At 36.1% G+C, this 72089-nt stretch overlaps 1 protein-coding gene across 1 annotated transcript; it reads left to right on the top strand.

The window, feature by feature from the left end:
* The first annotated feature begins 38143 nt into the window (after positions 1-38143).
* On the top strand, positions 38144-41440 carry LOC113345055 (serine/threonine-protein kinase PCRK1-like). The gene is made up of 4 exons (XM_026588918.1): positions 38144-38572; positions 39451-39711; positions 40022-40144; positions 40478-41440. Exons 1-4 carry the CDS (start codon positions 38144-38146, stop codon positions 41027-41029), a joined length of 1365 nt encoding a protein of 454 aa, XP_026444703.1. The 3' UTR covers positions 41030-41440.
* The last annotated feature ends 30649 nt before the right edge of the window (positions 41441-72089 follow it).

Consider the following 72089-nt stretch of genomic DNA (forward strand, 5'->3'; position numbering starts at 1 on the left):
GCACAACATTCTTCGCGGCTTCCTTGCGTAATTCCTCCCGGCTTTTCACTACTTTTCTGCTCTTTTTGCTCCGTGAGATAACCAGGATTTATTTAGTACCTAAAAATGCAAAATTAATTAAGAAAATTATTTATTCTTGAAAACAATGAAAATACAGAATATGGGATAAAATGTAGAATTAATGCGCAAAAGATGAGTTAAATGCCAACAAAAAGGGATAAATATATACAATATTTGGCACTCATCATATACTGTGTCAGAGAATACATATTAGTAAGGCTCAACAATGGGATACTAGTCTAACATCAGAAAACTCGGCAGGCTTATATTATTAAGGCTTCATGTTCGCTTGATTTAGTGCGTAACCAGCTAGTCGAGAACTGCACGTTCAATACATGGGATCACCTGTAACAATTAGTTCTTTGGTTAATTTTAATCATTTAATTCTAGTGAGCATCCACACGAAAGATATCACCTTTCGGCAGAAAAATCATATAAATTGCATACAAACTTGTATTGAGGTTGAATGGTGGATGAGTGTATAAGTGTTGCTTCCAGAGTGTAAATTGTTAGAGTCTTACAGAAAGCTATTGGAAATTGTTATTCATAGAAGTTGAACTAAACCAAAGCAAACTATTGCTTGATATAGAATCATAGTAAATCAACTTACTGGCAATATGGGGCCCTGAGAACAAATTACAGATTGCATCTCAGATGTCTCACAAACGGCTTCTTCTTTTTTGCTAAGAGACACCAGTCGTGCATAACATTTTACATGACAAAGAAACAGGAAAGGGTAACCATTAAATCCCACACCCGGAAGACTAAAGAAATGGAGAAAAAGGTAAGCTCACAAACAAACCTGTCAGAATGAACTAAGTTTTAAGGATATCTTCATCAACAATGCCATAGTTCTTTGAAATCTTTCGATTTGGTTGTGGCCGCATCCACGAAATAAAAAAACTTCACACACCATATATAATATCGTACAATAACTATTTAAAGCAAAACTGGCCATAATAAAGGCAGAACTGAGTGAGCTTGTGAAAAGACATAACATACCGCATAATAATTAACTTTCTGTTTCATTAACAAGTTACAGAATTAGTTCACAAACCTTTGCAGTTCAACCTAAAACATACTCAACATGTACGAAAGGGATTTACAGTCCATAAAACTTGCATCAATTGCCCTAGATTTGGTATTATGCATCCAAGTTTTCAGATAATTCAGATAAACAGATTGTGTATGATAAGTGGATGAAAGACATGCAGGAGAAAAGTAATCACACGACTTAAAAATCAGTACAATACTTCCCACAGAACCTACAATGATATTGAATATCTTAGTTGAGGAGACTACAAGTTACCTGCAATTGAACCACATATAGAAGGTCACGTAATTGGTCTCAATTTTCAGTCACGTAATTGGTCTCAATTTTGCAAAAAAAATTGAATTTCATCACAATTGGAAGCCAAATGATCATTCTTTTTATTCTTAGGGTGCCTATTTCTAAATTCAAACACAATCAAAATTGGAAAAATAATGTGCCATTGTCTCAATCAAGAAAACCCTAAAATATAAAGAATCTCATTCAACACACTATTACATCTATCGACCAAAAGCGAGTCCAAAATTTAACGAATTCAAAGTCTTACCAGAAAAAACCCAAGCTGCTTGAACTTAATCGAAAATCAGTTTCACCATGAAATAGCAAAACGCGTTGTTCACTGAGTACTCCTCTAATTTTGAACCATAAAATTTATCTGAACTATGTACTTCTGATCCCACATAAACATTGACTGACTGATTGGACCTCCGATTCAAACTCCATTGGAACAGGAAACCAGATCGAGCAAGATCTCCCTAAAAACATTGATTGACAGATAAAATAAGGTCTTTATTTGGGGAACGACAAGGAGAAGAAGTATAGGAATGATTGCTCTAAAACATAAGAAGGTGCACGGAGTTGGATTAGATCGTGTGAGACTGGGAGTGTAGAAAGTGGGTTAAGAAAAAAAAGTAGTTCTAACTTCTAATCGTGTTTAGAAAAAGATGTAAACTAGACACGCGCCGAGTGTACCCGTATCTAAAGATATATGAAATGGTTACTGACACATATTTGTCCGGGACAAGCAACACTTTAGTCCCGTTTATAGATACAACCGTGACAAGGTCAACCGTGACCAAAGACCATAGTTGTACTAGTGAAAGGGAAATATTAAGGTGAAATCTGGAGGTACCACTGTGAAAGGAGGTGAAAGGAGCAAAGAAGAAGGGAAGTCTAATGACAAGGAAGGTTTGTCTTGCACCCATTGTAAGCAAACGGGTCATGTTGTCGACAAGTGTTGGGTTAAGAACACTCATCTAAAACCTAAATGGTTGCATAGGAAAGAAGCCAAGAAGGAAGTACTAGTCACTCAAACTCCAAAGGAAGTCCATGGACTAACGGAACCCAATTCAAAACTTTCTCTTATGACATGGGCAAAAGAAAGACCTTCAAAGGATGACCTTAGGGAGCAACTCTTCACGGTGAAGATGCAAATCAAAACATCACTAGTTGATGTTGTTATTGACCCGGGAAGTCAGAAGAATTTACTTTCAAATTCTTTGGTGAAAAAGTTAGGATTGAAGACTATCAAACATCCAAAACCATACCCTTTAGGATGGATTCAAAAGGAAGGAGGCTTACAAGTTTCACAGCAGTGCACGTTCAAATTTTCTCTATATGAGTCATATATTGACGAAGTTACTTGCGACGTAGTTCCTTTGGATGTCTGCCAGGTAAGACTAGGTAGCCCTTACCTATGGGATAGAGATGCAAATCTACATAGGAGGGAGCAAAAGTACACCTTTACCAAAGATGGAGAAATTTTTGTGATTCGGTCTATAAAATCTCCTTTGGAGGGAGCAAGCTTAATCACATACACTCAGGCTAAGCGGTTGGTAAATGCTAGCATGAAGTTCATTCTCTTTGTGATCCGTTCTCTTGAGGAGAAGCCAAGTAGAGTTTGTTTGGAAGCCTTGTCTGCACAACAAGAAGGCGATCTAGAAAGGTTGAAGTTGAAGTATAAGGATTTATTTTCAGATTTGTCACGGGATTACCTCCAAAGAGGAGTGTGGAGCATGAGATCATGTTGACCGGGGAGAGTTCTCTACCTAATGTAGGTCTTTATCGCACAACCGCAGAGGAATATAATGAGATCAAGAAACAAGTCCAGGAACTTCTATAAGTAGGAATGATAGTTCCAAGTGCTTCACCTTGTGGATCAACAATAGTGTTGGTGCCAAAGAAAGATGGAGGCTGGCATATGTGTATTTATTATAGAGCATTGAGCAAGATCACAATCAAGAATCGTTACCCTTTACCTAGGATAGACGACATGATGGATCAGTTGGAAAAAACTCGTGTCTTTACAAAGTTAGATTTGAAATTCGGATATCACCAAATGAGAGTTCGAGAAGATGATACATGGAAGACTGCTTTTAAATCCAAACAAGGCTTGTTTGAATGGTTGGTGATGCCTTTTGGTTTGTGTAATGCTCCAGCGACGTTTATGCGTTTGATGAATAATTTTTTACGACCTTTTTATAGAAGATTTTGTGATTTTTTATTTGGATGATATCCTTATATACATCAGAACTTAGGAAGAGCATCTCGTTCACGTTGAGAAGGTGTTTCAAGTGTTACATAAAGGCCAGCTGAAGTTGAACGTAAAGAAGTGTGAGTTTGGAAAGGAGGAGTTAGTGTACCCTGAAATTCATTATTGGTGGTGGACAACGAAAATTTGATCCAAGGAAGTTTGAAGTGATCACCAAGTGGCCTAGAACTAGTACCATAACTGAAATCAGAAGGTTTTTAGGGGAGTGTACCTACTTGCGTAAGTTTATCCGGCATTTTTCAAATATTGCAGGACCATTGCATGGTTTGACGGGAGCTAAGGCAAAGTTTGAATGGCAGAAAACCCATGAAGATGCTTTTCAGTTACTAAAAAGGAAGATTTCAGAAGCACCGGTGTTGGCATTGCTCAACTTACAACGTAATTTTGAAGTTGAGACCGATGCTTCTAACTATGCATTGGGTGGAGTGTTGTTACAGGATGGTAAAGCAGTGGAGTACCATTCAAAATTATTCTCAGGTGCTATTAAGAACTATGCACCTTATGACAAATAATTTTATGCTTTATATCAATGTATCAAGCATTGACGAGTGTATCTCTTAGGTAAAGAAGTAGTCGTACATTCAGATCACAAACCATTATCTATATGCACATACGAAACTACAACAAGCCCGACACATGAAGTGGATTTCTTACTTGATGACTTTCAATATTCTCATTAAGTACAAGAAGGGAGTAACAAACAAGTTGGTAGATATGTTATCTAGACCTCCAGTTCGAGCATTATTGGTAGCCATGAGAATTCATCCGATTGTTCCTCAAGAGTATGCAGAGTCATACGCATCCAACAAAGACTTCAATAAGGTGTTAGAAGGTATAAAGAGTGGTTTGAAAAGCGAGTATGAACTCCGAGATGGATTGTTATACAAAGGTCAGTTGCTTTGCATACCAGAAGATGGAGATCGTTTACAGTGGTTGAGAGAGGCACACACTTCCCGAGTTGCTGGACACTTTGGGATGAATAAAAATCTACTTAACCTCCGGCGTTATGTCTTTTGGCCGAAGATGCAAAATGATGTGGATAAGTTAGTTAGAGGATGTAAGTTGTGTAGCACATCTAAACCTTCTAACAAAACGTGGGTTATATCTACCATTACCAGTACCATCAAGACCTTGGGAAAGTATTTCCATGGATTTTCTTGGAGGGTTACCAAGGACCAAGTCTGGTTATGATTACTTGTTCGTTTTGGTCGACTGATTCAGTAAGATGATTATATTAATTCCATGTACAAAGATGGTAACGGGAGCCATGCAGCAAAGAATTTGAGCATGTGTGGAAGCATTTTGGTTTACCTACTTCAATTATTTATGATAGGGATAGTCGATTTCTTAGTCACTTTTGGGATTCTTTATGGAAGATGATGGACACTAGGTTGAAGAAGAGTACAGCTTTTCATCCACAAACAGACGGACAACCAGAAGTGGTCAACAGAACTATGGTTCACATGTTAAGGAGATATAATTCTAAACATCCTAAAACTTAGGATGAGAGTTTACCATATCTACAGTTTTCTTTCAATATAGCAATTCATAGTTCTTCGGGAAAATCTCCTTTCGAGACGTGCTATGGTTACTTACCACCTAGACCTTTCGATCTAGTATTTTCTAGTGACACATCAATGGGGGGAAAGGAAGGAAGTGAACGATAAAAGGCACAAAGGTTCTTGGAGAAGATATCTCAGATTCATGCAACTGTTGAAGCATAATTAAAGAAGTCACAAGCCAGATACAAAGAAAAGCATGACAAACATCTTGTGCCTTGTAATTTCGGTGTTGGTGACTTGGTATGGTTAAAGTTAGGTAAGGAACGACTGAAGGGGGAAGGTAAGAAGTTGAAGCCATTGAGGTATGGACCATTTCGTATTCTCGATCAGATTGGTGACAATGCCTTTCGTCTGGATCTGCCACCTTATCTAGGAATGTACTCAGTTATAAATGCCGAATATTTGAAGTTGTTTGAACCACCATTACTAGATGATTACGGCGATGACACTATGATCTTACCACGAGTAGAAGACTTATGGTTTGATAGAGAGGAAACACTCAAGAAAGACTGCATATTGGAGCGAAGGGTGACTAAAACACGACAAGGAGAGAAAGAAGCCTTTCTGATTGGATGTAAAGGTCAAGTTCCTAGCAAGGACAAGTGGTTTAACAAGGAGAGAGAGACTCTGAGTTCCCTAACCTTCATTTTTAACTCTCATAGGAGTTCAAGTTCTTATAAGGGGGACCCATGATACAGGTGTATCCGCACTCCTTAAGGAACTTAGTTAACCTCAAGATAAGTTGAGGGAAGAATCCTATTCTAGGCAGGAATCCTTGTTTAGGAAGAATTCCTAGTTAGGAAAGAGTTTGTTTTATGCACCACTCTTAGTTTAGGAAATAGATTCCTAATAGAAGACCTAGTCGGCTGAGTACGATAAAGTCTATAAATAGAGAAGTTTGTTAACTAGACAGATGCTAGATACTAGATACAGAAAACCTAGCAAAAAGTTTAAGGTTGATCCACTGTTTAGAAGATTGTGAGCATAACGAAGAGAGAATTGTAATCGTTTTCTTGTTCATAATCTAGAGAAGATATTTTTCTTCACATTACTTTCTTGTGTCTCTGTTTTCTTAGTCTTTTCGTCTATTATTGTTTTGAATTCCGCCTCTATAATAATAGCTTCCAAGGTAAAGAGATCAAAACGTATCACATTCTCTGTATAGCTCCGTATTTCTTGTGATCATAAATGGAACTCGAAACTGTAAGTGTGAGAAAGTCTATCAATAGATAGAAACAGCTATAACCGCTTCTCATTTCACGACATCAGGAACACATTACTTCATTTCCAGAGCAATGGGTCACTGTGATAGTGGTATATATGAGACTAGCAGTCTCCGTGGATGAAACCTCTTGCTGATGTTGTTGCATCGTACTAGTTCTCAAGTTATCGGAGGGGAATGAATGTTAAGATATCCTGGCTAAATGGGGTGCTTCAGCCACCGCTCAACTGGTGGCCACCTAGTGGCTAGTATGATACAACGTGTAGTTGGTGAAAATACAAATATCTTAGCGTACTTCAGATTTAATTAAATAGTAATTAATTTTTTATTTAGTTTTCTTCTTTCTTTGTTTAAAGGTAAACCCATGCCACGCAATTCAAAGGGAAAGCCATCACCAGCTTCTCATTTCTTATCACACATGGTAATGCGATAACAAGTTGCCTAATTGTACTTTGCATGGCATGTCACTATTCTTACCTTCACTACCCTACGGTGTGGATAAATCCACGGATTTACAAAACCAACCTCAACCAGATCGCTAAAACTTGCGGATTTGAGAATTCACCCGTAACCGGTTCATAGGCTCTTGCGGGATTGGTTTTTACCCACAATTTTACGGACGGTTGCGAATGAAATCCGCAGTTCCCGATTATATGCACATCCCTAATATGCGCCGTCAAAATCAGTTTCGTCACAAGGATATTTGAGGTTTTGAGCAGCTAGGCCTCAAAATGCGGTGCACCCAACTTGTATGGACGTCGTGTTGGGCCCGGGGGTGGATGCGTGATGCTAAAAATGAATTTGACTTTGTGTGGGTGGATGGATTTTCTCTCTTTTTTTTCTTTTCTTTTCTTATACCGCGCAGCTAAGCGGACCTAGTACGCTGGACAAGCCCCATTACTAATCCAACTGCCAATCAATCAACAAGATCCGATCTGTCTTTTTTTTTCTTTTTTTTTTTTGATAAGTAAAAGAATTTCATTAATTCATACAAGAAATTATATCTGTGCAGTGAGAAAGTTTGGGGTATAACCATATTTGTCTCTTGAAGTTCTACAGTATTTGGCCGCAGTATCAGCCATATTTGTGAAGCTTCTGTTTAGAAATTCAAATCTGATAAAACTAAACGAACTTATGACAGACTTACCGTCGTCAGGAATAGAGTTGTTAAACCAACATATCTGGTTGTTATTATTTTTTAAGTAATTTAAGACTAATTTCGCATCACTAATGAGACAGACTTTATCTTTTCTTTTCAACCTTGCCCATAGAACAACTTCTAGTACTGCCAAACTTTCAACTTCCTCTGCGTTTCTGGTTATGCCTGAGATGGTTTTGCACCCAAGATAGTTACCTGCATTATCATTCATGATAAGACCAATACCCGAAAAGTTATTCTTATCAAAAGATCCATCAGAGTATATAATAATGCAATCTTGGGGTAAATTACTAGTTGCGGCTGCAAAATCCAATCCAGTTGGTGGAGTAGAAATTAAAACCAGCTGGGTTTCCTCATTATTCAAATACTGTTCAGTTTTTATCACTAATTTCATGACAATTCTGAAAGTAGAATGGTGATTCAGAGCTTTATGTTGAAATACAAAAGAGCATCTATCCCTCCATATACATCAGGCTATTGTGAACACACTAACAACTTTATCTTTTAATGTAACATCATTTAACCACTTTGAGACCCAATCTACCATGCTAATGTTCATGGTTGAATCCTGAAGAATTTGATCTCTATAGGGAGTACGAGACCACACTGCTTGAGCAAAAGGAAAATGGAGGATAAGATGTTCCGCGGACTCATAAGTATTTAAGTTGCACATATCACACTTCTTATCTTCACCATGACTACATCTAAATATAGTAGTCTTAGCAGGTAGAATTCCTTCATGACATTTCCAAATGAATAGTTGAATTTTAGGAAGAACTTTCTAACTTCCACAAGGATTTGTAAGTTTGGTTTACAGAATTAGGGTGCCTTCAGTTTGTTTATCCATAGAAGAATTTGATGAATATGAGTGATCCAACTTTCCCTAATAGGAATCGATCCCCTATCTCCGACCCGCAATATGGACAGAAGAGGATGCCTTCACCACTGTACTAGACAGTTGTTGGCGGGTGAAGTTTGTTGCATTTTGGTGTTAATACACGTAACGTGATGACTTGTGCTCTTCTCCAATGACAGATCCATAATTTTTTGGCTAGGAGGATAAATGAAGATAACGAGAAAAATACCACTGTACAAACTGGCGACCGTCCCTTCAAATTTTCTTGTTTATATCCAAAATTACTTTTGGGCACGAAAGACGATTGAATCGATTATTTGGTGTGTATTTTGGGTTAGGAAGCGAATTATAGAACAAATAATGAGACACGGGTTTAACATGGTTCGATATAGTTTGCCTACATCCACAGACGAATCTCCTTGGGAGTGATATTTTTATTGATTATGGAATTACAATGGATTTTTTCTCTGTATTGGCTACCCTCTTTTTCCCTCTCTCAGGGCATCCCTATTTATACAGTTTTAATAACTAATTTCGAGATAGACTTAAATGGCATTAATATGCCCTGCAATCAATTCTGCATGAAACTGCTGGAATTAACTCTGCATGCCTCCATCTTCAATTCTGCATTAACTCTGCATGCCTCCATCTTCAATTCTGCATGAAACTGTTTGCATGCTTCTTTGAATAAATTCTGCCTGAATAATGGCTGGCAGTATGGGTGGATGCTGGCTGGCAGCACAGCTGACAGCATGGATAGAGACTGGATGGCAGCACATCTGGCAGCATGGCTAGAAAATGGATGGAAGTGAGGCGGAGCACTTGGCTGGGAATTGTTTGGCATCACTGTTGGAAACAAGACTAAAAATTGGCTGGAGGTGCGACGTGCAACCTGACTTTGACAGTTGACCAGTGGTTGACTTTGACTGTTAACCGAATGTTGACTTTGACCATTGACCGGTCATTGTAATGCTGGGCAGGCTGGTGGGATGCTTCGTTTGACTGGTGGCAGCTGAATAGTGGCCCAAAACAATATTCTGGCCCACTATGTGGTATTTTTACTCATGGTACAAACATTTATGTTGTTTTTTGTAACACAAAATGCCACACAAAATGTAAAATCATCTAATATTATGATATTTTATTTTGTTTCTATAAATATTTGATACTTATAAAAAAAAGATTATATTGTTCAAACCTATTTTTAGTACATTTCCAGACGATTTATAAGGATTTCTGTAAAACTTATTATAATATAGACCTTTTAAAGCAATTTTCAAAATTTAATGGGAGGACAAATACATCATAATCCTAAAATCTTATTAATAGATGAGTAATTCTGAGATTCTAGAGAACACAGTTAATGCCTAGTTCTCAAGTAGATCCTTCACTGCCCTTCTTATGTTATTCACATCGTGTCATTGCTAACACAGTCTGAAAACGCGGAGGTTGTTCACCACACCCAACTTTTTCGTTCGGCAATCTGTATGGACTAAACCTTAATAATATTCCGAGAGTAAGAACTCAATCAAATAATAATACTAAAAAGTTTATCTCTTTTTCTCAAATCAATCAGCAAACCAAACAGATAGAAATCTATGAGCCTGATTGATGTGAAAAATACTTAGATGGTACCAAAGACTAATATCCAAGGTCAATCAAAACCCTATCCAACAAACAAGGTCGGATTTATCAATAATGGGTAATTAACGTACAACCTGTGATATTTTAATTATAAAGATAAAAAATATAATGCGGAAAAGAAATAACACAGACACCAGAATTTTTGTTAACGAGGAAACCGCAAATGCATAAAACCCCGAGACGTAGTCCAGAATAAAGACACACTGATTATAAGTTGTTACAATAATTTCCTACTACCTATTCGGAATAAATGTAATACCTGTTTCAGTTGTATTCAAGCACTTGTAGAACTCCTAGCAGAACACCGATTCTCTTTAGAAATTCTTCTTGTAAATCTTCTAGCAGAACACAAATTCTGTTTAGAATTTATTCTCGAAAATATTCTGGCAGAACACAGTTCTCTTCATAAGCACTCTCAAAAATCTTCTAGCAGGATGTTAGTTCTCTTTAGAAGATGCACCAACACCGTTGATACTTTTCGATCTTTTGTTTTCACAAAACACCGATTCGATTTCTCTTTAGATGTAAATCAAGGTTTTGAAAATCTTGTGTTTGTTTTGATAAAAACAATTACTTGGTAAAAGTAATATCAAAACAAACTTGTAGATTAGGGTTTATTATACTCTTCAAAAATGGAAGAAAAACCTAATTATTCTATAACAAGAACAATTAGAATAAATCTTGATATATCTTGTTTGAAACTTCTTAAGGATTTTTACGAGATACCTTAATCGAAGTTTTCTTTCTAGTTCCGATTTCTCCCAACCAGTGTCGCTATACGATCGAGAACTGAAATCTGTCAAAACCTAGGGTTTATGATCAACAACTCTTGAATGGTCTTAAGATAATACCTTAGAATAGACAAGAGGTGAAAAACCTAGATTACAAGTTGTGCAACAATAACGAAGATTATTATCATCTCGACTTTGTGATATCCCCAATACAAATACTTTTATCTTACTCTTGTTCACGAAGAACAAAAGACATGGAAAACAACCTTATGAAGCTTACACCAATTTTCTAAAGGGGATAAAAAAGGTTTAGCATTCAGGAACCCTTTATTTATAGTGAACAAGTTAGCTTGAAAGCTAAGCAAAACTATTTTGCTTTTTCAAGACTCTCTTAATTTTGGGAGTCTTTCCTAATTTCCAACTCTTGCCAAAATAATTAAATAAATAGTTATGTTAGAGCATTGCTCGGTCGAACTCGCATGTGTTGCTATCTCAAGCATTTTTGTCAATGTTAGTGATCAAAACTATAAGTCTTGATTTCTAGTCTACTATAGCTAAGTCTCGGACTAGGATAGAAAGTGTAGTTGAGCTCAAGAACTTCATGGCGATTCATCATACAAGACGAAGATCTACTCAAGGAACCGGTGGAACTTCATCAACAAAAAGGTATGTGGAGACTTGAACTTATCTATCACTCACAATTCTATATATCTCTATCTCCTACACCTTGAGACAAAAGTCGTATGCTATATAAACTTTGATTATACACATTTGGTATTTCGAGCCGAGTATATCTCGCCTATCTATATCTCGAAATATTTGTTGGTAAGCTTTTCGCTTCGATCAAGTTTATCTTTACCTAGTGACGAAAGTCATGTTATGTTTCAATCACTTTGAAAATTTCTTTAACGAGAAATGGTGTAACAACTGTATAACGTCCTCTAAGAATGTTTTAATGATTGGAATGAGAGTTTAGATTACATAACCAATGATGGATATAATCATTTTTGTGGAAACACATATATGTATAAGTCCTATTCCTTGAACCAAAGTTTGCGAACTTTGTTGATCAAGAGAACCGGAAGAATGGCGGAAGCCAAGTCCGCGAACTCCGTCCGCGAATTGCCGAAGTTCTCAAACCCGAGAATTTCTGCCGGAGTTGGAACACTATACTAGTCCGCGAAATGGCGAAATTCTCATATCCGAGAATTTCTGCTGGAGTTTGCAAACTCTGCACGGTAACTTAAGTCCGCGAACCCAGTCTGTGAACTTGAGGAGGTTATATATCTAAAGATGATTTCTGAACTTAAACTTTAAAAGACTAAGGAATGCAGTTTATAAACCATGAATATAAAAGTTCATGAACCGATTCAAGTGAATCAAATCATCTTTGCTTTAATTGTGTCTGTGTAGTAAATGAGATTTCCTTGAAATTGAACAACTCTCTAACTAGTTCGTTTGAAGTCAATTGAACTAGTTATGGTGAAGAAGAACATGGTTGATATGAAATGCTCGTATGGCTAACCATTTGGTTGACTATTGTTGAACCAAAATATATACACGTTTGGGTACGGTTATACAAACCTAGAAGTGTATATTTCATTTGTATATAACAAGCTAAGTTTTCGATCTGACGGTCGAGAAATATTAGTTTGAATCTAAATCAGGTTTTCATCTAACAGTGAATATTGAATGCTTTGTTACTAGGCTAACATTGATTGCAAACCCTGATTTGAAAGACTATATAAATGAGACATCTAGCACTTGGGAAAAATAATCCCCACACCTCCCATGTGATACTAGTTCTCTTGCTAGAGTCGATTCTCCTTTAACCTTTGGTTTTCTTCTCTAAAACCAGGTTAACGACTTAAAGACTTTATTGGGATTGTGAAGCCGGACCGATACTACTTTATCGTAGTTGTGTGTTATGATCTTGCATCGTACGAGTACAATCAAAATTATTGGCTTGAGATTGACATCTCCGATAGGCAAGATAAAGAAATCACAAACATCTTCGTCTCATTATTTGTGATTCCACGACGTCTGCTTCGTTTAAATACAAGTAAGACTGTTGTGAGGTGATTGGTTAATCTAGGCTGTTCTTCGGGAATATAAGATCGGTTTATCAATTGGTTCATGTTCAACTTGATTATATATAAAAAGACGGAACAAAAAACTTTAGGGTTTTTCTGTGGGAGACAGATTGATCCTTTAATAGACTTGTCTGTGTGAGACAAATTTGTTTATTGTTAGGCCTGCGATTTTGGATCGTAGCAACTCTTAGTTTTGGGTGAGATCAGCTAAGGGAATCAAGTGCATAGTACCTTGCTGGGATCAGAGACGTAGGGAGCGCAACTGTACCTTGGATCAGTGGGAGATTGATTAGGGTTCAACTACAGTCCAGTCCGAAGTTAGCTTGGAGTAGGCTAGTGTCTGTAGCGGCTTAATACAGTGTGTGTTCAATCTAGACTAGGTCCCGGGGTTTTTCTGCATTTGCGGTTTCCTCCTTAACAAAATTCTGGTGTCTGTGTTATTTGAATTTTCGCATTATATTGTTTTATCTTTATAATTGAAATAATACAGGTTGTGCGTTAAGATCATCAATTAGAATAATCCAACCTTTGGTTGTTGATTTTCATTGATTGATCCTTGGATATTGGTCTTTGGTACCATCCAAGTTATTCCTTGTGTTTGATTGAGGACTCGCTGATTTCTATTAGCTCGAGTAAATCAAAACAAAAGAGAGATATAAACTCCTCAATATACTTTAATCTAGATTGAGTCTGACTGTATAGTTGATTCTCTAGCTAAGTATATTAGAGTTAGTCCATACAGATTGCTAAGCGAAATATTGGGTGGTGTTGTTAGACCCCCGCTTTTTCAATTGGTATCATAGCAGGCAAACACGTTCAAGACCTTACAAGTCTGTGTTTGTAGCGGTTTGACTCTATGGACAGAGGTGTTATCTCCATTCACGTACCACCAGTCTTCGATGACTCTAATTACTTATAATGTAAAATTGCTATGCGAGCTTTTCTTCAAGCACGTGATTTTCAATCATGATTATATGTTGTTAATGGCTATGATACTCCTGTTATGGCAGTTGGAGATATAAACGTTCCCAAGAATATTGGTGAATAAAGCCCCGCTGAGATACTTGCTGCAAAGCAAAATTCCGATGGTTTGAATGCAATCATACATGCCATTACCCCAAATCTTCAGCACCATGTATCAAACTGCACTAAGTCTAAAGATGCTTGGGATATCTTAGAAACCGTATTCGAAGGTAACTCCAGTGAAAAGGAAGCTAGGCTTCAAAATCTTAATTCCGATTGGGAAAACCTTTATATGGCAGATGAAGATACATTTGATGAGTTCAATCACAAAGTATCTGAGATGGTTAATGCATCTTTTGCATTGGGTAAAACTATTCCTGAAAATGACATTGTAATGAAAATTCTTAGATCGCTGCCATCCAGATACGAGTCTAAGAAGCATGCCATCATAGAAGGAAATAACCTTGATAATGTTTTCAGGAACACCTTTGTTGGAAATCTAAAGATCTTTGATCATGAAAATACATCCAAAATTGGAAAGGATGTTGCCTTTAAAGCATAAAAGAACACTAAATTGCTTGACAAAGGCAAAGGTGTTTATGTCTCTGAGGATGATTTTTCGGATGAAGATCTTGACAAATCAGTCTCCTTGATCACTAGACAGTTTAGAGATCTTCTATTGAAGAGAAGTAAACGGTTTTCAAGAGACAAACATAAGTCGTCAGTTAAACCTCACAATCGTGTCCCTCCTAAAAATAGGGATGCTGACGAGGCTGATGATGAGGATATGCCACAGTGATTTAAGTGTAAAGGTTTTGGTCATTTTGCAAATGAATGCCCTAATCGTAGAAAATACACTGGAAACAAAGGTCTTGTTGTAACACTTGATGAGATGTCTGAGATGTATGAGTCTGATGAAGATAGGAAATCAAGTGTCGGTCTTCTATGTGAAAACATTGATTTTGATAGTTGTACAATACATATATCAACCTTGATGGTTTCGGTAAAGAAGAGAATCCAATCAAGCTGGAAGAATCAATTGACCCATCTTTTGGAAACTCTGTTTGTAATGTTTCAGGATCTACTATGTGTTTAGCTGCTTTCACATCACAGATGCCTGAATATCATCCAAGTTTGACGTTCTCGTTTTGTTCTCATAAGGGTCATGAACTATCAAGATGTTACAAGTACAAACATCAAGTGAGGCACGCGAAAAAACTTCAAGGAAGAGAAAATCGATTAGCAAGGAAGCTTAAACTCGCTCATAAGACTGTTGTGGTATGTAGGATTTTATGTTCTTCTAAGAAGTCAGTTTCCAAAGACAGAACAAGACCATTAGAGAAGAAAGTATGGTCAAATCGCTTTGGTAGACAAAGGTCAGAGGATTCCTCCCATGAGGAAAATGGTGTACAAATTGTCGTTCACCACAACACAACTTGATTGTGTTGTTTGGTACATCTTGTCTCATGTTCCTGATCAAAAGAGACAAGATCATGTACCGTTCAGGCTTTAGGAAAATTTATTTTCTTAGGTTTGTTTTTGTCTAACAAATAAAGGGTTATTATCTAAAATTCTTCTCTTCATAGGGTTTAGAGTTGGACGTCCACGAACCTATTAAATGGTTGCGAACCCTACATTCCTTTTTCCTTCGGATATTCTTTATATCTTAAGACTGCTTGTTGAGATTTTGATTTCATCACACAAAACCAGTTTCATATAGATGTTCTCCAAGAATCATGTCTTTAGATTGTAAAGATGTCAACATGATTGGTAAGCCATCAATCAAGGAAAAAGAAAAATCTCCAGTTACTCCATCCCTGAAAAGAAAAAGGAGAAATACAAGAAAGCCAAGGGTTGTTCCATCTAACTCTCAAAAAATTTTCAATGTTCTTGATGAGTTCAAAGAAGTAAGAAGGGAGATTTGTGAAATAAAGGCTTATGTGTCAAAGTCTTTGGAAATTCAGAGGTCCCTGATTCGACCTTATCAGTCAAGACAGTTCGTTGGTATTGACTCTTATCTCCGCGAACCTTATGTTCCCATGGCTGTTGATGACAAGGAGTTCGGGAATGATAAAGAATTTATCAAAGGCATTGTCTCCTAGTATGTATTATTTTGGGTTTAGATGGAGAATAACTAGTGATTTGGAATAGCAGTGATTGTGACTACACATAGCTATTATTTTCATCTTCATGTTTTTTAGGTTTTTTGGGTTTAAATTCTAAAAAATTATTTGAGGGATGATTTTTGCAGTATTAATCTTTATGATTTTATATATTCCAATATTTTATGGGATATGTATGTTTGCGTCCGTGAACTTGAAGGTCCCATATCTTGTCAAAAGTAAAGTCGTTCATGAGTTAGTATTCACGTACTAATGAAAGGATGAACAGACTTTTGACAAATACAAAAGTTAAGCCTATATTGTTAATTCTTTGATGGAAGACAGGTTAAAATCTTTTATGGACAAGGATGATATCTATTATTGTTATGTAAATAATGATTTAAGATAGAATGAATCCTTGTATATTCCGCAGTATTGATCTTCCATGATCCATTATGAATATACTGCAATACTCCATAAGTTGAGTATATGAACGGCTATGCTGATCATTTTCTAGTGGTTAAATTAGTCGTATGCTCCGTAAGTTCTCTTATGTTGAGCATAATCAATTAAATTGATCACTTTTCTGGTTTAACTTGGTTGTGTATTCCGATTAAATTAATCATGGGTTTACTTGTGATTAATTTAATTGAGTTTTGGATATATATCATGGTTTTTGGTGTCCAACAAAAATCCTTCTTTTTTTCGAAATTAAGGTCGCTCATGTTGTTCTTTCGCGAATGACATCTAATGGGGGAGAGTTCTTTTGAACTTTTGCTTAATGGTAATATCTTGAGAGGAGTGCGGCTGTGGAATATTAGAGGGGTTATCTTGTATCTTTAAACTCCTTGATGAATACATTTATCTTCGACTTTATGATTGCATCTAAATTAGTTGGTATGTATTCTTCTTTTAGTCTATGAAACGTCTCTTTTCGGAAATTTCATTAGGATCCTGTTCTTGTACCTTTGCCAATTTTATTGACAAAAAGGGGGAGAATTAATATGTAATTCACACTACGTAAACATATGGTTTTCGGATTATTGTGTAAGGGGGAGTGGTTTCCATGTGAGACGGAGTATTGATTAAGGGCGAGCGATACATATCACCATAGTATTATTGTCGAAGTTGTGATACAATTAAACTTTTATATTATATAATAATACCATGAACTGTATAACAATGATCGAGAACTATGTTTTCTCATTGTTATAGCTACGGATCTTCAACAACGGTGATGCTAAACTTACAACCTTTGGGATCATTGGAGTACTTGGAAGTGATGAAGATTTCGAGTAATGTTGAAGATTAGACATGTGGAATAGGAGCTATTTAAGTTTCTTTATCTTTTTTGTATTCCATATGTATTTATTAGGTTTGGAAACCTACAATAAAATACTGCAAGTGCATAGTGTCTAACTAGCAGAACAATGCCAAGTACAGGTCTTTCCCACGAGGAGTGTGAAATACTACTACTAATTAATATCAAAACTAACTAATCGACAAGATGATGTTTGAACGATTTTCAGAAATTTGGAACAAAATGAAATAATAATAATTCTATCAGTAAACGAAATGAGAGCGGGTTATTAGGATTTTCGGTTTCCACCAATTAATTATGCAAATTCTACTAGTCATTAAAAATATATTCCATGCATTTTCAAATATTGTTTCTCCGTTGTAATTTTCTTCGCTTCATGGGTAGTGATTCTAAAGCATTACCTATCAATCCTAAAGCATATCACGTCAAAGAACTTAACCAAAGCACGCCATATCAATTGAAAAGCATAAGTAATCAAGAAAATCACATGAACAATAAAATACCAAGCCATATGAATAAAAACTACTATTCATTCAAATCATTATTGAGCATATAAATGTAGAGTTTACACAATTAAATTGGTTTTTATCTAAACCCTAACATGACTCTAGCTAGACATGGCTTTCTCAAAAGCCATAAACATATTAAAATCAAACTCTAGCTAATGAAAAATGAAGAATCGAAAACAAAACTTCAAAACCCTTCTCTACTTACGGCCCTGTGGCCGGGCTCTCCTCTCAAATAGTTGACACCCCTTCTTATAACCTTCCCTTTCTTTTATTTCATTAATCAAAGAATCAAAATAAATTATTCTATGAAAATATCTTGCATGCAAGTTGATGTCGTCATCAGTATCTTTCCCCAAATAGTATTGTCACCTCGTTCTTCCAATGAAATAATAATCTCTCCTTATTTCCAAAATCTCCTAAATGAAGAAAGAGTTACTTTATTTCCAAAATAATCTCACGTGTAAATATTCCTCAATTAATTCTTCACATGGCAAATAAATTATCTTTCCCGGTGGAATATATTTGTAATAAAGTAAGAAAGATAAAATACTCCCATTTTCAGTTTGCATGTGCCAATCCCACTTTGATTTCAATTCATTTGCTGCGTTTGTGCCTCGTCTATGAAACAATTTTGTGCTGCTGATATATATGGAGATACCAGGCCAGCTACATTTTGTCATTTTTTTCATTGTGGTTGTTGATATATGGAAATACCAGGACAACCCCATTTCATAATTGTGGTTGCTGATACATGGAAATACCAGGCCAACCCGGCTGCTGATACATGGAAATACCAGGCCAGCATAATAAGTGCTGCTGATATATAGAAATACCAGGCCAACATAACTGATCATTGTCGTTGTTGATACATGGAAATACCAGGCCAACCAAATTTCATCATTGTGGTTGCTGATATATGGAAGTACCAGGCCAACCACATTTTTCCATTTTCGTCGCAAACACCATTCAGTCTCACATTTTGCTGTTTATTCGCTGGACGATCGAATTCACTTGTACTTTCTACAAAAGCACTAAAATAGTATTAATAACTAAAATATTGTATCATAGCTAATATAAATATGGGTATAAAATGTAGCATATACATGCTTATCAGTATTGGTAGTTTTTTCACTAAAATTGACAAAAAGGGAGATTATTAGAGCATTGCTCGGTCGACCTCGCATGCGTTGCTATCTCAAGCATGTTTGTCAATGTTAGTGATCAAAACTATAAGTCTTGATTTCTAGTCTACTATAGCTACATCTCGGACTAGGATAGAAGTGTAGTTGAGCTCAAGAACTTCATGGCGATTCATCATACAAGACGAAGATCTACTCAAGGAACCGGTGGAAATTCATCAACAAAAAGATATGTGGAGACTTGAACTTATCTATCATTCACAAGTCTACTATCTCTATCTCCTACTCCTTGAGACAAAAGTCGTATGCTATATAGACTTTGATTATACACATTTGGTATTTCGAGCCGAGTATATCTCGCCTATCTATATCTCGAAATATTTGTTGGTAAGCTTTTCGCTTCGATCAAGTTTATCTTTACCTAGTGACGAAAGTCATGTTATGTTTCAATCACTTTGAAAATTGCTTTAACGAGAAATGGTGTAACAACTGTATAACGTCCTCTAAGAATGTTTTAATGATTGGAATGAGAGTTTAGATTACATAACCAATGATGGATATAATCATTTTTGTGGAAACACATATATGTATAAGTCCTATTCCTTGAACCAAAGTTTGCGAACTTTGTTGATCAAGAGAACCGGAAGAATGGCGCAAGCCAAGTCCGCAAACTCCGTCCCCGAACTGCCGAAGTTCTCTAACCCGAGAATTTCTGATGGAGTTGGAAAACTAGACTAGTCCGTGAACTCAGTCCGTGAACCCAGTCCGCGAACCGGAGAAGTTCTCATACCTGAGAATTTCTGCTGGAGTTTGCAAACTCTGCCCGGTAACTTAAGTTCGCGAACCCAGTCTGCAAACTTGAGGAGGTTATATATCTAAAGATGATTTCTGAACTTAAACTTTAAAAGACTAAGGAATGCAGTTTGCAAACCGTGGCTATAAAAGTTCATGAACCGATTCAAGTGAATCAAATCATCTTTTCTTCAATTGTGTCTGTGTAGTACATGAGATTTCCTTGCAATTGAACAACTCTTTAACTAGTTCGTTTGAAGTCAATTGAACTAGTTATGGTGAAGAAGAACATGGTTGATATGAAATTCTCATATGGCTAACCATTTGGTTGACTATTGTTGAACCAAAAAATATACACGTTTGGGTACGGTTACACAAACCTAGAAGCGTATATTTCATTTGTGTATAACAAGCTAAGTTTTCGATCTGACGGTTGAGAAATATTAGCTTGAATCTAACGGTGAATATTGAATGCTTTGTTACTAAGCTAATATTGATTGCAAACCCTGATTTGAAATAATATATAAAGGAGACATCTAGCACTTGAGAAAAATAGCCCCACACCTCTCGTGTGATACTAGTTCTCTTGCTAGAGTCGATTCTCCTTTAACCTTTGGTTTTCTTCTCTAAAACCAGGATAAAGACTTAAAAACTTCATTAGGATTGTGAAGCCAGACCGATACTACTTTATCGTAGTTGTGTGATCTGATCTTGCATCTTCTATCGTACGTGTACAATCGAAACGATTGGATTGAGATTGATATCTCCGATAGGCAAGATATAGAAATCACAAACATCTTCGTCTCATTTTTTGTGATTCCACAACGTCCTCTTCGTTTAAATACAAGTAAGACTGTTGGGAGGTGATTAATTAATCTAGGCTGTTCTTCGGGAATATAAGACTGGGTTATCAATTGGTTCCTGTTCACCTTGATTATATATCAAAAGACGGAACAAAAAACTTTAGGGTCTTTCTGTGGGAGACATGTTGATCCTTTGATAGACTTGTCTGTGTGAGACAAATTTGTTTATTGTTAAGCCTGCGATTTTGGATCGTAGCAACTCTTAGTTGTGGGTGAGATCAGCTAAGGGAATCAACTGCGTAGTATCCTGCTGGGATCAGAGACGTAGGGAACGCAACTGTACCTTGGATCAGTTGGAGATTGATTGGGGTTCAACTACAGTCCAGTCCGAAGTTAGCTTGGAGTAGGCTAGTGTCTGTAATGGCTTAATACAGTGTGTTTTCAATCTAGAATAGGTCCCGAGTTTTTCTGCATTTGCGGTTTCCTCGTTAACAAAATTCTGGTGTCTGTGTTATTTCAATTTCCGCATTATATTATTTTATCTTTATAATTGAAATAATGCAGGTTGTGCGTTAAGATCATCAATTAGAATAATCCAATCTTTGGTTGTTGATTATCATTGATTGATCCTTGGATATTGGTATTTGGTACCTTCTAAGTTATTCCTTGTGTTTGATTGAGGACTCGCTGATTTCTATTAGCTCGAGTAAATAAAAAAAAAGAGAGAGATATTAACTCCTCAATATACGTACTGTAATCTAGATTGAGTCTGACTATCTAGTTGATTCTTTAGCAAAGTATATTGGAGTTAGTCCATACAGATTGCTAAGCGAAATATTGGGTGGTGTTGTTAGACCCCCGCTTTTTCAAGTTAATTTAGCAAATATTGTATTTATGTGAATAAATCACAATTTATCTTAAGAAGGAATTAAAAGATATCACAAATATTTTAATATGGTAATCAAATATGTTTGGAGTAATAGCTATCTTGTGTAGATAAGGAAACATCAAAAACATGACTAAGAAAGGCCTCTAGTCACGTAATTAGGCTCAAGTCTATGAACCGTTACAAACAGTTCGTGGATTGGTTCCTACTAACAAACTGCAACACTTTCAGCAACGCTTATAACTATTAATTTAATAAATCACTCGTAACTTCATCGTTATAACTCAGAAATGAGTGATTCTTGGCTCATTGAATTGGTAAGATCATTCAGTATAACATGAGAACCTTTCCAGGGATACAAGTTAGTGTCACAAAATTCGTGTCTCAAATAACCTCGAGTATATATATACATAAATGTACATTTACCGTCATAGGAATTTTTCCATAGAGTGAGCATTGTTTCGATAGATTAAAAAGGTAGAATTGAACAAGAATCCATTTGAAATCAATTACCACATATCTTTTTTTATGAAGTCCTCGTTGATGTCTTCTTGTAGTCTTCAATATTCATCCTTCAAGGATGGTTCTTCTTAGACCTGATCTGGTCCGAAACTATTTTTAGTATACTAAATCAAGAATGCGTTTTGGAAACAAATTTGAAAACTATCTTGACATACCAACGCTAGTGGGTTCAACCGATCAATGCTCTAACACAGTCATTGTGAATATGACTACTTCAGTAACTCCTACTTAATGAGCCAAATAATGAGGCATTCCCTAACAACTCTCTTATTCTTCTTCTTCTTCTTCTTCTTCTTCTTATTTTCTTAATGCTTTTGTATTTTTTTCTTGAGATCTCTCTTCTACTTTTTTTTGTTCTCGGGAATACTATGATATCGATGTGTTTTAGCACCCAAATAAACCCTTATCGCCAGTCAACTTATAATAGATTAGCCCATAACATAAACAAGATATGTATTCCAATTTTTTCATGTTGGTCCATCTACCGGGAGGTAATCAGTTTCATCTTGAGGATATTCAAGTTCAATGACATGTTGGTCATTTTGAATTATTTTCGCAAATCGATTTCTGATATTTTTTATTTTTAAAAGTCAAAAAATAACTCGTGGTATCCAAACAGACTTCGTCTCCAAATTGGTTTGGCCATAAAAAATGTTGGTGCCAAATATTAGGCTAACCCCTATGGTCTTCTAATCTAGCAGCTAGATTGATCATCCACGTCAGCTAGGGAAACCTCCTAAGTCCTATGGCATGGGGAATCTAGCAGCGAAATGCTGAATAGTTCAGCATCGAACGTTGAACAATACAGCTACGTCAGCGCCCAGGTGAACGCCGAACCGAACAATGCTTGACTTGGTCAGCTACGTTGATAGCACTGAACTTTTCAACACCTAAGAATCGGGTTTTCTTCCATGCATAAGCCCTTCTCCCTCAGTTCTTCCCCATTTCATTTCTTCACTCAAACACCCAAAAATGCATGTTGAAGATCAATGATTTTAGAAATTTGTTTCTTAAATCCTTTCGTGGGTTTGTTCTCCATATAATTCTCGATCGTTTGAGAGTATTTTCATTCAATTCCGTCCACGAAATTGATTGAGGTAGGGATTTAAAATTTTAGGGTTCTTTTTTTTTTGATTTTTGATTATGATGAAAATTTGATGAAATTGATGATTGATAGTTGATACAATGCATGATTTAGATGATATGTTTACGTGATTTAAATGATATGGATTGAAATTCATTTTTAGAATTTTTGGGATTTAATTTGATTATTTGTTATAAACAAAAAAATGAAATTTTGATAATTTGATTATTTGTATGATGAAAATGAATGATAATGATAATTTAGTTTATATGGATGAATTGCTAATGATAATTTAGTTTGTCTGGATGAATTTCTAATGATCTAAGTTTGGGATGAAAATATAGCTGTTAGACAAAGCGCTGAACCAAACAGTGCTGAACAAAACAACGCTTTAGCTAACAGCCGCAAGATAAAAAACTAGCCATTAATTTCAACGGCAGGGAATGCAGCGTTGTACCATTCCGCGCTGCAGCGCTGCACCATTCAGCGCTGATCAATCCCATCCGTTAGATCAAATATGACCGTTGAATCTCAACGGTTCTGATTTAGTGGACGTTTGAAACCTCAACAGCTATATTTTCAGGCTACCCTATAAATAGAGAACTACTTCTCCTTCATCCCTCATACCAAAATCAATTGATTATCTTCTTCATTGATTATCTTCTTCTTCATCACATAATTTTGTTCATACAAAATTATGGCACACTTTACTACAATTGAAGATGAGGCACTAATTTATGGTTGGGTTATAGCAAGCAACGATCCGATTCATTGAAAAGATAAAAAAAGGTGTGGTATTTTGGAGGAAGATTATTGAAGAGTACGATAAAAGAAAAGTCCCTAATGGTACCACAAGAGATAAAAAGCCATTGCAAACAAGGTGCAACACATTGAGAACCGAAGTGAAAAGATATCTTTCACATGTTAGGCCCTACTTCCGAAACAAACCTTCAGGGTTAGGTGAACAAGATTATGTAAGTACCTCAAAAAAAATTTTTGATGTTTTCTTTCTTCCATTTTGATCTCTTTCTTTCTTTTTCTAAATTTTTCCTTTCATTCTTTGTCTAATAAATTTTTTTCTTCCCAGTATCTTCTTGGACAAAAGAATTATGAAGCAGAGGTTGGAAGACAATGGAAGACGAATTTGGAATTGGTTTTCCAGATGCTGAAGACCTATCAACCCGACTACAACCCAGCGGTGAATAATGATGATGGAGCTGGTACTTCCACTCAACCTACTCAACAGACTCAAGCTACTCAAGACAATGAAGCTGATAATATGGATGAAGATTTGGAAAATATGGCAAGGTTTGGTAGCTCCTCATCTACTCATAATTCTGAAACCTCAGACATATCTCGTAAAAGACGTTATTTCGAACAAACAGATGACGTTCGAAGTGGAGGGAGAGATCAAGCAAAGAAAAGGGCTTGTGAGGCTAAAGAATCGCAGAAAGTAGATGAAAAAAATGGATAAACTCATCAAACTTCTTGAAACTGCACAAGCACACAGGGAGGCCAAGTATGAAACAGAGGAAGAGTACCTGAAGAAGAACATGGAAAACTCTACAATCTTGGCACAAACACAACAAAGAGAAGATGACATGAAAGAAAAATTGTGGTGGGGGTTCAAATATATCTCATCTTAGTCTTCGTTAATATTTTACCGTGTGTAATTCTTTTTTTTTGTTGGTCACGCCCCGCGCGCGGTTATCTAGTTTTATGGAGCTAACCACTAGGACTTTTTAAAGTTTTTTTTATGATTCGCGCTGCAGACTTGCAGGTGAGGTGATGTATAGCCCCACCGATTGCTATAAAGCTTAGGAAACAATTCAGAATTGGTTATTGGGTAAGCGACATATGATATATTTGCATCAGGAAAAAGGTACTACTACTTTATAACTTCTTTTGTAGAAACTTTCAATATCTCGTCGGAACAAAAAAAAAATTGCATAAATTTATCCATATCCTATACTAATTTCTGGGTCCGTCCCTGATGAAAACCCCCCAGCTCTCGAAAACAGTTCCCACTTTGCCTTACGCTCATCTATTTTGCCAAAGATAGCTTAAGAATATAAACCAAATGACAATTTCTTTTAGAGAATTTTGGAGTAAAACATTATGAAAACTAGATGGATATATCTCAATCTCTCTTGAAATGGTTTTTGGTGGATTTGAAGTAGAGAGTAGAGACACTAGACAGTTGGTTATGGTCCTACTTTTACGAAGAAGATGATTCGATGAAAGAAGATAAATTTGTGGATGTCATGTGTGATTTTCTTCTTCTTAAATTAATGTTTGGATTTTTGTTTGAATGTATGACAAAATGATCTTCGAAATAAGTTTGTTTGTTTGATGATAAGATTAAGTGATGGACATTTATAGTTTACCACCTCTTATCCTAGGTAACAGTAGATAACTAGTTGTGTCTAACAGTTGTGGACTCTGTGTAATAAGAAGCTTCAACTTGGTTATTGTACTATTCATTTTGTTCCTTTTAATGTGGAATTTAGAAGCAAAATTTATCTGATTTGATCCTTGACGGACTTACAGATATATATGAGTAGCATCATGGAGAACAGCCTCGTACAAATATTGTCAATGTTAATCAAGCTCCTAATTTATCTGGTAATACCTCGTACAAATGTTGTCAATGTTAATCAAGCTCCTAACCCACAGTACGAACAAGCACGCAGATGGCATTCTGAAGAAAATATTGAATGGGAAAAGTAAGTAATACTTTCAGATTTTAATTAATTTTTTGTGGTGTTATAATTTTAATATGCTACACAAATTAATTTAACAAATTTTATTTTTTTTAAGTTTTTTCTTCTTGGTAAAAGTCAACCTTAGTCAAGGATCATTAAAGATAAAAGACCAAAGTCTTTAGTGCCGTGTACGCCCAAGTCCCACTAAAAGTACACCCAACTAAAAAGGTGAAAAAAAAAGAAAGAAAAGAAACAAACGCGTGTTTTAATGTGAACATTGTAAACATAGTTTTCTCCTCAAGAGTAGATCTAGCGTATTTTGTTCCTTCACCCCCCATCTCTATCTTAGGTAGAAGATTTATCCTCCATCTGATATTTTGGCATAAAATTAGGGGTTATTCATTGAAGTTTTTTTCTATAATTTTGGAAATATCTCTGCATCGCCGTAGGATGATGGTGTTGATTATATTCAAAAGAAATGGGAGAAGAATATCAAGCGGTAATAATCTCGGTCAAAAAACTTTCGATTTGAACCCTAACAATTTTGGGCGGGATGAAAATCAAAAGAAAATCCTTTTGGGCGGGGATTATTCCCACTTGGTGTTGTTTTGGAATAGCTATAAATCTCAACCCTAAAATCAGTTAAGAGATGTTAAGAGATATATCTTTTTGGGGAATTATCAAAGATCAAAAACAGCAAGGTATATATTTTCTATGCTTATTTGTAGCTAAATAGTTTTTGGTTTTTGATTTGGAAGATGCACGAGTTCATATTAGACTCTTTGATTGAATCTGAAATTGGGGTTACATAGGATTGATCTAGTTTTGTAACAATACAATCTTATTAAACTATCTTTGATTGAAAAGACTCATGGGTCACATATTAGATTGATTATCTTATAATATAATCTTATGCTTGTCTCTATCTTAATAACTTTTGACTTTTGATTGAAAAGATTCAGACCATCTTTGATTGAATCTGGGTTACTCAGGATTGTTATATTTTTGTAATAGCAAGTGGTATTTGGATTTGATTATGGTGTATACTGGGTGTTTGTGTGTTTAAAACCTTTGGGTCTAAACATTTCTATCACTGTAACCCTAATTAGACTGGCCTTTTTATGAGAAAATTGGTTTAGGGGGAGTCTATTCATGTTGATTTGATCGAATTTAATATGGGTTTGGTTTTTAGAACCAATTAAACATGATATAATGGGTTTAATTAAGCTGATCTTGTGTAATTTTTACTGAATTTGAATGTATTGTTTTGTTTTTTCTGTTTGATATATGAATAAGTTCATAAATTGTCAAATTTAATGATATCTCACTTTCAATGATAATATATGCACTTTTTTGGGGTTACTTTTACTAATTTAACCTGCTTTCTTTTAAGGACTACAATGTTTATGTATGCTTCATTTTGGTTTATAGATACATATATCAAATAATTTGTGTGAATATAAGTGTATAACTAGTGTGTAAATGCTACTGATAACATTCATACCCAATTCTATCTGATTAATCTAGTGTGTTTTTCATTTTTATCGTATTGTTCAGTGAAGAATAAACTCAGTGAAGCAACTTCTTGGTTAATTTTTCCCTTTCATCGTATTGTTCATCTCTTCATCATAAGCATTATCACCATTACCAATGGCCACCAACTCTTTTAACCGAGCTCGATCATTATTTTTGTCTATGTTTCAGATGTCCACTTCTTTTTCAAGGGAAGGAATCCCCACATTCAACTGGCTTTACTCGCCTCCGAGACATAACCCCATAGTATCTGGATCAAGTCATGGTGCACATAGTTCAGGGGGCCAATTTGATGAGATTTTGTTAACCCATGAAATTGAGAACACTGGTAATGTTAAATATCTTTTCATTGATTTCCCTAGTTTTTAAGTTATATGAACTACAATTTATTTTCTTATAGTAAGTTTTTTTCCTTCAAATACATTCTTTTCTAAATCACAAATGGTTCATTACTTATTCTAATTTTGGTTTTTGAAACCTAGATGACCGTTTGCCAATATTATTTAATGAGCATGGGCAATGGAACGGGCTACCAAATTTTGCAACCTTGATCGGAGAGATTACAAGGTCGAAAATAAGGTTGGGGTATGCAAAATGGAAAGAGGTTCCTCTAGAAGACAAATAAGATGTTTGGAACTCTGTTCAAGTGAGTCCAATTGAATTTTTTCCGCTTATGCGTATGTTCATATATATTTTCTTGGCTTTCTATAACCTTACCAAATGCTGAAATTAAATGCTTACAATGCATTATTACAGAATATGTACCAGGTAACAACTATCCATAAGAAGTATGTTTTAGCAAAAGCAAACAGTGCCTGGAGAACTAAAAAGTCAAATAAAAAACGATCGCTCAATGGTGTTACATCTGTGGAAAAAAAGAAAAGGAAGTTTCCAGCATACAATAAGAAAGAAGACTGGGAGAAATTTATCAATAACATCAGTGACCCAAAGTGGCTGAAAAAATCTGAACAAGCTGCGAAAGCACGGTCAAATGTTAAAGCTCAATATACAGGTGGTAGGAAAGGTGTCCCTACAAGGTGGAATGAATTGGTAAATTCTTAACAATATATTTCATTTTAATCTATTATTCTTATGTTATTTCATTTGTTTCCCTAGTTGGATAGCATAGGATGTTTTTGGTATGCCTAGAGTCCTTGTTTATACTAGTTCCATTGGTTCTTGTTCATTCCTTGCATTGTTGCTTCCGACTGAAAGTTGTTAGTTTCAATCTATTTGGTTTTTAAAGTGCAATAATAGCTGAAGAAACCCAGATGGTTAGATTTCAAGGCTTGTTGTTGTAGGATAATTACTTACCTTAGCAGCTAATTAAATTTTGATGCACTTATCTTGTCAGTAAACCTCTTCTTTATTATGGCTCACAGATGTTGTCTTGTGATGCAAAATTTTGCAAGTATTTATTTAATGCATTGTTTTGTCACAGGAAAAGGAAACCCCCATTGGTCAGATATATAGGCCAGATGTGTTTCTGAAAACACATAAAGCCACCCCAGATGATGATCCCTCGTCTTCTAAATCACAGGCAGCTGCAAAACTTGTAAGTTCTTCTATTTTTATATTGTTTATTGATATTGAAGATGTCAGTTAGTCTCTGAATCTGGTAGGCTTCTGTTGATGTGTAGGCACTAGTGAAGGAGGCATATGATAAAGATCCTTCATCACAAAAGTGTTTGGGCACTGAAGCTGTCACCGAGGTTAGTGGTTAATTTGTTGTAACATGAATCTTTTTACTTCTTGAATTTTCATATTGGATGGTGGTAGTGATTACGTTGCTTTCTTATAGTACAGCTTGCTGATTTGGTTTGAAATTTGTTTTCTCTCCTATAATCATATTACTACACTGTAATATTGTTGCATCTATATTCAAGTAGTCAGCACCGCTATGTAGGTTTCACTAGTTTTTCAAGTAGTATCCTTGAACTCGTGATAAGATGTAACGTATGCTTGAAGACATAAGTTCTAGACTGTATTGGACGAAGTTTCCCTTTATGGGTATACTATAATTGCCGCCTTGTGACCATCTGCATAGTAGTAGTCTAGGAAATTCCCTTATGTTACATTAATTGTTTGACCGAATTTCAATAAATTTGAATTTGATTCATGTATATGGCTAGATATATGGCGCTGATCAAAAGGGATACATACGCGGAATGGGTGCTGGTATTTCTAAATCTCAGTTTCTTACTGCTGAGTTTATGAAGGCCAAGTTGCAGGAAGTGAGGAACGAATTTCGGAAAGTGAGGAAGAAAGCCGAAGCTTTGAAAGCACAGTTGGATGCTAAAAGACAGAAAACAACACTGGAGTACATGGTCAGATCTGTGATAGCTCTTATCAACAGGTGACCTCGAATATCTCTTAGTAATGTATAGTCATATGTATACGATGCTGCTATTATGGGATTTTAAAGTTTGTCTTGTTACATATACAGGGTATTGGGATTCCTTCGTCCTTTCCTTCGTCGTTTGGTCTTTGCTGTTTGAGGAACTTCAGAAAAAAGGTTGTTGCACTTGCATATGTTGATACTAAGCTACTGATTGATGACCACTACAACTGCATGATTGAGGAAATTATTGATCCAACTGCGATGTCGTGCGATAGAGATGATGATGCTGTACTTTGGAATGTTAAAAGAAGTGAGTTTGTTAAGTGTCCCAAGGCCTATGTGACTATTCTAGGAGAGCCATCAAGTTAGAATGGTAGTGAGAGTAGATTGATTAGTTTTTTAATTTTAAGGATGTAACTTGGAGTTGCTAGGATATGTCTGCCAATCTATGTTTGAATATTATATTCTCTTTTAATAAATAATTAATAGTAATTCTTTAACGTTTATTTTCTTTTCGCAATTCGTTCCTCACTAAATATAATTCTGAACTGATTTCATTCGGATTCCAAAATCTGAATCCGTAGCTAGAAAATGACGAAACAGTCTCGTTAGAATTAGTAAATTTTTTTTAATGAAATACCTCCAATTATAACGGTTATGAACCATTGTTTTATTTCACACCTAATAACCGTGTTTTTTTAATGGCATGCATCAACCTTTATTATATTTCACATATATTAATCGTGATTCTTATATGACATAAATCAACCGTTATTTAATATTACATACAATAATAACTTTGATATTTAATAACAGATTATGTATGTGATTTTAAATCACGAATTTTAGACGTTGTATTTAATAACGTTTCCTATTTGTCATTTTTAAAAAGTCACACCAAATAAATAACGATTCTAATAACGGGTGAAAAACGTGATAAACTATGCTTTATAACAGATTTCATGCGTGATTTATAGCCCTTTCTGGACTAGTGCCTATAAATAGAGAAATACTTCTCCTTCATCCCTCATACCAAAATTAATTGATTATCTTCTTCATTTATTTTCTTCTTCTTCTTCATATAATTTTGTTCATACAAAATTATGGCACACTTTACTACAATTGAAAATGAGGCACTAATTTATGGTTGGGTTATAACAAGCAACGATCTGATTCATGGAAAAGATAAAAAAGGTGTGGTATTTTGGAGGAAGATTATTGAAGAGTACGATAAAAGAAAAGGCCCTAATGGTACCACAAGAGATAAAAAGCCATTGCAAACAAGGTGCAACACATTGAGATCCTAAGTGAAAAGGTATCTTTCACATGTTAGGCCCTACTTCCGAAACAAACCTTCAGGGTTAGGTGAACAAGATTATGTACGTACCTCAATTTTTTTTTTTTGATGTTTTCTTTCTTCCATTTTGATCTCTTTCTTTCTTTTTCTAAATTTTTCCTTTCATTCTTTGTCTAATTAATTTTTTTTCTTCCCAGTATCTTCTTGGACAATAGAAGTTAGCTTGGAGTAGGCTAGTGTCTGTAATGGCTTAATACAGTGTGTTTTCAATCTAGACTAGGTCCCGAGTTTTTCTGCATTTGCGGTTTCCTCGTTAACAAAATTATGGTGTTTGTGTTATTTCAATTTCCGCATTATATTGTTTTATCTTTATAATTGAAATAATGCAGGTTGTGCGTTAAGATCATCAATTAGAATAATCCAATCTTTGGTTGTTGATTATCATTGATTGATACTTGGATATTGGTCTTTGGTACCATCCAAGTTATTCCTTGTGTTTGATTGAGGACTCGCTGATTTCTATTAGCTCGAGTAAATAAGAGAGATATTAACTCCTCAATATACGTACTTTAATCTAGATTGAGTCTGACTGTCTAGTTGATTCTCTAGCAAAGTATATTGGAGTTAGTCCATACAGATTGCTAAGCGAAATATTGGGTGGTGTTGTTTGACCCCCGCTTTTTCAAGTTAATTTAGCAAATATTGTATTTATGTGAATAAATCACAATTTATCTTAAGAAGGAATTAAAAGATATCACAAATATTTTAATATGGTAATCAAATATGTTTGGAGTAATAGCTATCTTGTCTAGATAAGGAAACATCAAAAACATGACTAAGAAAGGCCTCTAGTCACGTAATTAGGCTCAAGTCTATGAACCGTTACAAACAGTTCTTGGATTGGTTCCTACTAACAAACTGCAACACTTTCAGCAACGCTTATAACTATTAATTTAATAAATCACTCGTAACTTCATCGTTATAACTCAGAAATGAGTGATTCTTGGCTCATTGAATTAGTAAGATCATTCAGTATAACATGAGAACCTTTCCAGGGATACAGGTTAGTGTCACAAAATTCGTGTCTCAAATAACCTCGAGTATATATATACATAAATGTACATTTACCGTCATAGGAATTGTTCCATAGAGTGAGCATTGTTTCGATAGATTAAAAAGTTAGAATTGAACAAGAATCCATTTGAAATCAATTACCACATATCTTTTTTTATGAAGTCCTCGTTGATGTCTTCTTGTAGTCTTCAATATTCATCCTTCAAGGATGGTTCTTCTTAGACCTGATCTGGTCCGAAACTATTTTTAGTATACTAAATCAAGAATGCGTTTTGGAAACAAATTTGAAAACTAGCTTGACATACCAACGCTAGTGGTTTCAACCGAGCAATGCTCTAACATAGTCATTGTGAAGATGACTACTTCAATAACTCCTATTTAATGAGCCAAATAATGAGGCATTCCCTAACAACTCTCTTCTTCTTCTTCTTCTTCTTCTTCTTCTTCTTTCCTTAATGCTTTTGTATTTTGTTCTTGAGATCTCTCTTCTACTTTTTTTTGTTCTCGGGAATACTATGATATCGATGTGTTTTAGCACCCAAATAAACCCTTATCGCCAGTCAACTTATAATAGATTAGCCCATAACATAAACAATATATGTATTCCAATTTTTCATGTTGGTCCATCTGCCGGGAGGTAATCAGTTTCATCTTGAGGATATTCAAGTTCAATGACATGTTGGTCATTTTGAATTATTTTCGCAAATCGATTTCTGATATTTTTTATTTTTAAAAGTCAAAAAATAACTCGTGGTATCCAAACAGACTTCGTCTACAAATTGGTTTGGCCATAAAAAATGTTGGTGCCCAATATTAGGCTAACCCCTATGGTCTTCTAATCTAGCATCTAGATTGGTCATCCACGTCAGCTAGGGCAACCTCCTAAGTCCTATGGCATGGGGAATATAACAGCGAAATGCTGAATAGTTCAGCATCGAACGTTGAACAATACAGCTACGTCAGCGCCCAGGTGAACGTCGAACCGAACAATGCTTGACTTGGTCAGCTACGTTGATAGCACTGAACTTTTCAACAATTAAGAATCGGGTTTTATTCCATGCAGATGCCCTCCCTCAGTTCTTCCCCATTTCATTTCTTCACTCAAACACCCGAAAATGCATGTTGAAGATTAATGATTTTAGAAATTTGTTTCTTAAATACTTTCGTGGGTTTGTTCTCCATATAATTCTCGATCGTTTGAGAGTATTTTCATTCAATTCCGTCCACGAAATTGATTGAGGTAGGGATTTAAAATTTTAGGGTTCTTTTTTTCTTGATTTTTGATTATGATGAAAATTTGATGAAATTGATGATTGATAGTTGATACAATGCATGATTTAGATGATATGTTTACGTGATTTAAATGATATGGGATCGAAATTCATTTTTAGAATTTTTGGGATTTAATTTGATTATTTGTTATGAACAAAAAAATGAAATTTTGGTAATTTGATTATTTGTATGATGAAAATGAATGATAATGATAATTTAGTTTATATGGATGAATTGCTAATGATAATTTAGTTTGTATGGATGAATTGCTAATGATCTAAGTTTGGGCTGAAAATATAGCCGTTAGACAAAACGCTGAACCAAACAGTGCTGAACAAAACAACGCTTTAGCTAACAGCCGCAAGATAAAAAACTAGCCGTTAATTTCAACGGCAGGGAAAGCAGCGTTGTACCATTCTGCGCTGCAGCGCTGCATCATTCAGCGCTGATCAATCCCATCCGTTAGATCAAATATGACCGTTGAATCTCAACGGTTCTGATTTAGTGGACGTTTGAAACCTCAACAGCTATATTTTCAGGCTACCCTATAAATAGAGAACTACTTCTCCTTCATCCCTCATACCAAAATCAATTGATTATCTTCTTCATTGATTATCTTCTTCTTCATCACATAATTTTGTTCATACAAAATTATGGCACATTTTACTACAATTGAAGATGAGGCACTAATTTATGGTTGGGTTATAGCAAGCAACGATCCGATTCATTGAAAAGATAAAAAAGGTGTGGTATTTTGGAGGAAGATTATTGAAGAGTACGATAAAAGAAAAGGCCCTAATGGTACCACAAGAGATAAAAAGCCATTGTAAACAAGGTGCAACACATTGAGAACCGAAGTGAAAAGATATCTTTCACATGTTAGGCCCTACTTCCGAAACAAACCTTCAGGGTTAGGTGAACAAGATTATGTAAGTACCTCAATTTTTTTTTTTGATGTTTTCTTTCTTCCATTTTGATCTATTTCTTTCTTTTTCTAAATTTTTCCTTTCATTCTTTGTCTAATAATTTTTTTTCTTCCCAGTATCTTCTTGGACAACAGAATTATGAAGCAGAGGTTGGAAGACAATGGAAGACGAATTTGGAATTGGTTTTTCAGATGCTGAAGACCTATCAACCCGACTACAACCCAGCGGTGAATAATGATGATGGAGCTGGTACTTCCACTCAACCTACTCAACAGACTCAAGCTACTCAAGACAATGAAGCTGATAATATGGATGAATATTTGGAAAATATGGCAAGGTTTGGTAGCTCCTCATCTACTCATAATTCTGAAACCTCAGACATATCTCGTAAAAGACGTTATTTCGAACAAACAGATGACGTTCGAAGTGGAAGGAGAGATCAAGCAAAGAAAAGGGATCGTGAGGCTAAAGCATCACATAAAGCAGATAAAAAAAATGGATAAACTCATCGAACTTCTTGAAACTGCACAAGCACACATGGAGGCCAAATATGAAACAGAGGAAGAGTACCTAAAGAAGAACATGGAAAACTCTACAATCTTGGCACAAACACAACAAAGAGAAGATGACATGAAGATCCTACGCCAAAACTTGGATGAATTACAGGATTGGGAGAAACCCCTCTACAAAATATGGAAGAACGAGATTTTGGCCCGTCATGGATTGCCACTTATCCCAAAATTAAAGTGATATATTAGTAATAATTTAAGTTATTTAGAAGTAGGATTTCAATTTCAATGTAGTTTTTTATGTTTTAAGTTATTTAGAAGTAGGATTTCAATTTTAATGTACTTTTTTATGTTTTAAGTTATTTTAATTTTAATGTATTTTCTTAATTTCTTCATAAAGCATTGTAACCTTGTTTTGCAATGTAATGGAAGATTTCCCTTACTTTGGTACATTCTCAAATTTTGAAACAAACAACCATTCGAACAAATTGCCAAACACTTGTCAAACATTTAGAAAATCAAATTCTGAAGAAAAAAATAGTCGTTGGTGAAAAAAGGGTCGAGCGCTGGATGGTGCAGCACCAACCTATAGCGCTGAATGGAACAACGCCCAGGGAAACGCTGAATAGTTCAGCGCTGATGCCCTGGAATATTCCCAAACACTGAATCGTTCAGCGTTGTGACCACTTTTTGAGCGCTGAATCATTCAGCGTTTCAATCTCGCTGCTAGTTGAACTGCGAGCAAATGCTAGGAGAGAGAACTAGCAAGTGCAAGTGTTAACTTTTAAACCACACTTTTTCTTTGATTTGCAACACCTTTTCGTCAAAATAACAGCTCAATCTAGCCCATATGGATCAGTCTTATACTATTTCCAAATTCCAAGTATCAGGTCGATGCGTTTTTGAATTGCACAAATTTTATAATAGCACAAGTATGGCAGATTAGCCGCCCATCATCGTCACAATAGTGCAACTTTTATGCGATAAACAGATCCACCAAAAGCAATAAAGTCACAATCAAATTGTCTGCTAAAAGAGACTTTTATGATTTTTGCTCAGCTAAGAAACTTTCCACATAATAATCACCACAGCCGACGAAATTAATCTTCTTTACTATTAATTGTTCGATACAGACCTATTTGTCACTTAATGAGTACTCGTGCCGTTGTCCAATACCACTGGTTCTTTATTTTCAAGCCTCTATTATCCATCAAACACTTATGAATTTTCCTACCCTGCTGATTTAGGACGTAGTTTTAAGTTGACTGTAAAAGTTTTAGAATCAACAATTAAATTCAGCTATGCGAAAATAAACAATTATTATAAATCAATTATCGATAGATAAAAATCTGGTACGACCACTTCCGCGGCGAGTTATGGGGATCATTTGATGCAAGGGAAATGTATTCTTAAACTTCAACTTGAAAACAATATTATCTATGCAAACTTCTTCTTCTTCCACATGTGAGCACCAATTATGGGTATTGTCTTCCCATGATTTAGGTTCAGTCTCATACTCATATTAAATCACCACAAAACATTGAAATTTCTTTTATTTTAGATTTCAAATTCTGGCTGAAGAATTGTTTATACGTCAAAATATGCACACACATTCATGAACAAATAATAGAGCATGAATTATTATTTGACCAAATCCTATAATGGATGATGGTGATCTGATCCAACTTCATCCAAATACAAGAAGTCAAAGTTTTATAATATCCCCAAAGAAAAAATCTTGGCTGCAAATTGCAAGGCTGCTAATAGGGGTACCAAAGTGCTTAGGGTGTACCAACCCCTTAATAATATGTATTTTGTACCCCTATTAGCAGCAGTTTTGGCAAATTGCAAACCAATATCTTAACGATATTCTTGCTCAAACATTATTATCGGATACCAGCCTATTTTCCTCTTTCAGTTTCCGGGTATTATCATCCATCGACTTTATTATTACCTGCTTTTCAGAATTTGATTCCAATTTTTTAAGAGATTTAGGTATTACCATTCACTGCGAGGGTTTTAAATTTTGATTTCCAATCTAAACTTTGAAGAAAAAAACTTTGATTTCCATTTTTTTTCTTTCAAATATCTCTAAAATGAGTCATTCAGGGTTCATAATTAGAATAATAGGACTGTAAGAAGAAGCCATGTACACTGGAAAATAAATAATAAAGAGGTCCCCAATCTAATAACTTATTTTCTGATCAAAACTCTGTGGAAACTTGTTATTTTTATTTTAAGCCACGCTCTCACTGTCGAAAATGCACTACACTTCATCCAACTCTGATTTTGCATTTTTTGTCACGTCAAGTTTGGCTGTTTTTTGGAGACGTTTTGGGTAAGTCAATTTATGGGCCAATATTTTTGTACGTACACAGTTGGCGGCATTATTCACTGGACATAGGCTGGTGAATGCGTTTTGAAATGGCACAACCCGGCGGCATTTGAACCTCAGTCAAACTAAAAGGCATTTTCCTAAGCTAAGCAAGAAACGGCATATGCAAATGGCAAAAACCTCTTTTAATTAACTATATTAAAATTAAAAAGCTAAAACCACGGCAGTCTGCAGTTATAGCATGTTTGGATAACATTTTAGAAGTAATTTTCCGCCTTCTAAAAGCAAAAAAATTATTTTTGTTTCCGATTACTAAGATTATTTATCGAACAAGCATTCAAACCCCTTTTTAATCTACCAAAAATTACTTAAAATTCTTCCAAAATTCTTAATAGACCCACAACAAAAACATCACCAAAATCGATTCTCACACATTCATTCTTATTGGTCCCACTGGTTCACCGGTTCACATTCTGCCATATCAGTTTGCCGTCAAAGTGGTGTTACTTAGTTGTTTATACGCCATTTTTAATATGACCAAAGTTATGAGATTCTAAACACGCGGAATAGAAGGGCACATGCCCCTCCTAGAAACAAACATAACTAAAAGTCTAGTCTCCTTTCCGAACCTTCCCCTAAGCACTAACAGACCTACAACTGGGCTAAAGGAGGCTTTAACCCGGATAACCTTCCCCCACAAGCTACAAAAAAAAATATCTGCTCAACCAAGGCTTTTAGCCCGCACCTTAAAAGAAAAATTTATCCTTACTGGATCCGTCCTTGCCGGTAAAGTATTATCTCCTCTAGAAACTTAAAACAAGACGACAATGTCTTAAAACAGTCTTATTCTTTTACCAACCCCCATCCATCCCACTCTCAGAACAGAACAAACCAAAAAAATTCAAAGCCTACTTGTCTTTCTCACTGTTTAACACTACTCATTCATTATTCTAAACAAGAATTTAAGCAAACAAAGAAGAAGATTTCAAACTAGTTGCACCAGTATTAGTTCACCATTTCATCACCTCCCCTCCCTACCCTTTGACTCCCCCTGCAAATATCTTCTCAATGTCTGAAACAAAAAAACCCAGAAATTAAACAATGAAGTGTTTTCATTTCTCAAAAGATTTAGAAGAAGAAGATGGAGGAGAAGCGATAATTCCATCAAGGGTATCATCGAAAGTATCATGGGCAAGATCATTGAGTGTTGCATCGTCAAGTACTACTGCAGATGCTAGTCATAGACGTAATTCGGAGTATGATTCTTCAGATTATTCAAGGGATTTGAATGATACAATAAATTTCCATGATTTTTTGTCTCAGAGAAGGTCTAATGAATTACATGTGTTTAAGTATGATGAATTGAGATGTGCTACTAGAGGGTTTAGTAGAAGTTTGATGATTGGGGAAGGTGGGTTTGGTTCTGTTTATAGAGGTGTTGTTAAGATTAATAATGATCTTAGTGATGAGGTAGATGATGAGGAGAAGTTGGATGTTGCTATTAAACAGCTCAATCGGAATGGAATGCAGGCAAGGTCTTCGATTTAATTCCCCTTTCATCAATTTCGTCAGTTTTTTTTTTTAATTGATTTTTTATCTGTGAATTCTTGATTTTGCTGAATGGGTTTGTTACTGAATTGCAATCTCTCTGTTAGAACATGGAGAAATCAACAAATTTATGCATTTTCAGATTATTTTTTTGTCAACATTAGCTGTTTGGGTTTACATGAATTTTGATATGTTAATTGATTGGTTTGTTATTGGAGTGTAATTAGCTTTATTTAGGCAACAAGGACCTTGCAAATTTTGCGGTTTGTTGTTCTTATTAGTGTACGAGTTAACAGGAGTATCAAATTTATAAGGTACTTGTGGAATTGGGAGAGGTGAAAACTATGTAAGAAATGAATTAGGCGAGAACTAGTAGTTCATGTTTGAATAGAGAAGCAAGATATGTAGAGATCTAGATGGATAAGAATAAGTTCACTATTTTGTGCCACTGGTGCTTGTCCTTTGATGAAGCTAGAGTGGCATGTTCTAGAAAATTGTCATGCAATTTGTTAATAACTGGGGAAAAGTGGTGTTACCGGATCGGGAGAAGTGGCACGTAATCTTCACTGTATGGGTTCTAGAAATTGTTCCATCTCTCAGTTTACTTGCCCAATCGCCTCGTTGTGTTTATATATAACTCTTAAAGTAACTCAGCAACCAAGTTCTTAAGTTTGTTGGTAAAGGCGTTGATTCTTAATTTTCTCACGTCGTGCCAGAAGCTATGTTTGCATTTTCCAGATGGAATTAGAGTGCATCAAAGTGTTCTCGGTTTGTTTCTGACGGATTTTGAGTAAGAGGTTTATTCTAATATTATTTACTTTATCTGATGGTTTGCCTGCTACTTTACCTTTTGTATTCAGGGGCACAAAGAGTGGATTACAGAAGTGAATTTCTTGGGTGTGGTTAAACATCCAAACCTTGTCAAATTAGTGGGGTATTGTGCCGAAGATGATGAAAGGGGTATGCAAAGACTCTTGGTTTACGAACTTATGAGAAATAAAAGCTTGGAAGACCATTTACTTGCTCGGGTACCTTCACCTCTGTCGTGGAAAATGAGATTACAAATTGCTCATGATGCTGCCTGCGGTTTAGCGTACCTTCATGAAGAAATGGATTTTCAGGTACCTCATTAATTTTGTGTTACCTGGTAAAATAACTTAGTAATGTTGGCATCTGTTTAGTAGTAATCTACCTGACTTTCTACAGATAGTAATTGCAACTTCTATGGTAACACTTAATTTAGTATTTAGTCGTAAAATCATGAACCATTTGAGCGTTCCTTCTCATACTGATTTGATATAGTTTGGGAGTAATCTTTCTTTACGTCTGAGAAAAGAGCTTCCTGCAGTTGGTGCTGTACTTTAGACGGTACAGTTTCTATGTGAACTTTGTCAAGCATCCAACCTATATTTCTATGTTTCTTTGGTACAGTTAATATTTCGGGATTTTAAAACATCGAACATTCTGCTGGATGAAAATTTCACTGCAAAACTTTCAGACTTTGGGTTGGCCAGGCAAGGACCAGCTGAAGGACTTGGTCATGTTTCGACATCGGTAAGTTTCATAAATTTTGGAGTAATGTCTTTTTTGGATTAAGAGTTTGTTTTTCAGGAGTTTCGTTACCTTGCATTTAAAAGTCCTATAGACTAGTTTCTTGATTATAGAGTACGAAGAATACGTGTTCGTATATCTTCTTCGCAGACCATGTTTCAGATATGAATTTCATTACCCAGTACAATGTATCTAGCATGGTTGTTCATTGTGATTGGTTCTAGTCATCAGCCTCTAAGTTCTAATCCTCCTCTATATGGCGTTTTATTAGATGATAACCGTAATGAGCGTAAATAGCACTGGTTGTTTAATTTTGTAGTGTATTTGGTTGAACAGGTTGTGGGTACAGTAGGGTACGCAGCTCCGGAGTACGTTCAAACAGGTAGACTGACATCTAAAAGTGATGTTTGGAGTTTTGGTGTGGTTCTCTATGAACTCATCACAGGAAGACGATCAGTAGACAGAAATCTACCGAAGAGCGAGCAGAAACTCTTGGAATGGGTTAAGCCTTATGTATCAGGCTCCAAGAAATTCTATTTGATTATGGATCCACGGCTAGAAGGTCAGTATTGCATAAAATCAGCTCAAAAACTTGTTTCCTTAGCTAACAAGTGTCTCATGAAGCAACCGAAATCCCGTCCTAGAATGAGTGAAGTAGTAGAGATTCTTGGACAGATGATCATAGACACATCGTTACCAGAACCTGTTAAAATAGATGATAATTTGAAAGAAAATGAAGAACCTATTGTTGTGCCCGAACAACCAACAAAACAAAGTAATAGTTACCGGAAAAAAGTACTTGAATTCAAAGATTTGGTGAGTTTAAGAAGCAAAACTAGTGGGAAGTTAGATTGGAGAAATTGGACACCAGTGGTAAGAACATGGTGATTACTCTAGATTATTAGTTAAACTTGTGGAGATGATGACAGAATGTTCTTCCATGAAAGGTCTCTTACGCGATTACAAGTATATGCGTTCAGTTTCAAACACAGTTTGTTATCTTTTGAGAGTGCAAGATACATTTAGCAATTCAGGAAGAAGGATGAATCTGTCTTTCTCTCCCAGTTCTTTTTCGTTGAAATTTTCTTTGTGTATATAAGTCTATGGAGAAGGTATCTACTGAAAGTTCTTGGTTACCAAATATTCAATTCAATTATGTTTTTCCTTGATTTTGTCAAACATGTTTTGAGATGTAATTGCTCAACTACCGAAGAGTGACATATATGTAAACCATATCGGTGAACTTTCTTTGTCATCTATGTAATGTGACAACGACAACGATACACCTATTTTTTGCAACCTGTTTATTGTAGGATGTAATGTATATGTAAGTACAAGCAAATGTCAAGCAGTAGAATCTGCACCCAAATGCAACCACTTTTCTGTCATTCCTAAAGGGGGGCCTCCCAGGATGCTAACTTGCAGGTTATGCCAATCCTGAGCCATGGAGGGTGTAGATCCCATCGAGACATCAGCGCCTTTCTATTTTCTTAAATTATTATTATTGGAATCGAGACATCAGCCTCAGACGCCCAAAATTTCATGATTTATATGGGAGAATACCAGCTCTACTAAGGACTGATACCAGTCCATATACGACAAAAAGATCCTGGTATCAGCCATATAAATGTTGCAAAATTTTTAATGATCACAGCAGCCGATTTGGCTTGAAGTTTCCTTGCATGAATCTAGTACAAGGTCCTATTTGGAGCCATCGTTGTTGTGTGTGGAGCCAGCCCCCAAGGATTTGGTGCTAGTAGATATAATGTTTATGTAGAGTTAAGACCCTGTTTGGGTGCAAGAACATTCTTTTGGATACCAAAATAGAAGTGTTCCCATTTATTCATAAGCAAAAATCAATCCCGGTTTAAAAAATGTTTTTATGTCACCAAACTAATTTCTTGAAATCGAAAAACAACTTCTTAAACTGTATTCAAACACCCTGCATGCCAAAGAAGTAGCTTTTTCCCGAATGACTCTTTTTGTAAGAAGATGAACTCTAAGACAACTAAATGAATTTCGTTTTAGCCATCTTATAATCAACGTGACAGTGGCACGACTACTCAAAGCAATAAAGAACATGATTAAGGGGATTTAACTTAGGTTAGCAGTAAAGAAGATTAATAAATAACATGGGCTGAAAGTTTCTTAGCTAAGCAAGAGATATAAAAGTCCCTTTTAGCAGACATTAGATTTCAACTTTATTGATTTGTTTTTCACAGAAACTTTCACATTTGGATAACGTTGATGGGCGGCTATTGCTTAGATATGTTATCTTAACTACACAAATTTTACAAAAAGAAATCATGTAATATAAAAGTGTGCAAATCATAGACATTGGTCGGATGATTCTGAGAATCTTCCAACATTTTTAACTTCCATGGAAGTGGTAATTGTATGCAATGTATCGGTAGAAAATGCAATAGGTGTCGCCCTTGTGGGTATGTTTTAGCGGAATTTGGTGCTTCAACTCAGCGACAGAAGTAGGATTGAAAATCTGGGTGCTAAAATAGTAGGTTGGGTTAAGATTGGTTAGATCAGTAGATCAAAGGATTCGCAGCCGCCGAACGCCTTGCAGTTTCATTGTCTCTATTTCTAGCACAAGGCCCAATTTGTAGGGACTTTAGTTATCTAGGAACGATTTTTTGGGACCAGTCTTTTTTGGGACCATTGTTTTATAAGGCCATCTACCCTATACTTATAAAGGATGTCCTAAAGTAGTGACATTATCAATTTGCCTTTAACCCTAATTAAAATTAAAATTAAACTAAGAACTACCAAATTTAACCTAATCCTAAACTATTAACAAAAACCAAAAATCAGACCTTCCCCTACCCCAGTAGCCGCACAGAAATTTTTTTTGAGATTTTTTTTTTCCTTCTCTTCTTCTTCTTCTTCTTCTTGTTCTTCTTCTTCTTCTTCCTTTCAACATCGTTTTTATTGATTAATCGTCGATTAATCAATCGAATATAAGAATGGTTCTTCGAAAGAAAACCCCAAGACTCCCTGGAAAAGGTCCCGATTTAGCACATCTAGCAAATCAGTCAAGTGAATTAGAGATTTATAAAAAAGTGGAACCGGAAGGTGAAGTCATAATCGGCTATAATAGACGCTTGAAGAACCCTGAAACTGACATGGCAAAGATCCGCAGGTATTTTCAACCAAACCCATTACTTTTAATTTGATTTTGATTCGTTTAATTGAATAAAAATCATCAAAATAGAGTTCATATGGAAGTTACAGTGCCTTGTTCGGTTAGAACGCGTTTCACAAAAACCCTAGTTTCATAACCGAACTTCCTGAAAGGAAGAACACGAAGAACATTTCGGTCCCATAGGATTTAAAATTAGGTTACCGAACTGCGGGTTCGGTTGGTTCGCAAATTTTTTTAAAACTATATTGTAACCGAACTCGACCCATATTACAAAAAAAAAAAATTCCAATGTAACTGAACTGTGCTATTTTTCACACTATGTTGAGTTCTCATATACCGAAATTTTCCAACTCTGTTCGGTTGGTTCGCAAATTTTTTAAAACATATTACAAAAAAAAATAAAAATAAAAATAAAATCCAATGTAACCAAACTTTGCTACTTTTCACAGTGTGTTAAGTTATGATTTAACCGAACTTTGCCCATTATGTTCGGTTCGTTCGCAAAAAACCTTGACAAACCGAACTCTACCCTATTCAAGTAATTGTGGAGTTCAGTTTGTTCGCAAAAAATCTGTACTAACCGGAACTCTTCCCTGGAACACAATTTTTTTTTTAGAGTTGGCCTATTTTTCGTGAATTTTTCCTACTAACCAAACCTTACGCTAAGAATCCTTATGTTGCATCTGATTCAGTCAATCATTTATCGGTTAAGCTAATATCTTTTGTTTTCTTGATTAGTCGGAAAGGAAAAAAATCAAACCAACCTTTACTGGAAGATCTGAGAACTCCCACGCCTCGAGGCAAAGTACACTGTGGTGCCGGTAAGCGTGGAACCAAAAATGCTAAGTATGGAGGTGGCTCATTACCGGGTGTTGTCATCCAAGATGCTGTCAATAGAGATAATGTTGACAATGTAATCCAACAAGTTAATGAAGCGATTGTGGAAGAGATGGGCAATCAAGAACATAATCAAGGTGGAGAAGAGGAACCAGCTGAAAAAGAAGAAGGAAATAAGGATGACAATGATGACGGTGAAGAAGATGAGGAAGATGGAGATAAGTATGGAGATAATGAAGATGACGAATCAGAGGAGGACTCAGATGAATAGGAAGAGGAACAAATAGAAATAGTTAAAAAAAAACCCTAGAAAGACGCCTAAAAATCCTTGTGCTAGATATGCATATACTCCTGATGACGATTTGTGTTTGCCGCCAAAGAACCCAACTTATGGTACTCCAAGAGATGGAGGGGGGTATTGTTTGGCTACAAAAACTCATAGGCTGCCAAGATCTTTGCGACAAAGGTATTGAATCTTAACCATCAAGATTTCTCAGTCATTTTTTTATATTTTGACATATATTTTTCTATATATATTAGTATATAAGATATGATGTTGTTTTTGTAGGATCATAATAATGTTGTTTGTGTTTTGAAACATCAAAAGAACAAGATATGGAGTATAGAGAATGAGTGTGATGAGGTCCAGTTGGCGGTATTTGATTGTATATTATGGAAAGGGATACAACATGTGCACCAAAAATTTGATGCTGTCACTGTTTCTGCATTTTCCAAGAGGGTTTATCGAGAGACGGATACCTTTCATATACCGTTTGGAGAGATGGCAATAACTCTGGATAATTGTTTTAGAATCACATGCCTACCAATTACGGGAACAAGTGTTCGACATGGCTACGATCCCTCGATGAGTTACGAACTTCTTGAAAAGTTGGTCGAAAAGTGTCTAGGATGGAGAGCTGACATGGCACAATGTGAGTTTAGACGAGCTGCAAAAGAACCTAAGGAAGGTGATGATTATAATGAGTTTGAGGAAGACCGCACGTACAAGAAGAAGTTTAAAAAGATCAAGATGAAAGTCTTGTTTGAGGAGTTTTCAGGGACGAAAGATTTGGTTGCTCAAGGAAAGTTGGTGATGACATCGGAGAATATTAAGCACCATGTGACTGCTTATTTATTATATCAACTAGGAAACATTTTCTTCCCCGACACTTCAGGTCACGTGGTAAATGCCTATTACCTCCAGCTATTGGACCCCCTTGATCAGGTGAACAACTACTGTTGGGGCATTGCGGTTATTTCATTCGTTCAAGCGGAGCTCAGAAAAGCTTCGAGGCTTAAGAGTCGTTTTTTTTGGAGGATTATACACCCTTGTTCGGGTACCCCGTTAAATTATCCTTTCTGTGTTTCAAGATATATTTGAGAACAAAATGAACTTTGTTTTTGATAAGTGAATGAATGTGTATTGTTACTAATCATACTGCGAATGTATCATTTGTGGCTTCTTCTCATAGGTTTAGGTGTACGACCACTTCCCTAAACTGAAATTGTCTCATGCTCACACTCCTTGGCCTTATGGGAAGCCTACAACTGGTAAATATGAATTTTTGAACTCACAGGACAAGGGTAAGAAAAACAAGGTTTTGAGGTTGATGGGGACATTGGATAATAAAACGGTTGAAGATCAGATGAAGAAGAGGAAGATGTTTAGGTTGTTGATTTCTTACCTATCGCGGGTTGTAATAGACCGTTGTTTTATCCTGGCGGTTGTACAATGTATAATCCTCGAAGAGTATTGAGACAACTTTCTTGTGTCCAAAGTGTCCCACAAGAGGAAAACTTCAACTTCAAGGTGAAGAAGCGGGGAAATAATAACACCGAAAATAATTTTGTTCCAAAATACGAACCTTCTCCATCAGTGGACCAATGAAACAACTTTGGGAATTATCTTATTCCAGTTGAAGAGTGTCAAGATTCGTATGATGAGCCAAATGCTGCTGACGAGGGATATATGGAATGATATGAAATTTTTTCTCATACTCGTATAATAAAAAGAGTCCAACAAGCCCGTGCTGAAAAAGTGAGGCTCAGAAAATTATGAAGCATACCCATACCTGTGGTAATGAGGCCTTGATCTTATGGAATTCGGCGGTAAGATATTTACTCTTATTTATTCTTTTCAAAATGTTATAAAATATTGAAAAGTAATAGTTATTTATGCTTTTGATTGCAAAAAGGTGAAGTCAAGTGTTAAATTGTTGAAGAAAATGATGGAAAAAATACGAAGTGTAAAGCCGATGAACACTCGAGAACAAACAGACCTCTACGACCAATGTACTAATGTTTTTTCACCCAACATTGTTGATCCAAGACAGGTTGATCCAATCTAGACCATGACAGTGAAGAGGAGTCGCCGAGAAGGGGAAGGTTCAAGTCGGATGGTTGAACAACAAAGCAGTGGAGATGACACTCCTAGTGAAGAAGGACGAGCTAAAGCTCCTAAACACAAGAGTAGAAAAGTTTCTCGTAATGGTCGTCGTCAATGAGTGATTGCAACAATTAGTACTTTGGTTTCTTATGTTTAGAAAATATTTTTATTGCGGATTTGGTAGTTTTTTTTCTTATGTTTGGAAGACATTTTTATTGCGGATTTGGTAGTTTGTTTTCTTATGTTCGTGTGCTTCCAAAAAAATAGTTATGGTATTCTTATGTTCGGCTGTTAGACACATAAGTTTTTCATTACGTTAAAATTATTTAGATACAATAAGGTAGTTCGGTTAGTAGGCAAAATTTGCGAACAAACCGAACTTTGATGTCTCAAAGTTCGGTTTGTTCGCAAATTTGGCCTACTAACCGAATTCAACAGTTAAAAAAAATTCAGAAGTTACAAAGTTGTATTCGGTAACCTAGTAAAAAATGGAAGGTAATCGAACTTATGTGTTCGGTTACCTGCAAAAAATTGGTATGTAACCGAACCATGGGGTTCCAAAACCATTCCTAATCAGCTGAAGTTCGGTTACCTACAGAATTTACCAGGAAAATGAACAAACAAGTTCGGTTACCTGCCATTTTTTACCAGGTAACCGAATACAACTCTGGAACTTCAGATTTTTTGTGGTTTGTAAAGTTCGGTTACATAGGATTTGTCGAACCAACCGAACTTTAATTTTGAAATTATAAAGTACTTTATCTGACACAAATATCAAGTAACGACTATTTTTATAGAAGTTATACACCTCAGTGGTATATATATTTGTTTCATAGTTAACATTTTGTTTCAAAATCTTCTAAAAATGGCAGCTAGCTAGTCCTAAATTTACTCTAGATGAAGATCTTTCTCTTTGTAGAAAACTACATACTATACTATCCAAAGAGGGGTGAAGAACGAAAAATGAATGGTATTATGAGTCAAAGTTGTTGGGGGGAAATTCATGAGAAATTCTGCTTCGACATAACAAACCCTCATAACCGTGATCATATAGCTTTGTTCATTCGATTTGGAAAGAATAAAGATAGAGTTGTGGAATTTATGGCTTTATTTCGTATTCTAATTAAGGCGGTATCGACTTAGGGGTGAAACATTCGACGAAATCATTTTAACATCAAAAAATGAATGGCGAAGATGGAAGAGAAAGAATTTCAAATATGAAGATCATTTCTGCATCCTTAAATACTTTTTCATAATGCGTTTCGGATATTAAATGTTATGTAATTTTTTTCGGCAATGTCCTATAATAGTTCGTCAATGTCCCTTAATTTCATTTCCTAACCGAACTTCTGTCTGTAATAGTTCGGAGATATCCTGTAATCTAAGTTCCTAACCGAATTTCTATAAGCTGCATTGTAAAAAACCAAAAAATAAGACCAAATTACAAAAAACACAATCTTTAATTCATATGTTGATGTTCAAAGCATACTTAGTTTAATTAATGGTACATTTAATCATCCTCAAGGGAAATTGAACCTTCGTGTATAATTTTGTCTGAATCCTTCAAAGCTTTCCGCATCTCCATGTTATGCTCATACATAATGCACCAACCCAACATTGTGTCGGGGTTAAATCCACGCGAATAAGAGTTTCCGCATATCAGAGGCAATGGACAATTGTCTTCTAACCGGAGTCCTATAAAATGGTTGTTGTTAATCAACGCCGTCACCACTCTCCTACGTTTAAGTTTCTCGACACATATGGTTGTTTTCGGAGTTTATGTGAAACTAGCACCTTTTGAGAAATAGTGAACCATGCAATTGAATTCGGCAATTAAGTGCCCACATATCGGCATGCCCATGCAATGATCCCTTGTGATTGGGTTGCCCCTGTGGAGATGGATTTGATACCTAACAAACTGCATATTGAGACTAGCATCCCCGTCGGACAACATTGTCTTGTAAAATTCCGGTTTCTCCTTTAGATTCATCAACAACCTTTGCCGGACATAAGTGATTTGATTATCATTATATAGCTTTGGACCTTGAGAGAAAGGCTCTAGTTTTTGTACGATAACATGGAAACCGCAATTACCATCCGGAGGGACGTCATCGGTGGATATGACGTACTTTCTAATGTAAGGAGGTAGCTCTTCCAAGTAGCTTTTATCAACAAGAGGTGGTGTATCATCAATTGGTTGACTCCTTTCTGGGATGCGGCATATTGGAGCCTTTAGCTTCACGGCTCGTTGAATTGGTTGGCTAAGTTCCGATGGAGTAGGTGGGGTTGGTGGAGAGTGTAACATCGGTCCTTTTTTCTTCATATCCCGTTCACTTGTTTTGCCCTTTTTCATAATATTCCTAGCAATTTTCTTAGAATCATCTTGCGTTCATTAATGCTACTTCATTGTCCGTCACTATAACCCCGGGGATATCATCATCTCGGTATATGGCCTTCAATTGTTGTAGCGCCCAAGTGTAAACTGGTTCTTGCTCATCTTGTAAAGAACAAAAAGCAACGGTAAACAATGACTTCGTCGAGGTACGACCAACAATGTTCAACAATGGCATCTCGTATTTGTTAGTCTTGTAAGTGCAATACATTATAAGAACTTGATGGAAGCATTGAGCCAATTGAACACTCTTCGGATGCGCAATGAAGAGATGCGTTATTTCTTCTTCCGGACCTACCTTATTTTGAACCGCGTAGCCTTTCTCTTGATCGCAAAAAAACAATTTTTGCATAACTTTTCTATCATTCCATTCATTCCTTTTAATTGTCTCAATTGCATTGTAAATGGTGGTCAATGATGATATGTTATCCTTGTTATCATCCTTTAGTAAGCGAAGCATATTAAGTGGTGAAATACCCATTCTCCTATACTTAGCTATTTTCTCCATTTCTTCAGGAGTGAGCCTTGCGGCCATTGAATGTCCTTCAAGATGATCCGGACGAGGGTGGTTATGATGACCTTCCACCTTATCCATAGATAGAACCCATCCATCCATTTTTTTGCACTTATTAAATACTATCTTGAACGAACACTTCATTTTCTTTGAGCACGTTGTGTTCTTCCTCGTCGTCTTTCCTTTATACACATAACCCTTCCTCTTGTGACTAACATCCGGATCTCCACTTCTCTCACAAACCATTTCAAAAAGAGTTTTGCTTTCTTTTCCATACAAAACTAATACGCACATGGCTTTCTTGGCATGCTCTGTAGCGCAATTCTTCGTATCAAAGGTTGATCAAATACCAAATCATTGACACAGTGATGGGATGTATCTTCGAACAACATATCAACCGGGAAAGGTTGATCATCCATTGGTAAAGGCATTCAATCTACCAGAAATGGAACAACATCAATTGCAATCACAAACAAGTTCGACAACAAGATAATTTTATCGCGATAACCGAACTACAAGTTCGGTTGGTAACGAAATTTGACATCTAACCGAATAAGCAAGAAGTATAAAGTTCGGTTACCTGCCATTTTATACTAGGTAACCAATGTAACTCTGGAACTTTTTATTTTTTTGTTTGTTAAGTTCGGTTAGATATGATGTTGGGTTAAAGTTTGCGAACCAACCAAACTTATTACACTTAGTATAATCTTATATTACCTAAAGTTCGGTTAGATAGTTGGTTGGTATGAAGTTTGAGAACCAACCGAACTTTGTACACTGAGTAAAGTCTTATTTTACTTAAAGTTCGGTTAGTTATATGGTTGCGAACCAACCGAACTTCTAGACCCTAAAGTTCGGCGACATTGCGGGCTAACCGAACATTACTCTGTAGATCCTATAAAAAAAGTTCAGTGACATGCCTGTTAACCGAACGACTAAAAACCTCCATTAAGATCGAGTTCGGTAACCTGCGTGTTTGGAAAAAGTAACCGAACTATACCTTCGGATGAGTTCGGTAAACGTAACCGAACAAGCCCAAATCTACTATAATAATTTATATTTTTGGAAAATTTGAAGCAATTCAACCAATATTATCTAAGTTTGAAGCATACCTGGGTACCCAAATACTCTTCCTCCGGTTTTGGTTGGTAAAATCCATCGTTTTCATCTTGAGATTGAGTTTTTGGAAGAATACTATCACCATCTAAGAAATAACTCATATCCGGATCATTGTGAAGATTAACAAATACTTTAGGAGAGGCAGGAGATGAAGATTCAGATGAGCTATCATTAATTGAATCATCACTTGAATACTCAAGCTTAGTGAACTCAAAGAAATTTTTATTTTCCATATTTTTCTTCTTCATCTTCTCTAACTTTACAGTCTTAATAATTCTACTTCTTTTTTAAAAAACCCATCTGATTTTTTAATCTCACTAATTATCTTTAATTTAATCATTTCACTAATCATCACACTAACTTAACATTAACTAATCATTACCCAAAATTAATCGGGAGGGTAATTTAGGTATCATAATATATATCTAGATAAGGAGTGACCTAAATTTACTTCTAATGTCTTACCCAAAATAAAACAATGGTCCCCAGAAAAAGACCGGTCCCTAAAAACAGTTATTATTTAGTCGACACCCTGGATTTTGGGGTCTGTAGATATAATATTGTGTCTTTGTGCTCGGTATATGTGTAAAAGGGTTCTTTAAATCATTGGACCGTTTTTATTGTATGTGTCCGATCAAACTAGTTTACCTCGTGAAAATTTATTCGCGCAATACTTCGGCCATTGATGATGTAACATAATCACAACCAATCTTTCACACTTGCAAAAACATTTGGTAAATGAAAAAAATTGCTCATTAACTTGTTTGATCAAATGTCGTTTAGATTCCGCAAAGGTTGATCGTGATGGAACCAGTTAAATTTCTGTTTAGTTTAGGATGACACTGACAGCAAACTAAGACTCAGTCCCAACCTCGCCGGCCAAACCTATATAAACGCTCAAAGTAAAATTGATAGCATTATCCGGGAAATCACCCCTTATAAAGTAAACACTCACTGGGGATCGGACACGCTATCAAAAGTTACGAGAAGACATATTTTTAAATGGCTTATAGGAGAGGGGACCAAATTTCAGGTAGGAAAGTGCTTAAATTTGATGAAATAATCAAATGCATATCAACATATATATACCTGAGAAGGCACCCGAGCAAAAGCAAAAGTCAGGCCCATTTCTCACGGTAAAACCGTAAAAGTTAAACGAAGTCGAATAAATTCCTTGATCAGTGCAATTATGGCGGTGAGATACGATCGTAGTATCTTTTTTGGATTTTTTTCTTTTATTGGGTGATAGTTTGAATTACTTTGAGTTGGTTGAGTTTTATCAAGTTTAGTCGAATTTCGTTCGTTGGTTCACCATGATATACTTGTACTCCGGAATAACAAAACTGATCAAAACATTTGGTTGTGTTATTTGCAGCAACCACTGTATGCAGATGATGATGGTAGAAAACAGGGAAATGTCCACCACGCACTATCTTTGTCGGACGAGTCACCAAAGCTCACTGCTGAAAGTAGTCATGATACACAGATGAATCCAAAGGCAAACCAAGAAAAACTTATTAGTTGTGATGATTCTCTTACCGATGGTTCTTCGCAAACTGTAAATGATGATGCAGAGGTATATTAATTAAGTCTAGCTAACACATGAAAAGTGGCTTTGAGTAATATATATGAAATTTGTGAGATGTGCATGGTATTAGCAAAAATTGTCTCATGTCGTAAAAATATGGGCTATTCACTTAATAGTTTACTTCCTGGGTTTTATCCAGCACCACCTAACTGTAGAACTAGTTATTCACATGTGAAGGCTTGATATAGGGGGATTAGTTTACTTTAAATACTCTTTCTTCTTGATGTATGAAAATAAAAAAAGAACAAAGCTCCTTCTTCAATTAATTCTTAATTTACTTAATTCTTTTTTTTGAGTACGAAATATAATTCATTCATTTTTGAAAGTTAGATCAAAGTGTTTTTATCGGATTAGATTTTTAACTTAATCCACTTTCATACTTGAGCTGGGTTGCTCCATAAATGCATACATATTATTAAAGTAACTACTTAAAATACCTCAGAAATAAGACTATTGGTGGTCCATCTTACAGCTTCACCGTTCCTATTCACGGAAGAGATAATATTCTGGCAGTCCCCCTCTTAGTGTAAATTCCTCACTACCAAAAAGAGAAGGATCCGATGACACAGTAGGGATGATACTAATTTGAGTACTTGACATGTTGAAACTACTTTTAATGCGATGGATTTGAAGTTAATTTTTTGGTGACATGTTCCTCTTATAAAGCTTTATATTCCTACTTAAAATAAGTGCTTTCCGAGATGCATAAGTCCACCATCACCCGTTTTAAAAACTAACCGCTAAAGATTAACGGGTGAAACCATAGTTTATAACCAGTGAAGTTTCGTACCTCAGAATGTTCTCATTTTTATTAAGAGGTAAAGATTCATATATAAAAGGACCAAGTCACAAAAAATTTAGCTTCAAATCATCATCCATGAAGGGTAAAATAGCCATATTAGCCTAAATTGTGCATAATCAAATTGTCCGAAAAAGTAAAAAAGAAATATAACCCATGGAAAACAAAAGACAGTTGTGCAGGTACCAATGACTGCAAATCTCATTTTCCACATTTCGGAAGCCAAAAGAATCTGCCATCTCATATACCGGTCGTATTGCTAATAATATGGGAATTTATCATGTATCGGCTTTAACTTTGAAGACACTCAAAACATCGGCGATACATGTAGTCGGTCACCAAAAGGATTAGGATTAAGAGTTTGTGATAACTCTTAATTGGTTTACTTGATCCTAAATTCTAGGAACTTTGTAAACAAGTTATGAAACCCTAATCTTATAGGCTAAGTAATGTACCTATATAAATAGTCTAGTAGAGAACCTAGAAAAATACACCAAAAATTCTTCTTTCTCTCTTAGGGTTTATATGTTTTCTCCCAAACGATAATATATAAATCTCTTATTTTTCCCGAGGATTCAACCTCGTTAAATTCTCGTCTCTTTTCTTTTCTACTTTGTGTTCTTTGCAATATTTGGAGTACCATTGTGTAGCTGTGCAAATCGCTTCCGCAGGGTTTTAGCGCAACAATTGGCATCAAGAGCTCGGGGTTAGGTTCTTGGAATTTTCGGTATTCCTAGTATTGCAGCGGGAGTATTTTGTTTTCTGAAGTTGTTTGAGGTAATTCTGATCTCAAAGTTTAGTTTTTTATCTATATTTGGTTGTTTGTGAACAAAGGTTGACGGGAAAGATCCAGTTGATCCGAAAGATCCTTTAGGAGAACATTCGGAGTCCACAAGTAAAGATAAAGAAACAAAAGAAGAAATATTGCATTCTCATAGATCACAACTGAAGGTTGAAAAGTTCACCGGAACCGATAACTTTGGTTTATGGAGAACAGACGTAATGGATGCTCTTGTTCATCTTGACCTAGAAGAAGCTCTAGAAGGTCGGCCAGCGGAGATGTCTGACAAGCAGTGGAACAAGATGAATAAATTATGTCTGGGTTCGATTCGTGGGTGTTTAGCAACATCAGTAAGAGTTAATTATCAGCACGAGACTTCAGCTAAGGATCTCTGGGAAAAGCTAGAGAAGGAGTACCTTGTGAAGAACGTGGCTAATAGGATACATCTTAAGAGAAATTTGTATCGCTATAACATGAAGAAAGGTGCAACTCTAACAGAGCACCTGGATTCATATAATAAACTTCTTGCTGAGTTAGTTAACTATGATGAGAAGATCAACGACGAGGAAAAAGATTTGTGTCTGATAAACTCTCTTCCTGAAAGGTATGAACCCCTGATTAAGGCTTTAATGCATGGCAATGATAAGATGACATACGCTGAGGTCACTACAGCATTGCGTAGTGAGGAGTTCAGGAAGATGGACCGTGAAGACCTGTCAAGTGAAGCTAACAGTGACTTGCTTCTTGCAAGAGGTCGTTCAACAGACAGGAGAAAGAAGAATGGTGATCGTGGAAAAGTGAAAGTGCGTTCAAAGTCAAGAGCGCGTCTGCAGAAGGATGAATGTGCATGGTGTCATGACTTTGTCCATTGGGCTAAGGATTGTACGAAGCGTAAAGATAGAGAAGGAGATAACAACAAGACCGAGGTGAACATTGCTAAGGCAAGTGATGATTCAGATGTAGCTTCGGATTTCTCACTGACTGTGACACCATCAGCTTGTATCGTAACTGACGGTACATGGGTACTAGATTCTGGTGCTACTTATCACATATGTCCTCATCGGGACTGGTTCTCAAGCTTCGAGAAGTTTGATGGAGAAGTACGTATGGGGAATAATCATACCTGCAGGGTGATCGAGATTGGTAGTGTTCGAATCAAGATGCATGATGGTATGGTTCGGGAACTGAAGGAAGTAAGGTTCGTACCTGCTGTGAAGAAGAATCTGATTTCGCTCGGAACTTTGGAAGCTAAGGGCTACAAGTTAGTCGCTGAAAATGGCATTCTAAAGATAATATCTGGATCGTTGGTAATCATGAAGGGCACAAGGCATCATAACTTGTACTACTTAACTGGGAGTACAGTAACAGGAGATGTGTCAATTTATGAACACATCGAGACTGCAGCGATGGAGACCACGAAGTTATGGCATATGCGACTTGCACATCCAGGTGATAAGTCGTTACACTCTTTAATTCGTCAAGATTTATTGAAAGGTGCTATTGCCTGCAAACTAGAGTTTTGTGAACATTGTGTGAAAGGCAATAAAACAAGAGCACAACAATCCACAACACTAGTGGAGTTCTTGATTATGTTCACTCAGATGTTTGGGGTCCCTCCAAGAATGCATCATTGGGAGGGAAACATTGGTTCGTGTCTTTCATTGATGACTATTCTAGGCGAGTATGGGTGTACACCATGAGGCATAAGGATGAAGTCCTAGAAGTCTTTGTGAGGTGGAAAAAGGAAACTGAGACTCAAACTGGCAGAAAGATCAAGGTACTACGTTCGGACAATGGTGGAGAGTACAAAAGTGATCCATTCTTGCACGTATGTCAGGATGAGGGAATACATAGGCATTTCACAGTTAAGAAGACACCGCAACAAAATGGGGTAGCTGAACACATGAATCGTACTTTGCTGGAGAAGGTACGATGTATGTTATCTAATGCTGGATTAGGTAAAGCGTTTTGGGCTGAGGCAGTTACATATGCGTGCTTCCTCATTAATAGGTTTCCATCAGCTGCATTAGAAGGTAAAACTCCGATGGAGAAGTGGTATGGTAAACCAGCTTATGACTATGACTCAATTCATATCTTTGGTTGCCCTGCTTGGTATCATGTTAGTGAAAACAAGCTTGATAGCCGTGTTGTTAAATGCATCTTTATGGGTGTGAAGAAAGGAGTGAAAGGGTTCAAAATTTGGAATCCAGTAGAGTAGAAGATAGTCATGAGTAGAGATGTTACATTTGATGAAGCGTCTATGGTAAAGTCTTGGGGTTCTCAGCAGGTGGAGAACAGAAGCAACAATACTAGTATGCCTTTGCAGCAGGTGGAGATTGATGCAACTCCACTAATTCCAGCTAAGTATGTATCTGTTACGAATACTTCCGAAGGCGTGACGTCTACAAGGGAGGTAACTACTGAAGTTCCAAATGATAGTGACGATGTTTATGAAGAGGAACATGAAGCAGTGGAAGATACAGAAGCTACGGTCACTGAGACCATAGCAACCAGCAAACCGAGAAGATCAATCAGGAACCCTGGTTGGATGAATGATTTTATAGCTTATGCATTACCAGTTGTTGAAGAAGGTATTCCTAATACCTATTTTGAAGCTATACATAGTGTAGAGCATCAAGAATGGGAAGATGCTATGCAGGATGAGATGGAGTCTCTTTACAAGAATGGCACATGGATTCTTACGAAGCTTCCGAACGGTAAGAAGGCCATTGGGTGCAAATGGGTATATGCTAAGAAAGAAGGATCTCAGATGAATCAAGTACGCTACAAGGCAAGGTTAGTTGCAAAAGGTTATGCCCAAAAGGAAGGGATTGACTACAATGAGGTGTTCTCTCCAGTTGTGAAACACTCATCAATCCGAATTTTGTTGACCTTGGTAGCACAATATGATTTAGACCTAGTTCGGCTAGATGTGAAGACGGCGTTCTTACATGGTGATCTAGAAGAGGAGATTTATATGACTCAGCCAAGTGGGTTCAAAGTTGCTGGAAGAGAAGATTGTGTATGCAAACTGAAGAAATCGTTGTATGGGCTGAAACAGTCTCCAAGACAGTGGTATAAGCGATTTGATCAGTTTATGATTGGCCAGACATACACAAGAAGTCACTATGACCATTTTGTATACTTCAAGAAGCTACGTGATGGGTATTTCATATATTTTCTCTTGTATGTCGATGATATGCTGATAGCATCGAATAACAAGAAAGAGATTGATAATTTGAAGCAAAAATTGTCAACTGAGTTCGAGATAAAAGATCTGGGAGAAGCTAAGAAGATTCTTGGCATGGAGATTCAACGTGACAGAAAGAAGGGTAAAGTTTGTTTGTCTCAAAAGGCATACTTGAAGAAAGTGTTACAGAAATTTGGTATCTGCGAAGGAACTAAATCTGTAAGTACTCCCCTTGGTCCTCATTTTAAGTTGAGTTCTGATATGTCTCCCACTACTGAAGAAGAGCGTGAGTATATGGCCCAAGTCCCATATGCTAGTGATGTTGGTAGCTTGATGTATGCGATGTTATGTACAAGGCCGGATATTTCACATGGAGTAAGTATGATCAGCCGTTATATGCATAATCCTGGTAAAGGACATTGGCAAGCTGTGAAATGGATTTTGAGGTATCTTTATGGTACTGTTGATGTTGGCTTGGAGTTTGTGAAGGAAGATGGGAACAATCAGCTGTGTGTTGGTTATGTGGATTCTGACTATGCTGGTGATTTGGACAAGAGGCGTTCAACTACAGGGTATGTATTTACCTTGGCTGGAGCACCGGTTAGTTGGAGATCGATTTTGCAGTCTACTGTGGATCTCTCAACTACTGAAGCAGAGTATATGGAAGTGACTGAAGCATTTAAGGAGGCTATATGGTTACAGGGTTTGCTAGATGACTTGGGTGTTGTGCAGGAACAACTTCCTGTGCATTGTGATAGTCTTAGTGCAATTTACTTGGCTAATAATCAAGTGCATCATGCCAGAACCAAACATATAGATGTTCGATTTCACTTTGTTAGAGAAATTCTGGAAGAAGAAGACATTCTACTTGTGAAGATCGATACCAAAGACAATCCAGCTGATATGTTAACGAAAGTAGTATCTGGAAGAAGAAGACATTCTTACTGACATACTTGCTTGTCGTGATCATTTGTTTAGGAGGTGTGTAGTTTTGTGTACTTGTGAGAAATCTCACAACCATACACTTAGTTAAATCTATAGAACATTTTAAGAAATCATCATAAGAATCTCAAGAACTTTTATTAATATATTTTAATGAAATACAAAGTAATAAGAAAACTCTAACTTGCTGAACAAATAATCTTTCTCTCTCCTATATATATTGTCTAAGGTCTCTAAAAGATCTTTCCCTCTTACAATGACGCTCTGCTCCTTATATATGAGTTTACATAGTGGAGGACAGCTAATAAAGCCCCTTATTTCCGATCTGACATGCGTCAATGTCTCACAAGTGTAATCATCATTGTCGCACGATTTATCTAATGTCACGCAAATCATCATACTTTACTCGTGATTAAGTGACATCATATGGTTCGTCATTCTAGATATGTTGTACGCTTTTGTGTTCGCTTGCTACCTGCGGAGTTATTTTGCATACAAACTAGTGTGAAGTATTTTGTGCCCATATTTTGCCTCTTCTCATATTGCTCTCTTGGTAGAGAGTGCGGTATGAGAAAACTCTATTTCACTTGGCGGCACCAGTTCATCTTTTCGTATTCTTATTAGCAGACATGATTCTGTAATTTAAGTTTAACCGTCTACACGTGTTGACTTCTCTCCCTTTTGATCGACATATCTCGAGTTAACCGGATGCTTATCTTTTCTATTTAGCAACTAAAATAAGGAGAGATGAATTTTTCTTTCCTTTATTTGTTCTTCATCTTCAACCACAAATTTTCACCTTCGTTTTCTCTGCAAGTTTCATCTTCATCTTCCTGAGATCTTTCTTCTTAGAGATTGTTCTTTTCTGTTTCTATGGATTCTTCTTCAAGGTTTGTGCATTCTATTAACCCTACTATTTTGTTTTGTTTTCTCTTGATTTTCTACTGTTGTTATTGATCTACTAATGTCTTTATCGTTCCCATACTGGTTGAGTTACAGCAAAAGTTCTTCCTCTAGTAACACTAAGATTATGGTTTCAAACCCTAGATCTTCTTCAGGTTTCAAAGATGATGAATCTCGCAAGAGGAAGCCTTCGCATAACAAAGGAGTAAGAAATACTTTCTATTTTATGAAACAATATTGTTGCCTCTATTTCTCATCTGCGTTGTTCTTCGCAGGGTTCTGAGTGCGAGATTGTTGACGAGAAGAATAAAAATATAAAGAAAGTTCGCAAGGCCCCCTCGATTAATACTACTCTTTTCAATCCCAATTTAAGCTATAAGAAGAAGGACACTAGCATTTCTCCTAATGTCAAAGTTGACGCTCCTGCACAAAGTTTGGTTGCCTCAGCTCCTCCAAATGTTTCTGCATCTTTGGAGGAAATTTCGACTTCAAAGGAAGCTACTTTAGTTGATCATGCATTAAAGGGAATCTCTGCTTCTAAGGAATATGCTTTATTGGATCAAGCGGTTATCCCGTCTTCGAAGAATATAACTGCACCAGTGGTGGATAAGACCGTTTCTAGTTTTGTGAATATTCTCTTCTCCGCGAATACTTTCGCATCCACGGAGGATACATCCACTCTCGTTTCTCAAGATATTATTCCTCTTGTGATTGCCCCTTCTTCCTCTAAAGTTACTTCTTTTCCCATGGAGGTTGTCTATGCTGATGGAGGTGTTCTTGATGAAGTGAATTCTACTATTCATACTTTGTAGAATATCGTTAACACTGCTCAGTCATCCATTAGGGATCCTTCTATGCTTCGCGTCTGCGATGCTCTAGCCAAGCTGTTATGTGATTCTGCACCAAACAAACCAACTAGGAGCGAAGTCTTTAGGGCAACTGGATCCAAGTGTCCATCTTGATCTTGATCTCTTGGTGAGTACTCTTTCACTTACATCCTTATACTTGTGCTACTCTTTCGCATCTTCATGTTTGTTTCATTTCTTCCTTAGGAATCTCTCAGCCGCATTGTCCAAGCTGAAGGGTTTGCTAAATCTAGTAAGACCATACTAGAATTATCTCGTCAAAACTCTGAGTTAAAGACAGAGCTTAGTAAATTAAAAGGAGAACTCCAAAGCTTGACTCTTGAATCTGAAAGTCTTCACAATAATAATCAAGATCTTCAAGGTGTGCATTTCTCCTTTTTATGATTCACTTTAGAAGTAGTTTGTTCTTATATCTGAATTTTGAGTTTTTTCATGCGTATGTTAAGACTTAAATCAGAAGCGTGTTGCAGAGAGATTTAGCTTTCATTTTCTGCCAAAGATGCTCGCGCGGATAATGAACGGCTGAAGAACCAAATAGATCAATTAGTTAATAATCATTCATACTCGCTTGATCATATTGAGAATCTAAAAAATGAGAACCTTGGTTTAGCTAATCAAAATGAACTACTGGGCTACCAAGTTTCCCATCTATCTGGATCGTTATATAGCGCTGATTTGAGATATCAAACTTTATCAGATGAAATCAAGGTTTTGGCCGCTTAGAAGCGGTTTTTCTTAAAGAAAGAGGCGATGTTTTCGCGTCAATATCTTATTCTTCAGAACATTTGTGATGACCAAGAGGTATCCCTTCGCATACTAAAAAATCAGCATGATGACTTGATGAAGAAGTTAACTGAGGAGAATGAGAGGATTATCCAGAGTAAAGTAAATTTGACTGTGAAGATGAACCAACTTAAAGAACAACTTACTCGGGTACAAGGGTCTCATGATATTCTTGCGGAAGAGAAGGCTTCTCTTTCTCAGGATGAAAAGAAGATTCGGTCTCGCCTTAAGGGTTTAGTTGGTGATGATTTTGATAGGGTCATGGAGAGTATGAAAAGTAATGGTCTCACTCTATCCCAATATATTCTTTCTCAGAGGGAAGGTAGTCGCATTGAGCTGACTGCCTCAGTTTACTTGCACTTTTAAATTGCTCATATCTTGTTGCTGCGAAGTGCCGCTCTGGTAATAATCAAATATCTTTTTTTGCAGAATCTGAAAAATTGCACCAATTTACCATCTCCAAGTTGAGTTCCGATTCGTCCAAGCTTCATAGAGAACGTGCGAAACTTTCAGTTGCACTTGCTTCTTCTCGAGACAGAGCAAATATGAGATGTTTGTATCTGCAAACCTTGATGGAGGTTGCCATGGAGAATACTATGAAAAGTGTCGCTCTAGAAGCTCATGTTAAAGCTCAAATTCTCGTGAATCAAGTCTGCGTCGATAATTCATTTCCTCTAGTTGATGTACCACCTCTTGATGTGGATGCATATGAAGAGCTTCCCGAGCCCGATAGTTATTATGAATATGTGAGCGAAGAAGAAGAAGATAATGAAACTCTCCTTCCAGAGAATCAAACTGCGAAAGAAGGATCTGGTGATAGCTTGTCCAAAGATACAAGTTCTGATGTTAATCCCAACAATGAGGCTGATGTTGAGGCTTCTGCGATGAATCAAGACGCGACTTCTAATAATGCTTAGTTATTCTTTTTCTTTAGTTTTTTGTGGGTCATATTATCAGTTTTTGGACATGTATTTTTGAAACACATTTCTATTTCTGCTACTCTCCTCTAACAAGGAGGATAATATATTTCTCATGTTAATTCCCATACTTGCCTCTATTATTCTTCTTGTTCGAGATATAAGTTATGTTATCTTCATGTCGTTATACTTGTGAGCTAATTATTCTTTAAGCTTTTGTATCTCTGCAAAATCGAGATTGTTATCTTGTGCTTATGTTTCATCTTGTGCGATTAGGTACGCGTATGTATGTATATCTTCTTGTTGTGTGCACTCATCTTTTAAGTTTCTTTCTTTTCTGCAAAATAACATCTATAATTAAGAGGTTTTAATTTTGCCTTTCTCATGAGGTCTTATTTGGCCTGAAGATATCACGTGTTCTTATGCGACGAGATCGCAGGAAGTCTTTACACTTTCATGTAATGACCCATTGATCCCTCCTTATCATCTCTTGTGTTATTTCCTCTGCAGGATATATCGTTTTTGCGCAAATACGACAGGCCTATGCTCTCATTTGAGTCATAGCCCCATGATATTTACGTCTTTTTGAAAAAGCTGGGGTCTAACAACAACACCCAATATCTCGCTTAGCAATCTGTATGGACTAACTCCGAAAATACTTTCTAGAGAATCAAATAAACAGTCATACTCAATCTAGGTAAAAGTATCTCAAGAATTTAATATCTCTCTTTTGTTTTGATTTAGTCAAGCTAATAAATCAGCGAGTCTTTAATCAAATACAAGGAATAACTTGGATGGTACCAAAGACCAATATCCAAGGATCAATCAATGACAATCAACAACCAAAGATTGGGTTATTCTAATTGATGATCTAAACGCAAAACTTGTATTATTTCAATTATATAAACAAATATATTGTGGAAATAGAAATAATACATATACCAGAAATTTTGTTAACAAGGAAACCACAAATGCATAAAAACCCTGGGACCTAGTCCAGATTGAACACACACTGTATTAATCCGCTACAGACACTAGCCTAATCCAAGATAACTTCGCACTGGATTGTAGTTGAACCCCAATCTCCCACTGATCTGAGGTACAGTTATGATCCTACGCCTCTGATCCCAGCAGGATAATGCGCACTTGATTCCCTTAGCCGATCTCACCCACAACTAAGAGTTGCTACGACCCAAAATCGCAGGCTTTGACAACAAACAAATCTGTCTCCCACAGACAAGTCTATCAAAGGATCAATCTGCCTCCCACAGATAAACCCTAAAAGTTTTGTTCCATCTTTTGATAATAATCAAGGTGAACAAGAACCAATTGATAATCCAGTCTTATATTCCCGAAGAACATCCTAGAGTTATCAATCACCTGGAAAAAATCTTAATTGTATGGTAGCGAAACAAGATGTTGCAGAATCACAAAAAATGAGACGAAGATGTTTGTGATTACTTTTTATATCTTGATTATCGTAGATATAAATCTCAATCCAATCAATCTGATTGTACTCGTACGATAGAAGATGCAAGATCAGATCACACAACTACGATAAATGTAGTATTGGTATGGCTTCACAATCCCAATGATGTCTTTAAGTCGTTAACCTGGTTTTAGAAGAAGAAAACCAAAGGTTAAAGGAGAATCGACTCTAGCACACAAACTAATATCACACGTAAGGTGTGGGGTTTAGTTTTGCACAATACTAGATGTCTCCTTTATATAATCTTTTAAATCAGGGTTTGCAATCAATGTTAATTTAGTAACGAAGCATTCAATATTCACCGTTAGATGAAAACCTGATTTAGATTCAAGCTAATATTTCTCAACCGTTAGATCGAAAACTTAGCTTGTTACACACACTTGACAATGCACACTTCTAGGTTTGTTAACTGTACCCAAACGTATGCACTTGTTGGTTCAACAATAGTTAACCAAAAGGTTAGCCATATGAGAATTTCATATCAACCATGTTCTTCTTCACCATAACTAGTTCAAATGACTTCAAATGAACTAGTTAGAGAGTTGTTCAATTGCAAGGAAATCTCATGTACTACACAAGACACAATTGAAGCAAAGTTGATTTGATTCACTTGAATCGGTTCATGAACTTTTATAGCCACGGTTTGCAAACTGCATTCCTTAGTCTTTTTAAGTTTATGTTCAGAAATCATATTCAGATATATAACCTTCTCAAGTTCGCAGACTAGGTTCCCGGACTTAAGTTACGGGGCAGAGTTTACAAACTCCAACAAAATTTTCGGGTTTGAGAACTTTTCCGGTTCGCGGACTGGGTTCGCTGACTTAACTTCGCGGACTGGGTTCGCTGACTTAATTCCGGTTCTCTTGATCAAAAAAGTTCGCAAACTTTGGTTCAAGGAATAAGACTTATACATAAATGTGTTTCCACAACAATGCTTATGTCCATCATTAGTTATGTAATCTAAAGTCTCATTTCGATCATTGAAACATTCTTAGATGACGTTATATAGTTGTTACACCATTTCTCGTCAAAGAAATTTTCAAAGTGATTGAAACATATCATGACTTTCGTCACTAGGTAAAGATAAACTTGATCGAAGTGAAAAGCTTACCAACACATATTTCGAGATACAGATAGGCGAGGTATACTCGGCTCGAAATACCAAATGTGTATAATCCAAGTCTATATATATAGCATACGACTTCTTGTCTCAAAGAGTAGGAGATAGAGTAGATAGACTTTTGAGTGACAGATAAGTTCAATTCTTCACATACCTTTTTGTCGATAAGTTCCACCGGATCCTTGAGTAGTTCTTCTTCTTGTATGATGAATCTCCATGAAGTCCTTGAGCTCAACTATACTTTCTATCCTAGTCCGAGACTTAGCTATAATCGACAAGATATCAAGACTTATAGTTTTGATCACTAAAATTGACAAACATGCTTGAGATAGCAATGCATGCGAGTTCGACCGAGCAATGCTCTAACAATCTCCCCCTTTGTCAATTTTAGTGATAAAACTATCAATACATATGGAATACAAAAAAGATAAAGAAACTTTAGTAGATCCTATTCCACATGTCTAATCTTCAACATTCCTTGAAATCTTCGTCACTTCCAAGTACTCCAATGATCCCAAAGGTTGTAAGTTTAGCATCACCGCTGTTGAAGATCCGTAGCTATAAAAATGAGAAAGCATCGGTCTCGATCATTGTTATACAGTGTCATAGTATTATTACACAGTGTCAAAGTCCAATTGTATCACAACTTCAACAATAATACTATGGTGATATGTATCACTCCCCCTTAGTCAATACTCCATCTCACATGGAAACCACTTCCCCTTACACAATGATCCGAAAACCATATGTATTGGTAGTGTAAACTACATATTAATTCTCCCCTTTTTTGTCAATAAAATTGGCAAAGGTACAAGAACGGGATCATAATGAAATTTCCGAAAGAGACATTTCATGAATAAAAGAAAAAAATACATATCAACTAATTTAGATGCAATCATAAAGCCGAAGCTAAATGCATTTATCAAGGAGTTTAAAGATACAAGATAACCCGGCCCTCTAAAATTCCACAGCCGCACACCCCTCAAGATATGACCATTAAGCACAAGTTCAAAAGAACTCTCCCCCATTTGATGTCGTTCCTGAAACAAAAACAAGAGCGGCCTTAATTTCAAAAGAAAAGAAGGATTTTTATGGACACCAAAAACCATAAGAATGATTTTCTATATCCAAAAAATCAATCAAATTAATCACAAGTAAACCCATGATTAATTTAATCGGAATACGCAAATTAAACACAAGAGGTGATCAATTCAATTGATTGTGCTCAACATAAGAGAATTTATGGAGACACTAAAATACTCAACTAGATTAATTACAAGAGAATCCATAATTAATCTAATTGGAATACACAACCAAACTAATCAGAAAGTAATCAATTTAATTGTCATTTTTTTTGCTCGACATAAGAAAACTTACGGAGCAATAACTAAATAACCAAACAAGCTGATTAATTTAGTTCAATATGCTCGACATAACATATCTCACGGAACACCAACTAAGCTAATAAATCAACTTGGTTGTATAGTGCTCAACATAAGATGCATTGCGGAGCCTCACAGTAATACATAAAAATATGGATCAGGGATGATCAATACTGCGGAATACACAAGGATTCATTATATCTTCAATCACTATTTGCATAATGATAATTAATAGACATAATCCTTGAAAACAAAAGATTTTAACCTATCTTCCATCAAAATATTTGACAATATAGGCTTAACTTTTGTATTTGTCAAAATTCCATTCATTCTTTTACCAGTACGTGAATACTGAACACGAACGACTTTACTTTTCACAAAGTATGGGACAAACATAGTTCACAGATGTAAACACACTTATCCCATAAAAAATTACAATATATCAAATCATAAAGACTAATACTGCAAAAATATCATCCTCCAAATATTTTTAGAATTTAAACCAAATAAACCTAAAAACATGAAGATGAAAACGTTGGACATAGCCATGTATAGTCACAATAATTGTTATTCCAAACTATATTAATCCTTCTCAAAAACAAGAATAAATTCTCATAAGAAGTTTCGTAGGCATCAAGACAAACTCGTACTGCACATATAAGATGATTTGTCCTTAGAGAGTAGAATCAATATTTTTCGCCCGGGTTTATACCAATAATAGCTACCAAAGGCGTATAAAAAGATTTTCAAAGAAGAACATACAAAGTCATTAACGACCATGCACCATAGTTCACATAAAATGATTGTGAACATTCAAGAATCCCATAGTAATGCGTACTACTGCCCATTCTTGAACTTCCTTATTTTTGATTCACCAACAACATTCTTTTAAAATCTACAAATAAGCTTAGAAGAGTACTAATCCATGAATCCAAGTGCCCAAGTCTAAGAAAAGTGGAACAAGTGCAACGAAACGAGCAAAACACTCAAAATCAAGAGACATGACAGATACCAATCTTAACTCATCCACAATCAATAATTCTCATCTCCATTTTGAAGAGAACTCAAATAGGAAGATAATGCAAAAATAATGAGTTCATTCTGAGTTCGGACGAAGAAGTTAGGCCAAAACAAGTCGACCAAATATTGACGTCTACAGGGAAATATGCATAACGGGTTTGCAAACGAATTTTCAAGTCCGCGAACTTAAACCCCTGGATTTTGTTTTTAGAAGATGTTATGCATATCTAGTAGGTGTACCATGAAGTCCAAACATCCCGAACTACAATTTTCAAACCTAAACGTTTAAGAACCTTAAACACAGATTAAGTTAGGTAGAAATGAACAATAACCAAGGTACATGGATCATTATAAAAACACAAATCTTTCTCAGGTTTATAGACATACCTTTTTAGAAGAATCCAGTTGAATTCTATATCCTTACCGAACATAATCTGTGTGCCCTAATTCTTATGCTTCCCTCACCGTATACATAACAGGGTATTCCTTGGTGAGGATGCACTTACAACAAAATCAAGTTGTGTTGAGGTAAACAACGTCTTTCTCACCACAAGTGACCTTTGGTTTATCATAAAATAGATTGCTTTTAGAACTTTTCACATCCAATTCCATTTTTCCAAAAAACTTGTTAAGTTCCAACATCATGGATACTGCCTTCTCCATAGTCATGGAATTTTCTGGAAGATCATTCCTTTGCACACTCAAAGCATCACTGAATTTCTTTGGTACCCACTTCTGAGTGCGTTTAGGAACAACCATAACCTTCTTCCCATTACTCTCTTCTAGAATTCTCGGAAGAGAATTGGATTGACTATTCTTTTGCAAGTTAGTCTTTCTCCAATTGGGAGCATCAGATCTTGTATTCGTCTTTACGAAGTTATCCTTTTGATAACCATTAAGATTGTGAAAAGGATTCATATGACGTTTATAGGAAAAACTAGGACTATCACAGCACTGATTCCTTTGCCTAAAGGTTGGCCAGTTACAACCTATAACGTTAAGCGGATTATTCTTAGCATATGATCTTGGTTTCACAACTTCTTGTGATTCCCAAACAAGAACATCATGAAGGGTATCATTCCTTATACGGAAACGACATCTCCTTTCCAGGTGACCTTTATTTCCGCAATAATGGCAAACATAAGGAATATTCTTACCTCGGTCCATGTGTGCTGACTTGGGAGGTTGATATACTTTGCTATTTCAAACTTTAACTTCTGGTGAAGGTATTTCACTTTTTTCCATCAATGGAAACCTTTTGTTGAGAAGAATCACTAGCCTTAACAAATTTTAACTCTTTGCTAATACTTGGAGCATCTATTCCCTTATATCCCAATCCTCGTGTATCACGATAATTTTTAATTGCTCCTAGCATAGTGGTTAATTTGCTTGAACTAGTATTGAACTTTTTCAAGTCATCTTCCAACATCTTGATTTTATCAAGAGCGGCAGCTAAATAAGCCTCAAGGCGTTTTTATCGAGTGAGACAAGCACTTTCTCTGTCATCAAAACTAATTTGTTGAGAGTTAAACCTTGCTTCAGATTCTGCAAGTTTCTCTTCCAACAAAAATTACTTTTGATAAAGATTATCACATTCAAGTGACTTCATACGTAGGTTTTCCTCAGAATCCTTGAGGATCGATTCATTAGAACGATTCGAAAAATAAACATCTGTGTAACATCTTCTCAATTTCTTGTTTTCTCGACAGAGAGGAGTCAGAAGAGATGTGACATGAGAAGTTGTAATCTTCTTCATTTTCCATGAATCCAAAAACTTAACATACTCGGAGACTTCCTCATCAACATCTCTATTAATATCTGAATCACCTTTATCAGAAAGTTCATCCAACTGTTCTTATAGGAGAGTTTCTCAATCAAAAGTTTTTACATCAAGAGAATATTTAGATATTGACTTAGATGTGACAGTTCTCTCAGGAGAATCCAAGCTTTTATAATCATCTGGTAATTTATGAACTGATACGTTATCAGAGATAGACTCGTCCATAATCAGATCGCTACAAACACAGACTTATAAGGTCTTTAACGTGTTTGCCTGATCTGATACCAATTGAAAAAGCGGGGTCTAACAACACCACCCAATATTTCTCTTAGCAATCTATATGAACTAACTCCGAAATACTTTCTAGAGAATCAACTAGACAGTCATATTCAATCTAGGTAAAAGTATCTTAAGGATTTAATATCTCACTCTTGTTTTGATTTACTCAAGCTAATAAATCAGCGAGGCTTTAATCAAATACAAGGAATAACTTGGATGGTACCAAAGACCAATATCCAAGGATCAATCAATGACAATCAACAACCAAAGGTTGGATTATTCTAATTGATGATCTAAACGCAAAACTTGCATTATTTCAATTATATAAACAAATATAATGCGGAAATAGAAATAACACAGATACCAGAAATTTTGTTAACAAGGAAACCGTAAATGCATAAAAACCCCGAACCTAGTCCAGATTGAACACACACTGTATTAAGCCGCTACCGACACTATCCTACTTCAAGCTAACTTCGCACTGGACTGTAGTTGAACCCCAATCTCCCACTGATCCAAGGTACAGTTATGATCCTACGCCTCTGATCCCAGCAGGATAATGCGCACTTGATTCCCTTAGCCGATCTCACCCACAACTAAGAGTTTCTACGACCCAAAATCACAGGCTTTGACAACAAACAAATCTGTCTCCCACAGACAAGTCTATCAAAGGATCAATTTGTCTCCCACGGATAAACCTTAAAAGTTGTGTTCCGTCTTTTGATAATAATCAAGGTGAACAGGAACCAATTGATAATCCAGTCTTATATTCCCGAAGAACATCCTAGAGTTATCAATCACCTGACAACAATCTTAATCGTATGGTAGCGAAACAAGATGTTGCAGAATCACAAAAAATGAGACGAAGTAGTATCGGTCTGGCATCACAATCCCAATGAAGTCTTTAAGTGGTTAACCTTGTTTTAGAAGAAGAAAACCAAAGGTTAAAGGAGAATCGACTCTAGCGCGCAAACTAGTATCACATGTAAGGTGTGGGGATTAGTTTTTCACAATACTAGATGTCTCCTTTATATAGTCTTTCAAATCAGAGTTTGCAATCAATATTATCTTAGTAACAAAGCATTCAATATTCACCGTTAGATGAAAACCTGATTTAGATTCAAGCTAATATTTCTCAACCGTTAGATCGAAAACTTAGCTTGTTACACACACTTGACAATGCACGCTTCTAGGTTTTTTAACCGTACCCAAACGTATTTACTTGTTGGTTCAACAATAGTTAACCAAAAGGTTAGAAATATGAGCATTTTATATCAACCATGTTCTTTTTTACCATATGTAGTTCAAATGACTTCAAATGAACTAGTTAGAGAGTTATTCAATTGCAAGGAAATCTCATGTACTACACAAGACACAGTTGAAGCAAAGATGATTTGATTCACTTGAATCGGTTCATGAACTTTTATAGCCACGGTTTGCAAACTGCATTCCTTAGTCTTTTTAAGTTTAATTTCAGAAATCATCTTCAGATATATAGCCTTCTCAAGTTCGCAGACTAGGTTGGCGGAATTAAGGTGCTGGGAAGAGTTCACAAACTCCAGCAGAAATTCTCGGTTTTGAGAACTTCGCCGGTTCTCGGACTGGGTTTGCGGACTGAGTTCACGGACTTAGCTTCATGCAAGTATTTTTTTCAAATCCAGCAGAACTTCTCGAGTTTGAGAAACTCGGCAGTTCACGGACTGAGTTGGCGAACTTGGCTCACGCCATTCTTCCGGTTCTCTTGATCAAAAAAGTTCGTAAACTTTGGTTCAAGGAATAGGATTTATACATAAATGTGTTTCCACAATAATGCTTATGTCCACCATTGGTTATGTAATCTAAACTTTTATTTCAATCATTGAAACATTCTTAGAGGACGTTATGTAGTTGTTACACCATTTCTCGTCAAAGCAATTTTCAAAGTGATTGAAACATATCATGATTTTCGTCACTAGGTAAAGATAAACTTGATCGAAGCGAAAAGCTTACCAACACATATTTCGAGATATAGATAGACGATGTATACTCGGCTCGAAACACCAAATGTGTATAATCCAAGTCTATATATATAGCATACGACTTCTTGTCTCAAAGAGTAGGAGATAGAGTAGATAGACTTTTGAGTGACAGATAAGTTCAAGTCTTCACATACCTTTTTGTCGAGAAGTTCCACCGGTTCCTTGAGTAGTTCTTCTTCTTGCATGATGAATCGCCATGAATTCCTTGAGCTCAACTACACTTTCTATCCTAGTCCGAGACTTAGCTATAATAAACTAGAAATCAAGACTTATAGTTTTGATCATTAACATTTAAAAACATGCTTGAGATAGCAACACATGCGAGTTCGACCGAGCTTATTACCCCAATCTTTCGACTAACGCGCTCTACTGGATGGGATTTTGTTTCGCCCCAAATCTCCATGGCTCAGGCTCCAGGGTCGGTGTTGCTTTCACCTGAGTCATGCTAGTTTCTGTGGGTTTCCCCAATTATGACGCGCGTTAGGTCTTATTTTTTCCTCTTGCTATTATGCGAACTAGGGTGCACGCCACAATTGGATGCCTTTCCTCTATAGAGGTTTTGTTTCTATTGCCTTTTGTTAAGGTCTTATTATTAGGTCTTATTTTTGACCTTCTGTAATGTCTGGCGGATATAGAGAAGAAAAATATTTCTTTTATATTCATTGAACAATTATGATATATCCTTTCTTCATTTATTCGCTTACATAATAATCGTCCAGAGGCGGATACCGCACGACTTGTTCGATTCTATCTATCCGCGACATTAATTTCGTTCACTAATGATTTTCTTCAGGTGTGTCATAATCTTCGCAAGACTTATGGATAATATTTCTTCAAATAAGTTCTATTCCACGGATGCTCAAGTCTTCGCCCAGAGTTACTTCCTTCACAATCCATTAATTGATAAGCTCCATATATTCCCCACTACTCTTTTTATGATGTAAGGTACATCCCATGTCTTCTCAAGTTTTCCATCTCCTCCTTTCTAATAGGGCGGTTTCTTGTGGTAATTCTCCATATGTTGCAGGAGACCTCTCTATGTTGTTCAAGATCATGAAGCTTTTTTAATATCAATTTTGTATTTATATTCTTATACTACGCTTTCTCTTTGTTGTTAGGATAATGACTTCAGTCGGTAACACCGCCTCCATTCCATATGTTAGGAAGAAGGGTGACATTCCTGTAGCTTCTTTATGCGTTTTTCTATATGCCCATACTGCATTATGCACTTGTTCACGTCATCCCTTATTATGCCCCTCGAGCTTTATCTTCAATATATTTGCAATTGTTTTATTAGTTGCCTCAGCCTGCCCATTACTATGAGGATATAAAGGAGTTGACTTTCTTATTTGGATTTTGAAAGCATTAAGCAGGATTTCTATGTTTTCACCCTCGAATTGCTTCCCATTATCAGAAACTAATCGCGCGGGAATTCCAAATCTGCAGATGATGTTTTCGAATATGAATGTGAACACATCTTTATCTCGAATATGTTGGACTGCTTTCACCTCCGCCCACTTCGTAAAGTAATCTGCCGCAACTATTAGATATCTCCTCTTCCATGTTCCTGGTATAAAAGGACCTACTATATCTAGGCTCAATTTTCCAAATGGCCAAACGCTTGTTGATGAGTTTAACTTCGCTTCTTGTGCATGTATCCTTTTTCCATGTCTTTGGCATTCTTCGCAC

Source organism: Papaver somniferum, unplaced genomic scaffold, assembly GCF_003573695.1.
Source record: "Papaver somniferum cultivar HN1 unplaced genomic scaffold, ASM357369v1 unplaced-scaffold_80, whole genome shotgun sequence".
NCBI classification, from domain to species: domain Eukaryota; kingdom Viridiplantae; phylum Streptophyta; class Magnoliopsida; order Ranunculales; family Papaveraceae; genus Papaver; species Papaver somniferum.

Excerpts from the sequence above, each read along its gene's own strand:
- LOC113345055 (XM_026588918.1), top strand. The coding sequence starts at position 38,144 with ATGAAGTGTTTTCATTTCTCAAAAGATTTAGAAGAAGAAGATGGAGGA. Across the intron at positions 39,712-40,021 it reads ATGAAGAAATGGATTTTCAG|TTAATATTTCGGGATTTTAA; the intron begins GTACCTCATTAA and ends TCTTTGGTACAG. Across the intron at positions 40,145-40,477 it reads TTGGTCATGTTTCGACATCG|GTTGTGGGTACAGTAGGGTA; the intron begins GTAAGTTTCATA and ends TTGGTTGAACAG.